Source organism: Elephas maximus, chromosome 7 (genome assembly GCF_024166365.1).
Source record: "Elephas maximus indicus isolate mEleMax1 chromosome 7, mEleMax1 primary haplotype, whole genome shotgun sequence".
Taxonomy (NCBI): domain Eukaryota; kingdom Metazoa; phylum Chordata; class Mammalia; order Proboscidea; family Elephantidae; genus Elephas; species Elephas maximus.
The window spans coordinates 56,185,550-56,257,638 of record NC_064825.1 but is presented as its reverse complement, the minus strand read 5'-3'; the positions used below and the strand labels follow the sequence as shown (position 1 = coordinate 56,257,638).

Below are 72,089 nucleotides of genomic sequence, written 5' to 3'. Positions count from 1 at the left end.
TCACACAACAACTAAGAGCCCAAGAGACAGAAAGGGCCACATGATCCAGAGACCTACATCATCCTGAGACCAGAAGAACTAGTTGGTGCCCGGCCACAATCGATGACTGCCCTGTCAGGGAGCACAGCAGAGAACCCCTGAGGGAGCAGGAGATCAGTGGGATGCAGACCCCAAATTCTCATAAAAAGACCATACTTAATGGTCTGACTGAGACTAGAGAAATCCTGGCGGCCAGGGTCCCCAAGCCTTCTGTTGGCACAGGACAGGAACCATCCCCGAAGACAAGTCATCGGACATAAAAGGAACTGGACAGTGGGTGGGAGAGAGATGCTGATGAAGAGTGAGCTAATTATATCAGGTGGACACCTGAGAGTGTGTTGGCATCTCATGTCTGGAGGGGGGATGGGAGGATAGAGAGAGAGGGAAGCTGGCAAAACTGTCACGAAAGGAGAGACTGGAAGGGCTGACTCATTAGGGCGAGAGCAAGTGGGAGTACGGAGTAAGATGTATGTAAACTTATATGTGACAGACTGACTTGATTTGTAAACGTTCACTTGAAGCTCAATAAAAGTTAATAAAAAAAAAAATAATAACAAAGTAGGAGGCCTCATACTACCTGATCTCAGAACCTACTATACAGCCACCCTAGTCAAAACAGCCTGATACTGGTATAATGACAGACATATAGACCAATGGAAGAGAATTGATAACCCAGATGTAAATCCATCCACCTGTGGTAAACTGATCTTTGACAAAGGACCAAATCCATTAAATGAAGAGACGACAGTCTCTTTTTTTAACAAATGGAGTCAGCAAAACTGGATGTCCATATGTATAGGAAAATGAAACAGGGTCCATATGTCACACAATACACAAAAACTAACACAAAATTGATCAAAGACTTAATATAAAACCTCAGATGATAAAGATCAGGGAAGAAAAAAAATATAGATACTAAGGGCCTTAAAACATGGCATAAATAAAATGTGAACCATAATTAACAATGCACAAACACCAGAAGATGAACTAGATAGCTGGGAACTCCTAAAAATTAAACAAATAAGCTTATCAAAAGACTTGACCAAAAGAGTAAATAGAGTACCTAGTACCTACAGTCTTGGAAAAAAAAATTTGGATACACTATATCTGACAAATGTCTAATCCCTAAAGTCTATAAAATTCTTCAACACCTCAACAACAAAAAGGCAAATAATTAAACTAAAAAATGGACAAAGAATATGAACAGACACTATGCCAAAGAATATATTTAGATAGCTAGTAGATACATGAAGAAATGTTCATGATCATTAGCCATTAGATAAATGCAAATCAAAACTACACTAAGATACCATCTTGGCACAACATTACTGGCATTAATCAAAAAAAAAAAAAAAACAAATATTGGAGAGGTTTCGGGGAGATTGGAACTCTTAAGTGCTGCTAGTGAGACTGGAAAATGGTATGACTATGGAAAATGTTATGGTACCGCCGTGAAAGGCTAGAAATAGAAATATCATAGGATCCAGTAATTCTACTTCAAGGAATATATTCTAGAGAAATAACAGCCATCACAGGAATAGACATGTGCACACCCATGGCCATTGCAGCATTATTCACAGTAGCAAAAAGATGGAAACAACCTAAATACCCATCAATTAATGAATGAACAAGTTATGGTACAAACACAGGATGGAATACTATCCAACCATAAAGATGAATGATGTTCAGGTGAAACATCTTACAACAGGGATGAATGTGGAGGGCATTATACTGAGTGAAATAAGTCAATCATTAAAGGTCAAATATTGTATGAAACCACTATTATAAAAACCCAAGAAAAGGTTTATACTCTGAAAAAAAAAATATATATATATACATATACATATTTTATGGTTACAAGGGAGGGAGGAATGGGAAGAGGAAATCACTAACTAGATAGCACACAAGTGTTAAGTTTGGTGAAAGGACAGACAATACACATTATAGGTAACGTCAGCACTACTTGACCAAGGCAAAGCCATAGAAGCTTCCTAGACACATCCAAACACCTTGAGGGACTGTGTTACTGGGGCTGAAGCCTGGTGGCCATGGCGTTAGGGGACATCTAGATCAACTGGCATAACATAGATATCTCATCACAGGTTTACAGGAGCTTCTTAAGGCAGGGACTGTGCTTCTTTTATTTGGTTGTCTCCTAACCCTGCTGGGCTTTTGCTCTATGACAGCCACACAGGAAATGTGAGCATATTTAAATTGAAGACGTAGAAGCCTAGTTTAGCAGGACACAAGGAGGAAAAATAAGCAGCAAAAGCACCCGTAATCATGGTTAAAATAGAAAACATTTGTGAACTGCTAATAATATGCCATATTTTTCTTCTCAAAAACAATTTTAGCACTTAAATGATTCTCCAATATAATCCTTAAAACTGTTAAAACACAGATTATATTATGCCAATAGTAGAAACTGTCTGAAGTTCATTTAATATATGATTTGCAAATTGGGGTAACATTTCAACTAGAGAGTAAAAAATGTTCCATAGATGAGAGAACCTGGAAACACTCTTAAACCAAATCTTATTGACAGCTACGGAAGAAAGGGTGGGAACAGAACTGATAAACAAATTTGTGGTCACGAAGGATTTTCATACACCATCGTTTTGAACAACAATTAAAATAATTACCAATTTACCCTAAACAGAGCTTCCATCTGACCCTTAGAATCTGTTCACCAAAACTGACAGAATTCTTCAGAAGAGCACAATCCCCAAGGCAAAACAATCTTACTAGTTATCTAGAACATTGTTTGACTCAAAAGTGCTTTTAGGGACAGTTTTTTCAAGGTTCAAGATTCAAAAGGAAACCTAGGGGCAATGGTCTGTGTGAGTTACCCCAAATACCATAAAAACCAGAAATTTAGATTCCAGGATAACTAAAATGTTTTCTCACAACCATCGTGTGTGGTAGATATTTTTATAATGTATGTTTTCCATAAAAGGAAACTCAGCTAACGAAAGATGTTCTCTACTCTCTGGGCCTAAGAACTAAAAAAAAATAATTGTTTGGTAGGGTGGACTGAATGTTAAAGGTAAAAAGAGGATTTTTCCCTTTATAACTCTGGGTGAAGACCCTCCACCCTAAGCAGAACAAAATGAGGCATCTTGACAGTCACCTTTCTTGACTTTAAACTACGCAGTATCCCTTTGTTCTGTCCAAATGACTGCCTTTTGGCCTATATACAGGTTCCTCTTAACAACAATTAATGATCTGGAATTTCCACCCTTCTCAATGTTATCCATAATTTGTTATGATCCACGTAATCGAATACCATCGCACAGTCAATAAAACGCAGGTATAAATCTTTCTAGTATTCTCTGCTTTTAGCCAAGATTCATCTGACATCAGTGATGATAACCCTTGTTCCATGTCTTCTTCTGAATCTGCCTTTAACTTCTGGCAGTTCCCTGTTGATGTACTGCTGTAATTGCGTTTGAATGATCTTCAGCAAAATCTTTCTTGTGTGCGATATTAATGATATTGTTTGTAATTCCCCCATTCTGTTGGATTGCCTTTCTTTGGAGTGGACACAGATATGGATCTCTTCCACTTGGTTAGCCAGGTAGCTATCTTCCAAATTTCTTGGTATAGACAAGTGAGCACTTCCAGTGCTGCATCCATTTGTTGAACATCTCCATTGGTATTCTGTCAGTTCCTGGAGTTTTTTCATTTTGTCATTTCTTCAATGCATCTTGGACTTCTTCTTTCAGTACCATCACTTTTTGTTGATCATATGCTACCTCATGGAATGGCTGAATGTTCACCAATTCCTTTTGGTACAGTGACTCTGTGTAGTCCTTCCATCTTCTTTTGATGCTCCTTCTGTTGTAGAATATTTGCCCCTTAGCATCCTTCACTATTGCAATGTGAGGCTGGAATTTTATATTCTGTTATTTTAGCTTGAGAAACAGTGAGCACGTTCTTCCTTTGTCGTTTTCTAACTCCAGGTCCTTGCATATTTTATTGTAATACTTGACATTTTCTTCTTGAACCACCCTTTGAAATCTTCTGTTCAATGCTTTTACTTCATCTTTTTTTCCATTTTCTTTCAGTTCTCTGCATTCAATACTAAGTTTCAGAGTCTCTATGGCATCCATTTTTGTCTTTTCTTTCTTTCTTTGTATATGATGTTCATGATGTCATTCCATAACTTGTCTCATCTTCAGTCATGAGTTTAATCTATTCTTGAGATGGTCTCTAAATTCATGTGCGATATACTCAAAGTTGTATTTTGCTTCTCATTGACTTGCTCTTACTTTCTTCATCTTCAACTTGGACTTGCATGTGAGTAATCGCTGTTTTCTTCCATAGTCGGCCCTAGCCTTGTTCTGACTGATGATATTGAGGCTTTTCGTGGCTTCTTTCCACAGTTGTAGTTAATCTGATACCTGCGTAGTCCATCTGGCAAGGTCCATGTGTATAGTTGCCATTTATGTTGTTGAAAAAAGGTCTTTGCAAAGAAGTCATTGGTCTTGAAAATTCTGTCATGCAATCTCCTGTGTAGTTTCTATCATCAATGCCATATTTTTCAACTACCAATCCTTCATTGTTTCTAACTTCCTCATTCCAATCCCAGGTAATTATCAATGCATCTTGATTGTATGTTTGATCAATTTCAGACTGCAGAACTTGGTAAAAATCTTCAATTTTCTCATCTTTGGTATTACTGTTTGGCATATAAATTTGAATAATAGTCATAAACTTTATTATTACTGTATTCTTTAATGATAGTAGTAAACTTTAGTATTTGGAACCCTGGTGGCATAGAGGTTAGAGTTACAGCTAGCTACAGCTGCTAACAAAAAGTTTGGCAGTACAAATCTACCATCGGTTCCTTGGAGACCTTATGGGGCCATTCTACTCTGTCCTATAAAATTACTATGAGTTGGAAGGAATCGACTCTATGGCAACAGGTTTGGTTTTTTTTTTTTTTTTACTATTTTTTTTAGGGTATCAAAACACTGTAGAATTTTCTCTTATAGAGCTCCAGTCTAGCAGAGAATCATTTTTACAGAATGACAGGAGTATTTTAATGCTCTTGGAATCCAGATTTCTGGATTCATAAAATTCATGGGATGACCCACCCAGGCCATTCACAAGTAGGTATTCTTTTGAACCTTGAGACTTTAAGGAACTGGTTCCTCGAAGTCACCTTCAAGTCAACAATAGCCTAGTAAGCGGTTTAGCAGAGAAGTTTTGCTTTAGGTATTAGATTTTTTTGAGAGAACTATTCATGTGCAGCCAGGAGAAACAATCCTAGGATCTGACTGAAAAATGAATGGCTTGTCCTTGGTGGCTGTGTTTCTACAACCACTTGGAACTCAATCAAGTGTTTTGATGCTATCTGTAACAGAAATACAAAAATTCATGTCCTTGCCACATGCAAAACACATTCACCCCTCACATCACTGCAAAAGTCTTGACTAGATTCCCAGTTAAAAATCACATCTAGTGAAGCATCTAAATCAAATATGGGTGAGCATTTAGGCACATTCCATCCTGGGGCAAAATTCTTTTTTCTTCTGTGAACATGTGAAATCTAGACTACAAGTTATCTGTTTCCAAATTACAGTGGTAGAACAGGCACAGAGTAGATATTTCCATTACAAATGGGATAAATTGGAGAGACAGGAGACATAAAGGGCACCCAACAAGCCCAAAACCCACCAGAGCAATTTACATTAATCTCAAGGCTTGGAAATAAATTTCTGTCCTCCGCGATCATTTGGGTAATGGCTCCACCCTCCAGATTCTAGATATCCGCCACACTCTGTGGATTCTGGGCAGAGGCTCCTTTGCCTTGGGCTTCAGGCCCAACTTCCAGGCCCATTAGACAGCAACTCTGCTATCCCTTCTGTGGGCGGCCCCATTCTATCCATCTGAGTGGTGATCCCATTCCCCTGGCCCTGGCAGGCCTCATCCTTCTCCCCCTTGGGCATGGCAACTCCACCCCCTCAGCTTTGGACAGCATCCCCATTACCCTGGCACAACTTAATGGAAGTGCTACACTCCAGAACCAATTTGACCAAGATCCCACTCTTTGAAACCTGGAAGGCTGTGGCCCAGTTCTTTGAGATCTAAGAGACTGTGGTCCCACACTTTGAAACTGAGAAGGCCCTGCTTCCTTCGCTCCATCCAACAGTTTTGCTGATTTCTTAGCTCCTCCAGGAATGATGGGTTTTTTCTTTTTCTTTTTTTTTAATTGTCTTCAGGACAACAGGTGTAGCTCCTTTGGTCTGTTTCCTACCTATAGAATTTCAAGCGGTAGTGTTATCTCCTTTAATTCTTCCTCTGTCCCCTTTAGTGTAAACTGATGTGTTTTCTATGGGGCAGTTCTACTCTGTCCTATAGGGTTCACTATGAGTCGGAATCGACTCGATGGCACTGGGTTTACTGGGTTTTGGGTAATGTGTTTTCTGCTGTGGTAGTTGGTTGGATCCATCAGTCACAGGCTTAATTTAAAAAAGAAAAAAAAAGCAGTTGGCATAGCCAAGGCCTTGGTAAGACTTCTAGGACATGTGTCCTTAGTTTATAAACAGAATTTTCCAATTATTTGTTTTGTTTTCATTTTGCTCAGTTCATTCTTAAGTCCATCTCTTTCCTCTTGCATTTTACTGAAATCAGAAAGGAAAAACCATCCTTTAAGATCTTCCTTAGAAATTTCCTCAGCCAAATATCCAGGTTCTTCACTTACAAGTCTGCCTTCCACCAAACGGTTGAACCTAATTGAGACAAGTTCTTTGCCACGGCATGCAAAATAGTGCCCTTCCTCCATTGTTCAATCACATGTTTATCATTTTCTTTTTTTTTTAATAATTTTTATTGTGCTTTAAGTGAAAGTTTACAAATCAAGTCAGTCTGTCACATATAAGCTTATATACACCTTACTCCATACTCCCACTTACTCTCCCCTAATGAGTCAGCCCACTCCCTCCTTCCAGTCTCTCCTTTCGTGATGGTTTTGCCACATTTTTTAACCCTTTCTACCCTCCCATCTCCCCTTCAGACAAGAGATGTCAACACAGTCTCAAGTGTCCACCTGATACAAGTAGCTCACTCTTCATCTGCATCTCTCGCCAACCCATTGTCCAGTCCCTTCCATGTCTGATGAGTTGTCTTCAGAAATGGTTCCTGTCCTGGGCCAACAGAAGGTTTGGGGACCATGACCACCAGGATTCCTCTAGTCTCAGTCAGACCATTAAGTCTGGTCTTTTTATGAGAATTTGGGGTCTGCATCCCACTGTTCTCCTGCTCCCTCAGGCGTTCTCTGCTGTGCTCCCTGTCAGGGCAGTAATCAGTTGTGGCCGGGCACCATCTAGTTCTTCTGGTCTCAGGATGATGTAAGTCTCTGGTTCATGTGGCCCTTTCTGTCTCTTGGGCTCATAGTTATCGTGTGACCTTGGTGATCTTCATTCTCCTTTGATCCAGGTGAGTTGAGACCAATTGATGAATCTTAGATGGCCGCTTGTTGGCATTTAAGACCCCAGACACCACATTTCAAAGTGGGATGCAGAAAGTTTTCATGATAGAATTATTTTGCCAATTGACTTAGAAGTCCCCTTAAGCCATAGTCCCCAAACCACCGCCCTTGCTCCACTAACCTTCGAAGCATTCAGTTTATCCTGGAAACATCTTTGCTTTTGGTCCAGTCCAGTTGAGCTGACCTTCCCTGTATTGAATATTGTCTTTCCCTTCACCTAAAGTAGATCTTATCTACTAACTAATCAGTAAATAACCCCCTCCCACGCTCCCTCCTTTCCTCCCCTCATAACCACAAAAGTATGTGTTCTTCTCAGTTTATACGATTTCTCAAGATCTTATAATAGTGGTCTTATACAATATTTGTCCTTTTGCCTCTGACTAATTTCACTCAGCAGAATGCCTTCCAGTTTCCTCCATGTTATGAAATGTTTCACAGATTCGTCACTGTTCTTTATCGATGAGTAGGATTCCATTGTGTGAATATACCACAATTTATTTAACCATTCATCCGTTGATGGACACCTTGGTTGCTTCCAGCTTTTTGCTATTGTAAACAGAGCTGCAATAAACATGGGTGTGCATATATCTGTTCACGTAAAGGCTCTTATTTCTCTAGGTTATATTACGAGGAGTGGGATTTCTGGGTTCTATGGTAGTTCTATTTCTAACTTTTTAAGAAAACGCCAGATAGATTTCCAAAGTGGTTGTACCATTTTACATTCCCACCAGCAGTGCGTAAGAGTTCCAATCTCTCCGCAGCCTCTCCACCTTTTATTATTTTGTGTTTTTTGGATTAATGCCAGCCTTGTTGGAGTGAGATGGAATCTCATCGTAGTTTTAATTTGCATTTCTCTAATGGCTAATGATCGAGAGCATTTTCTCATGTGTCTGTTAGCTGCCTGAATATCTTCTGTAGTGAAGTGCATGTTTGTATCCTTTGCCCACTTTTTGATTGGGTTGTTTGTCTTTTTGTGGTTGAGTTTTAACAGAATCATATAGGTTTTAGAGAGCAGACGCTGGTTGGAGATATCATAGCTGAAAATTCTTTCCCAATCTGCAGGTGGTCTTTTTACTCTTTTGGTGAAGTCTTTAGATGAGCATAGGTGTTTGATTTTCAGGAGCTCCCAGTTATCGGGTTTCTCTTCGTCATTTTTAGAAATGTTTTGTATTCTGTATATGCCTTGTATTAGGGCTCCTAAGGTCGTCCCTATTTTTTCTTCCATGATCTTTATCGTTTTAGTCTTTATGTTTAGGTCTTTGATCCACTTGGAGTTAGCTTTTGTGCATGGTGTGAGGTGTGGATCCTGTTTCATTTATTTGCAAATGGATATCCAGTTATGCCAGCACCATTTGTTAAAAAGACTATCTTTTCCCCAATTAAGTGACAGACACTGGGCCTTTGTCAAATATCAGCTGCTCATATGTGGATGGATTTATATCTGGGTTCTCAATTCTGTTCCATTGGTCTATGTGCCTGTTGTTGTACCAGTACTAGGCTGTTTTGACTACTGTCGCTGTATGATAGGTTCTAAAATCAGGTAGAGTGAGGCCTCCCACTTTCTTCTTCTTTTTCAGTAATGCTTTACCTATCTGGGGGTTCTTTCCCTTCCATGTGAAGTTGGTGATTTGTTTCTCCATCACATTAAAAAATGTCATTGGAATTTGGATTGGAAGTGCATTGTATGTATAGATGGCTTTTGGTAGAATAGACATTTTTACTATGTTAAGTCTTCCTATCCATGAGCAAGGTCTCTTTTTCCACTTATGTAGGTCCTCTTTAGTTTCTTGCACTAGTACTTTGTAGTTTTCTTTGTATAGGTCTTTTACATCTTTGGTAAGATTTATTCCTAAGTATTTTATCTTCTTGGGGGCTACTGTGAATGGTATTGATTTGGTGATTTCTTCTTCGATGTTCTTTTTGTTGATGTAGAGGAATCCAAGTGATTTTTTCTGTTTATCCTATAACCTGAGACTCTGCCAAACTCTTCTATTAGTTTCAGTAGTTTTCTGGAGGATTTCTTAGTGTTTTCCGTGTATAAGATCATGTCATCTGCAAATAGAGATAATTTTACTTCTTCCTTGCCAATCCAGATGCCCTTTATTTCTTTGTCTAGTCTAATTAATCTGGCTAGGACCGCTAGCACAATGCTGAATAAGAGCGGTGATAAAGGGCATCCTCGTTTGGTTCCCGTTGTCAAAGGAAATGCTTTCAGGCTTTCTCCATTTAGAGTGATATTGGCTGTTGGCTTTGTATAGATGCCCTTTACTATGTTGAGGAATTTTCCTTCAACTATTATTTTGCTGAGAGTTTTTATAACGAATGGGTGTTGGACTTTGTCAAATGCCTTTTCTGCATCAACTGATAAGATCTTGTGGTTTTTGTCTTTTGTTTTATTTATATGGTGGATTACATTAATTGTTTTTCTAATATTAAACCAACCTTGCATACCTGGTATAAATCCCACTTGGTCGTGGTAGATTATTTTTTTGATATGTTGTTGAATTCTTTTGGCTAGAATTTTGTTCAGGATTTTTGCATCTATGTTCATGAGGGATATAGGTCTGTAATTTTCTTTTTTTGTGGTGTCTTTACCTGCTTTTGGTATCAGGGATATGGTGCTTTCATAGAATGAGTTAGGCAGTATTCCTTCATTTTCTATGCTTTGAAATACCTTTAGTAGTAGTGGAGTTAACTCTTCTCTGAAAGTTTGGTAGAACTCTGCAGTGAAGCCATCCGGGCCAGAGCTTTTTTTTGTTGGGAGTTTTTTTGATTGCCGTTTCAATCTCTTTTTTTGTTATGGATCTATTTAGTTGTTCTACATCTGATTGTGTTAGTTTAGGTAGGAACTGTTTTTGTAGGAATTCATCCATTTCTTCTAGGTTTGCAAATTTGTTAGAGTACAATTTTTCGTAATAATCTGATACGATTCTATTAATTTCAGTTGGGTCTGTTGTGATATGGCCCATCTTGTTTCTTATTTGGGTTATTTGTTTCCTTTCCTGTATTTCTTTAGTCTGGCCAATGGTTTATCAATTTTGTTAATTTTTTTCAACGAACCAGCTTTTGCCTTTGTTAATTCTTTCAATTGTTTTTCTGTTCTCTAAATCATTTAGTTCAGCTCTAATTTTTATTATTTGTTTTCTTCTGGTGTCTGATGGATTCTTTTGTTGCTCACTTTCTATTTATTCAAGTTGGAGAGTCAGTTCTCTGATTTTGGCTCTTTCTTCCTTATGTATGTGTTTATTGATATAAACTGACCTCTGAGCACTGCTGTTGTTGTTTCCCAGAGGTTTTGATAAGAAGTGTTTTCATTCTCATTGCATTCTATGAATTTCTTTATTCCCTCCTTAATGTCTTTTATAACCCAGTCTTTTTTGAGCAGCGTATTGTTCAGTTTCCAAGTACTTGATTTCTTTTCCCTAATTTTTCTGTTATTGATTTCCACTTTTATGGCCTTGTGGTCTGAGAAGATGCTTTGTAATATTTCGATGTTTTGGATTGTGCAAAGGTTTGTTTTATGACCTAATATGTGGTCTATTCCAGAGAATATTCCATGTGTGCTAGAAAAAAAAGTATACTTTGCAGCTGTTGGGTGGAGTATTCTGTATAAGTCTATGAGGTCAAGTTGGTTGATTGTAGTAATTAGGTCTTCCGTGCCTCTGTTGATTTTCTTACTGGAAGTTCTGTCCTTCTCTGAAAGTGGTGTGTTGAAATCTCCTACTATAATTGTGGAGGTGTCTATCTCACTTTTCAGTTCTGTTAAAGTTTGTTTTATGTATCTTGCAGCCCTGTCATTGGGTGCATAAATATTTAATATGGTTATATCTTCCTGGTCAATTGTCCCTTTTATTTTTATGTAGTGTACTTCTTTATCTTTTGTGGTGGATTTAACTTTGAAGTCTATTTTGTCAGAAATTAATATTGCTACTCCTGCTCTTTTTTGATTGTTGTTTGCTTGATATATTTTTTCCATCCTTTGAGTTTTAGTTTGTTTGTGTCTCTAAGTCTAAGTTGTGTCTCTCATAGGCAGCATATAGACGGTTCGTGTTTCTTTATCGAGTCTGAGACTCTCTGTCTCTTTATTGGTGCTTTTAGTCCATTTACATTCAGTGTAATTATAGATAAGAATGTGTTTAGTGTTGTCATTTTGATGCCTTTTTGTGTGTGTTGTTGACAATTTCATTTTTCCACTTACTTTTTTGTGCTGAGATGTTTTTCTTTGCAAATAGTGTGTTCCTCATTTTCATAGTTGTTAAATTTATGTTTGTTGAGTCATTATGTTTTTCTTGGTTTTTGATTTTGAGTTATGGAATTGTTAGACCTCTTTGTGGTTACCTTAATATTTGCCCCTATTTTTCTAAGTAAAAACCTAACTTGCATCATCCTATATTGCCTTGTTTTCATCTCCATATGGCAGTTCTATGCCTCCTGTATTTAGTCCCTCTTTTTGACTATTGTGATCTTTTACGTATTGACTTCAATGATTCCCTGTATTGAGCATCTTTTTTGTTTTTAAAATTAATCTTAATATATTTTTGTGATTTCCCTATTTGAGTTGATATCAGGATGTTCTGTTCTGTGACCTTGTGTTGTGCTGGTATCTGATTTTATTGATTTTCTGACCAAAAAATTTCCTTTAGTATTTCTTGTAGCTTTGGTTTGGTTTTTGCCAATTCTCTAAGCTTGTGTTTATCTGTAAATATTTTAATTTCACCTTCATATTTGAGAGAGAGTTTTGCTGGATATATGATCCTTGGCTGACAGTTTTTCTCCTTCAGTGCTCTATATATGTCATCCCATTGCCTTCTTGACTGCATTGTTTCTGCTGAGTAGTCTGAACTTATTCTTATTGATTCTCCTTTGTAGGAGACCTTTCTTTTATCCCTGGCTGCTTTTAAAATTTTCTGTTTATCTTTGGTTTTGGCAAGTTTGATGATAATATGTCTTGGTGATTTTCTTTCTGGATGAATCTTACATGGGGTTCGATGACCATCTTGGATAGATATCCTTTCATCTTTCATCATGTCAAGAAGTTTTCTGCCAACAGATCTTCAACTATTCTCTCTGTATTCTCTGTTATCCTTCCCTGTTCTGGAACTCCAATCTCATGCAAGTTATTCTTCTTGATAGAGGCCCACATGATTCTTAGTGTTTCTTCATTTTTTTTAATTCTTTTATCTGATTTTTTTTCAGCTATATTGGTGTCAATTCCCTTTCCTCCAGCTTCCGCACCCTGCATTCCAATTGCTCGATTCTGCTCCTCTGACTTCCTATTGAGTTGTCTAATTCTGTAATTTTACTGTTAATCTTTTAGTTTTCTGAATGCTGTCTCTCTATGGATTCTTGCAGCTTATCAATTTTTCCACTATGTTCTTGAATAATCTTTTTGAGTTCTTCAACTGCTTTATCAGTGTGTTCCTTGACTTTTTCTGTAGATTGCCTTATTTCATTTCTGAGGTCATCCCTGATGTCTTGAAGCATTCTGTAAATTAGTTTTTTATATTCTGCATCTGGCAATTCCAGGATTGTATCTTCATTTGGGAAAGATTTTGATTCTTTAGTTTGGGGAGTTGTAGAAGCAATCATGGTCTGCTTCTTTATGTGGTTTGATATCGACTGCTGTCTCCGAGCCATCTCTAAGACATTGTAATGATTTATTTTATATTTGCTCACTGAGTCTTATCTTTTTTTGTTTTCTTTGAATATACATAGATGGGGTACTAGATTGTGCTGTCTTGATTATTGTAGCCCTTGAATCACTTATGTTCTATTACCAGCTGGTTTGGGCTGTTATCAGATATATAAGCCTAAGAGTCCATTCACTATTCTTGAGGAAAGAATCTGATTTTCGGTCACCAAGTGTGTGGTGCAGACTGTCACCTATCCACCTGGAGGAGTAGTGGTGATAGTTATGTGCACCAGATTCTAGTACCAGCAGGGTTTCACACTCCGGCGGCGGGGGGAGGGGGCGGTTAGGATGCTGACAGGCTTCCCGCAAGTGTCAGTGAGGTAGGTGTGTCCCTATTCCTAAAGCACCTTGGTGGGTGGGCTCTGCAGCTGTACCTTTGGCACCCAATGCATGTACCTCTACAGATTGGTAGGTGTCACCATCCTCAAACCCCTAAGGCAGGAGGCTAGGTGGCATGGGGGGAGCTTCAGCCCTTAGTTCTCCATTGTGGGTCAGTGAGGGCTCTGTTGAATACTCAGAGATATCAGACCTGGGAAACTTGTCTTTCCAGTAATCTGCTAAAACAATTACAGTCAGATCCCTATCAGAAATGCCTTTGCATTATAATAGCCACCTTGTTCCCTGTAGGGATGAAAGCCCAAGACTGTGGATCTCATATGCTTGACTGTAGCTGGTTCTGTATTCTTAGTCCAATTTCGGGAAGTCAGGGAAGGATTTTTGGTCCCTGGGTTTTTTGTAGCTGCTTCTCTCAGCCAGGAGAATGGGTTAGGAAAAGACCAAAAAAAAAAAAAAAAACCCACAAATAAACAAACAAAAAAAAAAACCTCAGAGCACTTCACTCTCTGGCTCAGTAAATTCCAATGTTAATGAAGCTGCCTGGGAAGGGAAGGGGAGGCATCAGATAGATAGGAGAGAGTAGCACCTTTGAGTATAGACAAAGTTACTTATCTTGCTTGTTGATGACTGTTTTATCTGAGATTCCCAAGGGGTGTGTAGCTTGTGCAAGTTGGCTGGGTGAAGATTGCCCCCAAAGGTCAGGCCTGTGTCCTGTGCTTGTGCTGTCTCAGAAGCGGTGGTCAGTTCCTCCACTCCCAGTCCAAAGCCCAGCACCAAGGTTCCCTGGCTGGGACGCTGCACTCTGGGCTCAAAAACCAGTCACTGCCTCCCAGTGACTTCTCCTGTCAGCCGCGTCACTACGCTGCCTGCGTGCACTGGCTGGGCTTCCCCAGAGGTCACTTCTGGGGGCTAGGGCTACACCCCGTGTTTGCACCATCTCAGGATGCCGTGCTCAGCCCCCCTGTGCCCAGTCCGAAGCCTGGCGCCAAGGTTTTCTGACTGGGACGCTGGCCCCAGGCTCTGAAAACAGTCGTTGCTTCCCTGTTGTTGCTCGTTCTCAGTCTCTGTCCCTCAGGTCAACTCTTTAGATCTGTGTCTGATGGCCATGGTTCGTAGATTGTCATGTATGTTTTCAATTCACTCAGTTTTCCAAGTCTTTGTTGCAAGAGAGATCCGAGGGAGCTTCTACCTAGTCAGCCATCTTGGCTCCGCCTCTATCATCTTCTTTTAAAGCCTCACCGAAGCAGAGTTATTGTTCACATTTCTAGCAACATTCTCTTGCTGGCACCATATAGGTTCTCTAAGATTATAGAGGCTTTCTCTATATCTCTCTATTGCTTCCATCTAAGCCCTCATCAGAATCACCTTTGATGTCCATAATTCTAACAGTCTCTTCAAGTCAATCTAGGCTTTTACTATTAGGCACATTAAAACTCTTCCAGCCTTCACCCATTACCCAGTTTCAAAACCACTTCCGCATTGTAGGTATTTGTTATGGCAATGTCCCCAACTCCAGGTACCAAGTTCTGTCTTAGTTATCTAGTGCTGCTATAACAGAAATACCACAAGGGATAGCTTTAACAGACACAAATTTTCTCACAGTTCAAGAGACCAAAAGTCTGAATTCAGGGTGCTGGCTCTAGGGAAATGCTTTCTATGTGGTCTCTGGAGGAAAATATTTGTCTCTTCTGCTTGTTTCCTGGTTTCTTGGAAATCTCCATGTGGCTTGGCATCAATCTTCCCCTGTCTCTGCTTGTTTAATCTCTTTTATATCTGAAAAGAGATTAACTCAAGACACACCTTCAACTAATCCTGTTCATTTACATAGATAGGACCATCCATTTCCAAATGGGATTGTAACAGGCACACAGATTAGGAATTACAATGCATATTTTTGGGGGGAGGTGCAATTCAAACCATAACAGACAGTAAACACGTCTATTCTGTTCAATGAGTTATTCACAGTAACAAGGAATGCCCTAGAAATACTTCACAAAAACCAAACCCAAACCCACTGCCGTCAAGTCGATTCTGACTCGTAGCAACCCTACACATCACAGCTGCATTCAAATATCAATACAAACAATTTTAATCTAGAATGAAGTCATTGTGTTTCCAAAGACTCTCTTATATAAGAAACATGCTGGTTAATTCATAAATGATTAGTTATCCTTGTATAGTGAAAAATTCAGTACCACAAGTTACAAGGACCATTTTACTTCTTTTTAATGTTGGTTGGCTGTGCTTATGTTTCTGAGAAAATCAGACCTCATTATTACATTCGTTGTAGAATATGGGATTATTTTCCTTTTTTGTCCAATATCTTATCTTCACTATTTCTAAGAAAGCTGTGATTTTATAAATTTGATGTGGTAAAACAGTAGGTGGTTATCTGTTTATTTTAATTTTAACCCTTAGCTAATAAAAAAAAAAAAAGGTAAAGACCATAGATAACCTGAGCTCTCTATTATTCAGTTTATTCATCTTGAGTTGATAAACAAGATGGCATGACATTCTAAAATTTATATTAGAGAAGAGTAGCCTCAAAGGTGATCCACGAACCTCGATCTAGGGTTTTGTACTCAACATACATTAGTAAGTTTATACTTCTTCCCTCAATACCGTTGCCACATATCTGAGGAAATATGATCAGGTTGAGAAGATCCATGGTGAGAATTTTTTTCTCTCCCTCTGAAAAAAGAGATCACCATATAATGATTTTTTTCTTCATATGAGAAATTTAGGATCTAGAATCCAGATTGACCTTTGTTTGAATCCCAGTTGTCTGTGTACTAACTGACTTTTGTCGAGTTAATTCATATCTCTGAAACTCAGTTTCCTTAAGGATAAAAGGAAGGTAATATTAATTTCCTGTGTTGATGTGATGGGTAAATGAAATATCACATATGATACAAAAGAGTATATATGTGTGTGTGTGTGTATGTTTTGGTCTATTTCCTCTTGAGGAGTTGCTAGATCCTTCCAATAACATTTAACCACTCCATAGAATGGCTCTGTAACCCAGGCCTTGTCCTTGTGTGTCTGGAAATCTCAAAGTTTCACAATTCATGACTTTTCTTATATCACATGACTCCAATGGCCCTGTGAACTATGTGTGCATGTCTAATATGAATAAAGGAAAATGATGCCGTAGAATCAGGGATCATTTTTCATTTCAGAGTTCTTAGGTAATTCCATATACACCTAATCGTATTTTGAGTCTGCACAGCAAAATATTATACATAAGGATAGGTAGTGTGGTGAGTCTCTGTTGCAAGCAAATTTTAGAATTCCAGAGATATATTCCAGAAAATATTATATGGTTGATTCCAAATTATAGGTAACTTATTTTACTACAACTTCTAATCTGAACTGAAATGCATACACAGTGTCTACTATGTGCAACACTGTAGGATAATTGATGTTATTACTAGAGCGTTCCTCTTGAGTAGTCAAGAGTTAATAGGAACCTCAAATAAAGCAAAGGAGGAAGGATTCCCAGAAGATTCCCCCCTCTGAGGTGGCAATGCATGAATAATAAAAGAGCACAGAGCATGCCTCAAAAGTTTTGAACTTTGTAGTTGGAAGAGAAAGGCTGTTCCTGCAAGGCTGTAGCAACCAAGCTGCGCAGAGATGTCAGGTGAGAAGAAAACTCAGGATTTAGCTTAGGTTAGAAACTTAAGATAGAAAAATAGTTAAACTCTAACATGTAATACAAGAAACCACGGATGACTGTTTTATAACACTGTCCTGTGGGGTTGTGTATGTTACCTTTCCAAAAGGTAAACCTGAGTAGTTTTAGAGAATGACGCTAACCTGGATAGAAGAATAGAAGGAATTTATGTAAAAATTCTAACAATAGAGAAGAAGAGATTTCAAGTTCTGTAGTAACATTGATCAGTCTCATGCCTAAACACTAACACACACCAAGACCAGACAAAGTAGATTAAAAAAATGCTAAAAACCCATGTATGGGTAGTGGCAATAATATGACATCTACTGGTACCATGCCTGGAATAGTTAAAATACACTCTTATTGAATGAACAGAGAAGTGGGTCCCTTGAACACTCAGCCATCTTTATCTACAACAACGCAAACAGTAAAAATGCAGATTTAAAAAAACATTCTGATCATGCTTCTGAAGCGGATTCCATTGTCTTAGTTTTGGCCATGCAAACACTATGATTTTAATTAGGTATATAGAATTGAAAATGATACCCCTGATTGGAATTTTTATACAGTGAGTGGAATAATAAATAAAGGCAGTGACTAGTAGACAGGATGCTTATATTTCTTGTCTTCATCACTGGAACAAGGAAAATGACATTTTGAGGAGGATGGAGTTTTTGATTCTCAAGAACACTTTCTTGGATCAAAGATTGAATTCAAGGAGCATTTGAAAATTTGGATAACCATCACAGTCAAAAGCCCATATTAAATTAAAAATGAATAAATAAATAAAATAAAAACCTCAAGTATGCCCAGAGCAAGTCTCCTTGGGATAAAGAAGTGGTAGCACTGACCATGGAAGCGCTCTCATTGCTAATACATGTTGTATTTAATTTGATTATTTGTTGTAAGACTGCCTCCCATGACCTACAGTGTAAGCAAAGGAAGTGTATCACCCATGTTGATAATTGCTGTATCACTATAATCTACTTCAGACAGAGGTTATTAGTATTCATTAAGTAAATGATTGAATAAATATAAAAATAAGCAATTCATAATTCATATGAATAACTTGTTGCCTTTTTTGCTACTGATTATAAATGAACTACTCCTGTATAGAAAATAAATATTATTTTTGAGTTTTAAAAAAAATACTTATTCTTGATACTAACAATTTTTCTTAAGCTCATAAGATTATTTGCTTTCTTAATTTCCCTCCTTTTGCAATTTAAGCAAAAACATGTGCTAACATGCTATAATGACTAATGTTTAATCTGTTTCAGGATGGAACAAAATAGTGAGCAACCCCTGGTATAATGAACAACTATAAACTCAAAGACAGACATAAATTTTGGGATTCCATTTAAACACAAATGCATTACTGAATTTTGCTTATTAAAAGCTGATTGTTTCAATTTTAATAAAGCTCTTTTCTGTGTTTCCTTTCTCTAAGCTAAGTCGTATTATCTGGGGCGATAAATAATGTAGAAGGGAAGATCCTTATAGACTTTGGTTATCAGATGTATTGGACATGCCATGTCATCTTTCATCAGCATAGTCAGGGTCTGCTTAAAAATGCATTAATTCGGCTAGTAATCATTCAAGTTGTAATGCAGATACTCTCAGATTCTAAAGTTCAACAACTATGTCTCAGAAAATGCATTTTATTCTAGAAAAGGCATGCAGCTCTGGCATCATGGTTCCTGTCAATAGCACCAACTCCAAATTCTCCACGTTCCTGCTGACAGGCATCCCTGGACTGGAGGCTCTTCACATCTGGATCTCCATACACTTCTGTGCCATGTTCTTCGTTACCTTGGTGGGCAACATGACCATCATGACAGTTATCTGGAGGGAGCAGACCCTCCATGTGCCTATGTACCTCTTCCTAGCCATGCTGGCTGCCTCGGATCTAGGTCTGTCCCTCTTCACCTTCCCCACAATGCTGAGGATCTTCTGGTTGGATTCTCGAGAGATGACTTTCTCTTCTTGTTTCACCCAAATGTTCTTTATTCATACCTTCCAAAATTTTGAGTCTGCTGTTATTTTGGTGATGGCCTTTGACCGCTATGTGGCCATTTCTCATCCGTTGCACTATTCCTTCATCCTCACTAATAGAGTGATTGCTAGGATAGGTTTGGCCATTTTTGTGTGAACTTTGGCTGTAGAGGTGCCTCTTCCCATCCTCTTGAGGAGGCTATGCTTCTGCCACTCCAATGTACTTTCCCATTCCTACTGCCTGCATCCTGACATCATAACGCTTTCTTGTTCCAGCACTAGGATCAATAGCAGCTTGGGATTGTTTGTGGTGCTCTCCACCATGGGACTTGACTTTTTACTTATTCTCCTTTCTTATGTGCTGATTCTGAAAACTGTACTGAGCATCGCTTCACATGGTGGCCGCCTGAAGGCCCTCAACACTTGCATTTCCCACCTCTCTGTTGTGGTCCTCTTCTTTACTCCCATAATCTGCTTGTCTATGTTGCACCGCTTTGGCCCACAGCTTCCCTCATACATCTATGTGCTTATGGCCAACATGCATTTCCTCATTCCTCCTGTGATGAATCCCATTGTCTATGTGGTGAAAACCAAGCAGATGCGGGAGAAAATACTTAGGTTTTTCATCAAAAGAAGACCTGGAGAATCAAAGTAACATTTTAAAAAATATTTGGTATATGAATAGTGTGGTTCACATTCAATTGGCAGGTACCTTTTGATTCTAAGAAGACAGGGGCATCTCGATCTATTTTATTTTTTCAACCACACAATTTTCTTTTTCAGCTACAGCTCTCCTGCAGCCTAATTACGGAAGATGCTTTTGTGAGAATCATTAGTCACAGTCTGAAAACCATTTAGAAATATGTTATTGTGTTGGCCTTAGTGTTCTAAAGAAGAAATTTGGCATTCCAGTTTGTTTCATTTAGTGTTTATTATTCACTTCTACTCTTTATTAAATTACATATATATAAATATACACACACACATAGTATATATATATATATATATAATATTATTTATTTATGTATTTTATTCTATGTCCCGAAGTCTCTCTGTAAGGCTGAAGTTTCATATCAGCCAACATAGATTAAACCAGTTAAGGAGAGTATGTGTTTTGAGAATTCATAATCAGCTGGAATAAAATATTGATGATGTGCTTAATTCTAGTGAGACAACTGTTAAGACATTAGTAAACTTTTTCTTTTTTTTTTTTTAATGATGTTGAGGCAAAGCCCAGGTCTTCAAGTAGAAAAAATAATAATAATGATAATAATAAAAACAATTAAAAATTTCTAAAACAACCCATGAAGCCAATTATTCATCTCGGTTTTAGCTAATCCGTAGATGAGGTAACTGTCATCTTGAACTTTTCATCACAAGACACTCTCAAAATTTTTCAATTACCATGTAAACTGCACCCATTTATAACTATATAAACTAACGGAAATTTGCCTGTTTCATGTCTACATCAGACATTCTTGCAGGATGGATTAGTGCTCTTTTCTAATTCAGATGGCACCCATGAAAAATTTAGAATGCTGGTCTGTTTGGCTAAGTTTATTAAAATGAACTCCTCCTGTGTTTGAAATCTCTTTCATAACAGTGTCTCTTAATATTTTTCTCTCATTTTTTATATATTCACCTGTGATCCTTGATAACATCTGGGGACATATCAACTCTATGTTAACGCTTTCTTGTATTCATCATTTGCTGGTAGTTATCATACCCATCCTGTTTCATTACTCATTTACTACTAGACAACCCTGTGATGGCTACTGCTTACGTTCTTTCTTCTTTGGAAATTTCCTGGTCAAGTCCAATTCCATTCCTTCAATCATGTCAACATTTATTATTCATTCTCTGTGGCTTCTTTGAGGATCCCTGATGGCACAGTCGTTAAGAGCTCGGCTGCTAACCACAAGGTCAGGAGTTCAAACCCCTCAGCTGCTCTGTGGGAGAAAGATGTGGCAGTCTGCTTCTGTAAGATTACAGCCTTGGAAACACTGTGGGGCAGTTCTATTCTGTCCTCTTGGGGTGCTATGAGCTGTAAATGACTCAATAGCAAGGGGTTTGGTTGGTTTTTGAATGTCTTCTTTATTGCTTTTTTTTTTTAACTGCTTTATTGATATATAGTATACATCCCATGAGATTTACCCATTTAAGTGTATATTTCCATGGTTTTTAGTGTATTTACAAAATTGTTCAACTATCACATGATCTAATTTTAGTACGTTTCTATCACCATCCAAAATAAATCTGACGTCCACTAACAGTTTCCATTCTCAAGCCCAGGCCTAGACGACCACTAACTACTTCTAATTGTCCTTACGGATTTGCATTTTCTGGAAATTTTGTATAAACAAAATGCATACATTATGTGGTGTTTTGCATCTGGCTTTATTTCCTTGTTGCTGTGTGCCATTGAGTCAAATCTGACTCATAATGTTTTTGAGGTGCATCCATGTTGTAATAGGTATCAATTCGCTGTGGTTGTTAGTTGCTGTCCAGTCAGCTTGGACTCACAGTGACCTTATGTATAACAGAATGAAACATTGCCTGTATCAATACTTTATTCTTTTTATTGCCAGTGTTTCTTTTTATGTATAGATGACATTGTGTTTATCCCTTCACCAGTTGATGGACATTTGGGTTACTATAGGTTTGGGGTTATTATGAATAATGCTGTTATGAACATTATCACAAAAGTCTATGTGAACATATGTTTTCATTTCTCTTGGTTAGATACATGGGGTGAAATTACTAGTTTATATGATCATACTCTTAAATATTTTGAAAAAGTGCCAAAGGTCTTTCAAAGTGGCTGCACTCTTTTATGGTCAAAGCAGCAATAAATGAGTGTTTCAATTTCTCCAAATCCTTACAAATGGTTGAGATTGTCTTTTAGATTGTACCCAGTCTAATGGGTAGAAGTGGTATATCATTGTGGTTTTGATCTGCATTACCCTAATAACTAAAGACATTAAACATCTTTTCATGTGCTTATTGCACATTCATACATTTCTTGGAGAAATAGCTATTCTAGTTATTTATTGTTTTGTTTCTTAATTGTCTCATTTCTCTATTTATTATTGAGTTTAAGAGTTACTTATATATTCTGGATTCTAGTTGCTTATTGGACATATGATTTGTAAACATTTTCACCCAGTCTGTGGATTGTCTTTTTTTACTTTCTTGATGCTGCTTTGAAAGTGAAAAGTTCTTAATTTTGACTAAGTCAATTTTTTTTTAACATTTATCTCTTGTGATTTTGGTCTCTGCCACTTGGGCTATATGACCCAGCTGATCCAATGTTACCTGAAGTATCAGTGGCAGATAGAGAGGCTGTTTGGAGTCTTTGGCATGCCCCTATTTTTGAATCTCAGTGCAGACCCTTACGATTTTGGAGCAAATCCCTGCCATTCTTTGTAGATAAATACTCTCCTTTTGAGAAACAGATTTTCACTAGTTACTGGACCTTAGTAGAGACTTAATATTTAGCCATGGGCTACCATTAGCCTGAACAGCCCATCATGACCTGAATTTTGTTTAACCCACAGAGATAAAGTCAGACGTGCACAGCATCACTCCATTATTAAGTTGAATTGGTATGTACGAGATCAGGCTCAAGCAGAACATGAAGACACTAGTAAGATGCATGAGGAAGTGGCCGAAATAACCATAGTCTCCACTCCCGTCAGATTTTGTTTCTGTATCCCCATTTGTACCTATGGTCTCAAGTGGCATTCTATATCATCAGTTGACTGAGGAAGAGAAAACATGTGCCTGGTTTACTGATGGTTCTGCGTAATATGCAGGTATGACTCAAGTGGACAGCACCAGCAGTACAACCCCTTTATGGGACCTCCCTGAAGGACAGTGGGGAAAGGGAATCCTCCCAATGGGCAGAATTTTGAGCAGTGCCCCTGGTTGTTCACTTTGCTTGGAAGGAGAAATGGCCAGATATGTGATTGTATACTGATTCATTGGCTTTGGCCAATGGTTTGGCTGAATGGTCAGGGAATTGGAAAGAACATGATTAGAAAATGGGAGACACAGAGGTATGTGGAAGAGATATGTGGATAGACCTCTCTGAATTGCCAAAGAGGTGAAGATAGTTGTGTCACATGTGAACACTCACCAAGGGTATCCTCCACAGAGGAGGAGACCTGTGGAAGCCAGTAATCCTTTTTTCCCAGCCACTTCCATCATTGTCCAATAGGCTCATGAACAGAGTGATCAGCACTGGGGCAATGTTCTTCAGGAATATGTACGTGCTCTAAAGCAGCCCATGGTGCTGTTTCTACCATAATCAATCAAGGGTCAAGGGGTGGGAAGGGGAATGGCACTGCTCACTATTACCCCTAGTGTCCCACTTGGAAAATTTTTACTTTCTATCCCCATGACCCTCTGCTTTGAGAGTTTAGAGGTCTTCATTCCGAAGGTTGGAATGCTCCTCCCTGGACACAACACACTAACTCTGTTGAACGGGAATTTAAGAATGTCACCCTGGCAAAGAAAGGAGTTACTGTGTTGATTGTTGTGACTGATCGTGATAATCAAGGGGAAATTGGGTTGATGCTACACAGTAGAGGTAAATAAGAGTATGTCTGGAATGCAGGAGATCCCTTAGGACATCTCTTATTATCACCACACATTGTCGTTAAAGCCAATGGAAAACTGCAGCAACACAATTCCAACATGATTACTAATGGCACAGACCCTTCAAAAATGAAGCTTTGAGTCACCCTGCTAGGCCAAGAAGCACAATCTGCTGAGATGCTTCTTGAGGGCAAAGGGAATACGGAATAGGTGGTGGAAGAAGGTAGTTCTAAATACCGGTTATGAGCTTGTGACCAGTTGCAGAAATGAGGGCTGTAATTATCATGAGTAATCCTTCCTTGCATCAAATATTTTTGTTTTCTTAACTTACAAAATATAGTAGCAAATGGGGCTAGTGCATTTTCGGTTGCATGTATGTTAGCTGTATCAGCTTTGGGGCAAATCCAAACCAAAGCAAACTCAGTGCCATCAAGTTGATTCCGACTCATAGGGGCCCTACAGGACAGAGTAGAACTGCCCCATAGAGTTTCCAAGGAGTGCCTGGCGGATTTGAACTGTAGACCCTTTGGTTAGTAGCTGTAGCACTTAACCACTACGCCACCAGGGTTTCCTAGGGGCAAATATGACTTTATAATTGTCTTCAGGGATTTTGTCTGGTTTAAAGAGGTGTTTTAGGTGTCACATTAACAAGCAGTGGATTGTAAGGGTTAAGGTTGTGTGTCAAATTCGGTGGGCCATGATTCTCAGTGGTTTGGCATTATGATGTAGTTTGTCAGTTAGGTAATGATATAATCACCTACATGCTGAGATCTGGTATGAGCAGCCAATCTGTTGAAATGGAGTTGCCTGCATCCAGTAAGTACAGATTTTCTGGCAAAGCTCACTGGCTTTTGTTGCTCTGGATCCTGCATCCAGCTCGTCATCTTCTGACATATGGTTCTTGGGACATGAGCCAGTAGCTTGATGTATGGCCTGCCAATCTTGGGATTCATTGGCTTCTACAACCTGGAAGCCAGCATGCTACTGTCTTACCTGCCTATCTTTTATTTGTCAGGCTCTGCAGCCTGTAACCCTGCAGCCTGACAGCTGACCTGTTGATCTTGGGTTTCTCAGCGTCTGCACTACACGAGTCAGGAGAAACCTCCAGCCTGATGATTGACCCATGGACTTGGGACTTTCAAGCCTCTACAACCATATGAGCCTTTTCACTGAGATAAATCTCAGTGACCAATGGACTAGAAGTGATAACCCAGATGTAAACCCAACCACCAAGGTTCATGTGATCTTTGACAAAGGCCCAAAATCCATGAAACGGGAAAAAGACAGTCTTTTTAACAAATAGTATTGGTAAAACTGGAAGTCCATTTGTAAGAAAATGAAACAAGACCCATACTTCACACCTTACACAAAAATTAATTCAGTGGATCAGAGAACTAAATGCCAAAACCAAATACTGTAAAGACAATGGAAGAAAAAAAAGGGTCAGTTCTAGAGGCCCTAATACACAGCATTAACAGGATACAAAACATAACTAACAATACACAAACACCAGAAGACAAGCTAGATAACTGGGATCTTCTAAGAATTAAACACTTATATTCATCAAAATGCTTCACCAAAAGTTAAAAAGGAAAGCTACAGACGGGGGGAAAAAAAATGGCTATGACATATCCATCAAAGGTCTAATCACTAAAAGCTATGAGAAAATCCAACACCTCTACAACAAAAAGACAAATAACTCAATTAAAAAATGAGCAAAGAATGTGAACAGTTTATCAAAGAAGATGTTCAGATGACTAACAGACACCTGTGGGAATGATCATGATCACTAGCCATTAGAGAAATGCAAACCAAAACTACAATCAGATACTATCTCACCCCAACATTACTGGAACTAATCAAGAAAACAGAAAGTAACAAATGTCGGAGAGGCTGCAGGGACGTTGGAACTCTTATGAACATCTAGTGGGAATGCAAAATGGTACAACCATTTTGGAAAATGATATTGTACTTCCTAGAAATAGAAATACCATATAATCAGAAATCCCACTTCTAGAAATACATCCTAGAGAAATAAGAGCAGTTCCATGAACAGGCATATACACACCTATGTTCATTGCAGCATTGTTTATAATAGCAAAAAGGTGGGAACAACCTAAGTGCCCATCAACAGATGAATGGATAAACAAACTATGCTACATATCCACAATGGAATACTATGCAAAGATAAAGAACAATGACAAATCTCTGAAACATCTCACAGCATGGATGAATCTGGAGGGCGTTAAGCTGGAGATTAAGTCAATCATAAAAGGACAAATAATGTATGAGACCACTATTATAAAAACTCATGAAAAGTTTTACACACAGAATGAAACAATCTTTGGTGCTACTGGGGGGGGGTGGATGGGATGGTGAAGGAAACTAGACAATAAATAAGTAGTAACTTTCGTGAAGGGTAAGACAGTACATAATACTGGGGAAATCAGCACAACTTGACCAAGGCAAAGGCATAGAAGTTTCATAGACATATCCAAACTTCTTGAGGAACCAAGTTACTGGGTTGGCAGCTGAGGCTCATAGTCTAAGGGGACATCTAGTTCCATTGGCATAACATTGTTTATAAAGAAAATGCTCTACATTCAACTTTGATGAGTAGTGTCTGAGGTCTCAAAGGCTTATGAGCAGCCATCTGATATACATCTACTTATCCCATCCCATCTAGAGAAACAGAGAATGAAGAAAATCAGTAGGGGACAGGAAAGCTAGACAAATGGAAATGGAAATGGGGAACCTGAGGTGGACAAGGGGAGAGTGTTGATATTTTCTGGGATTGGCAACCAATATCACAAAACAATATGCATATTAGTTCTTTAATGAGTAACTAATACGCTGTGTAAAATTTCACCTAAAGCACAAAAAAGGAAAAGAACAAATAAAAATAAAATAAAAGGTGACAGCCTTGGAAACCATATGAGGCAGTTCTTCTTTGTGCTATAGGGTCACGATGAATTGGAATTGATGGCAATGGATTTATATTTATATGTATATATATATATATTTATACATATATAAATACATACATTTGCAGAACCATAAGTAGTGATACTTAGCTTCACATTCACCCTGTGGCATGAGCTGAAGAGGTGCAGGTTCTGTTTTAATTATACATAATTAGTCTTTCTCCTTAAAACAGAAATAGTGTTGTGTTTCACAGGGCTTCTGCCATGATTGCAGGGTTATTTCTTTGATGGAGAAAATGAACACCATTATAAGAGGAATTCTGGGATGTAAAGAGTTTGGTATGCATTATGAGAATCATGAAGTTGAAGTTCCTAAGTGGAAAATATGTGCAAGGTTAGCTATTAAAATTAAATATTCCTTGAGGGAAGAGTAAGCTAAGTCTTGTGTAGTAACTCATATAGTACTGTTAGCTGGAGTTAGGTGTAACAAAGATACCATCTTCTGTTCTGTTCCCTTATAGGAATTTGCTCATTTCTTTACTCATTCCAGTAATCACATATTGCAATCATAATCACAAATTCCTACTAAATTCTCTTGGTTCAAAGTGAAGTCCAGATTGGGCATGATGCATTTATAAGCCTTCTCTTCTACCTTACAGATATCCTGTGTCCCATGGGTATACCAGGAGCTGCTCATCATTTATGTTGAGGAGTGCTGCATGTGTTTTACAATGCCATCTAATTTGTCAGTTCAAAAACTGTGAGCGCCTACACTATGCCATGAACTCTGAACATGACAGAAGAAAGAGATGGTATGTTCTGTTTGAATATTGCTTTCCAAATGTAGGTCTTAAAGTCAGAAGCTAAGACAGAAATGTGGCGTGTCATGAACTGTAAGAGCCCATGGCAGAGAATAGGTAGGATAATTAGAATTTTCCTTACAAAAATAAAGAAGTATGTTGTTAGAAAAAAGAAAAGAAAAAAGAAATTACTGTTAGGACCAAGAAAACTAGATTCTGTTGTCCTGAGAATTGACTCTTGTTGGCCTGGAATATTTATCCTGTGATAGGGGCTTAACCACCTAAATCATATTACTAAAGGTTGTAATCATCGCCATCGACGACACCATTACCATCACCTTCATTGGCTGTGATCCCAGGATCAATAAAGAACATTAAAATTATTTAGTAAGTTTTGCTAAGCATTTACTTCAGGAAAATTGTTTCTTTTCTGGAAACCAAAGGTTTATATTTTGGTAGCCAAAAGAGTTGAGTTTCCCATTGCATACGACAAATTGGCATTTTGATCTGCAAGTGTAATACGAGAGTGGGTACGGAGCATGACTTCTTTTGAGTCATATTAATTTAGGGCTATAAATTAGTAGTTTCAAAATTCTGCTCATCTACCGAAGGAGACAGCAAATAATAGGCTGTATGCAGGGCCTGAAGTCTTTGAGATCATGATCTTAGATAGTTTGACCACTCCAAAAAATAAAAAAGACATATTTGAAAAACGGGAGTTCTTCAGTCTCTAATCACATTTTTGCCTCAGAAAGAAAATCTCAAAATATCACACTAAAGCATATCAAGCAATTTATTGCAATATATTTAAATAGCCTTAGTATTTTGGTTTTGTCCTAAAACGGTTTCATGTTCCAGAGGAGCTATGCAATAGAAAACTTTGTTATTTTTTATAGTATCCTTTAATGATTAAACACTGAGCTTCCAAAAAAAAAAAAAGACAGATGTTGCTCAGAAACTTGCTCTGGTTGGGAAAATTGTTGGGTGTAGTTCAAAACTGGAAAATACAATTTCACAAGTGTAATTACATGATTTAGTCAGCTAATCCAATTACTGTCTGTGAAGTCTCAGATGTTAAAGAGGCCACTCAGCAGTTACAGTACCCAAGAGACCCTCAGATATTCCCTGTGTTGTTCTTTATAGATATTGAGGTACATACAGACATACGCTTATGTGTACACATGTGCATGTATTCACGAGTGTGTGTGTGTGTGTGTGTATATACTTCTTCTCAGTTCTTATAAGCCAGTCATGATTTTTTAGCTAAGACCTAGGAATACACCCTTGACATAAAAAGTGGGAATTCAAGATCTACCTTCTTATGTTTTCAATGTATTTGAAAAATCATGTATCTAAAAGATAAATTAAAATAGTTTAGTGGCTAAACTATATTTCTGGAATTAGAATGCCTTGGTTTAAAAACAGGTTTTAAACACTCATTAATGATACAATCAAGAGACAGTTAATCCTTCAGCCTGACCGTAAAATAGCAATAATAAGAATTGCTTCCTTATGTAATAGTTGTGACCATTGAACTGGATAATCTATACAAAGTGCTTACAGCAGTTTTCAGGAAAATGTTTGGCACATTGTAAGCATTGAGAAATGTTTGTTATTATTATTTACTATTACTTCTATATTGCCACTTTTCGAGGCACATGTTATGTGCTCTATTTAAATATGTTGATATTTTCTGTGTGACTGTTATAACAGCCAAAGCCAGGCATTGCTGAGAGATAAGAGAAACAAAATACTATTCTTAAGAGGCTCCTATAAAAGTGTAATCAAACCTTTTTTCAATATCGCTTCAAGAAATCTCTCTTGGAGCTTTTGTTAAAGGCTGATTCACATATTTTATGTATTCATTTTTGCTTCTTCACCAATATTTTATGAAAGAGTGAGAGACAGAGAGGAAGAGAAGACTGTCAGATACTTGTTGCCATTGAGTTGATTCCGACACATAGTGATCCTATCAGTAATATAGACTAGGATAAATACGTGCTGGCAATGTGATAATGTGTACTACTTCCTTGTTAAGAGTTGGGATAATCTAGAAAAGAAAATTTCAAGTAACACAAAGACTGATTAATGTTGTTATTAAGCGCCATGGAGTCGATTCTGTCTCACAGCTAATCTATAGGGCAGAGTAGAACTGTCCCATAGAATTTCCAAGGAGCAGTTGGTGGATTTGAACCGCTGACCTTTTTGGTTAGCAGCCAAGCTTTTAACCACTGCCACTATCTTGAAATGCAAGACAGTTTTCTGTTTATTAGATGGTGTGACAGGCCTACTTGAAAACTGGAGACTACAGATTAAAGATTTTGGTGGCTTTTTTTAGATACACAATAATTTATTATACATAACTATTTTAAACTTCCTAAGAGTTTCGGTCCAAAAGCTTTGATGAACATGCCAGATAGCTTTTCCAAAGCTACTGCTTTGGATTGCAAACTTGGCCAAGCAAATTGATGTTGTTTTACTGTTCACAGAAAAATAGAATATTAATTCTCCCCAGGCTTGTATTGAGGGTTATAGAAAGAAAAGAGAGAAATCACTTTTGTTGTTGTTTAGAGTTAAGAATTTATTATTAAGCTGGAAAGACAACAATTATATACATTGTTACTTGTTGTTGTTGTTGTTGTGTTCTGTCAAGTCGATTTTGACTCATAGGTATCTCACAAGAGAGAAGAACTGCTCCTTAGGGTTTCATGGAGTGTAATCTTTACAGGAGCAGGTTGCCAGTTCTTCCTCCTGTGGAGCCATTGGCTGGGTTCAAATTGTAAACTTTTCAGCCAGCACTTAACTGTTGAGTGACCAGTACTCCATATTACATACACAAAACAGTTAAAAGTTCAAAAGATATTGTGTGGTGAGAACAATTGATGATTACAAAGGAGAAAGGACTAAGATCTTGATCATCCTGATTCACACTTTTTTTTTTTTAAAGAGAAAACAAGCATCTGGTGAAAGGAAGTGATTTGCCCACAGTCATTCAGTTATTAATAATTGATCTCGTATCATTTTATTAGTGATCTTCACTCCTTCTACTTCATCATGCCAAAAAAGAAAATAGCATTTGAATAGAATGAAGGAAAAAAAAAAACATTTTCTGCTATTGTTCACTCTACTTCTTTTCTCTCACACAACCGACTTTGGCCACCTCTCCCTAACATCCAACTCTACATCCACCCAACTTACTGCTTTTCTGTTGACTGGCATCCCAGGATTGAAAGGCTTCCACATCTGGAGCTCCATCCTTTTCAGATTCATGTACTTTCTGGCTCTGATAGGCAAGGTCCTGGTTATGATAGTGGTGGCCTGGGACAGAAGCCTCCACAAGCCCATGTACCTCTTCCTAGCAATGCTGGCACTCAATGATGTCCTCCTTTGTACGGTCACAGTGCCCAAAATGCTTCTCATCTTCTGGAAGGACCCTTCTCCATCAACGTTTTCTGCCTGCCTCACACAGATGTTCTTTGTCCATGCTCTTTCCTCTCTGAATCTGCTGTTCTTCTGGCCATGGCTTTTGATTGCTGTGTGGCCATCTCTGAACCACTCCACTATGTGACCCTACTTACAGGATCTCTCACTGGCAAGGTCGGCGTGGCTGTGATGGTCCAGAGTGTGGCTGTAGTCCCTCCTGGTGTCCTCTTCATTCTCCGGCTATCCTTTTGCAGAACCAATATCATCCACCACACCTACTGTGAGAACACAGGCATTGCCAAGTTGGCCTGCAATAACATTTCCCTTAATAGCATTTATGGACTCACTGCTGCTCTCCTTACCATGGGGCTGGACTTTGTCCTCATCTCTCTCTCCTACTGGCTAATCCTGAGGACAGTATTCCAACTGCCTTCAAGGGAAGCTTGGACAAAGGCCTTTGGAACCTGTGGAGCTCATATATGTGTCATCTTGATATTCTACACTCTGGCCTTCTTTTTCTTCTTTACTCATCTCTTTGGGCACCATGTGCGCAGGCATACTCTTATCCTCCTGGCAAATCTCTATTTACTGGTGCCACCTACCATGAACCCCATTGTATATGCGGTAAAAACCAAAGAGATAAGGATGTGAGTACTAGGACTCTGTAGCCATTCAAAATTACCCAAGGGAAATGAATCAATAAGGAACAGGGAATTTCAGGATTAAAAAAAAAAAAAAAAAAAGGCTTGTATATCATATCTGAATCAATCCAGGCAGACATATCCACAGAAGACCCAACTTCTGAATAGAGCTTAAAATATTCATATTTCCAAATCCTATCTTCCCAGTGTAGGGTAAACATGATGTTGAAAGGGAACTGTTCAGATATCATCTAGGGATGCCTCAACATATTAAGGTAATAATCATTGAATTGTAACTGTGACAGAGTGGGAAATTCAAATACCCTTTTTGTAATCTGCTGTCTCTTCTTTTTCAATTTGTTAGGACAGGCGAAAATATAAATCTTAGAAGATTAGGGATAATATCTCATTCCAGTCTCACTATTGCATGCATAAGACATAGAACATACAAATAATATAATAAAAAAGTAATATACTATAATAAATATTATAATAAAAAGCCTGTTGTCATCAAGTTAATTCTGTAATTGTAACAACCTTATAGCACAGAGTAGAATTGCCCCATAGAGTTTCCAGAGAGCAGCTGTTGAATTGGAACTGCTGACCTTTTGGTTAGCAGCCAAACTCTTAACCACTGCACCACCCAGAGCTTGGGGAGTTTGTATTACATATAATATTATAATATATATAGTATATTATAATATTATATATAACATTATGTTTTTTTATATATAATATTATAATAGATTCCTTAATTAATTACTCAATTAACGCAGATTTTTTCATGTAACAAACTCCCTGATTTGTCCTTATGTATATTACCTGTTAGTAAAATGCTGGTTTTCCTTTCCCCTCAAAAACTTTTCCTTTAGTTTCCAGAAAACATCTATTTCTTATCTCATTTAATGCCTAGTGTAACATGCGTTTGGTTATACACAATTAAAAGAGACTTTTTTTTTCATTATATTACCTTGATAAATAAGAAAAATATTTCAAGAAGACATTCTGAATTATATCATGACATCCAAGGGTGAGCTGAATATTCAAGATCAGTAAGGACAAAATTCAGGCTTCTATGGGACCTCAACAATAGGCAAATGTGAACTTCTTTACAGGAGTTGATGGCACTAACCTGTCTTAGCTACAGTAACTCTGGGAAGATAAACAGAAGTGCTCCAGATTGGGTCAGATTGCTAAAACTGGATCAATCCATTTTATCCAGGATGGTGTTGTTGTTGTTAGGTTCCATCCAGTTGATTTTCAATTCACACCAACCCCATGGGACAGATTAGAACTACCGATAGAATTTTCTAAGCTGTAACCTTTACAGGAGCACATTGCCAGGTCTTTCTCCTGTGAAGCGGCTTGTAGCATCCCTTATTATTTTGATTTAACGGGAATGAAAGTGTGTCAGGGTAATTCTTGAGAAGTGAAAATCACAGGAATAGGTCAGAACTAAGTTCACGAAATTCATGGACTCATTTATATAAAGACATGTAATTTTCCTAATTTAGTTCCTCTGAAACCAACTCTTCTTTCCTGTATCTCTATAGTAACTGGGTCATACTTTCTCACCTATAAATTTATCTGCTATAATCCTGTAGTGTATAAATCCTTTTAATCTACTAGAAGACATTTACCTCTTGATTAATAAAAAAGAGAAAATATTTCGGGTCATCCAGACAATAAAATGTGTGTTATTAAAATCATGTAACAGATATATGGTCTCCGGGTTGAGTTGATTGGCATTGAGTATCTTGAAAAAACTGCCTTGCTATAATAATCTTTATAAATCTATGTGGTTGTTTCTAGAGTCTGTGTATAATCAGATGATCATCTATGACATTGTTTTTAAGACAATTATTTTTCCATTTTTTAAATTATTAGACTGAGTGGCTAAGTGAGACAATGAAGTGTTTTGTAGCAATACTTGGGATAGAAGAAAATACCAAAAACTGAGGTGACAAAGGAGACAGTGGTCTTCCCTAGTGTTTTTTTCTTGCCATCAGGTTTTATTATAGAGGGTCTTCTGTAGCATTAAGATTATTAGCGCTTTACCCAAAGGATAGCATTTGACGTAAAAATAATTAAATTGTCTTTGTCTAATGACAAGGTCTTGACCAGCCAAAAAAAGAAAAATGCAGATTACTTATTTAGGCTTCTGCGTCTCTTACAGATTTGACAGGAAGGGCTTTCACAAGACAGACAGATACTCATGATTTTCTCAAACAAGGTAATATATGTAAGAGGGTCTCCTAATCTGTAAACCAACATGCAAATTAGATAGTGCTTCAATATATTACTGTCAGTGTAGGCAGAAACAAGAGATCTTTTTGTTTTAGGAGCACTAGATGCTTCCCAATGACTGAGCTCCAGCCTTTATTATTATTGTTTCAGCTGCTGTCAAGCTGGCCCCCTACCCATGGTGATCTCAATGTGCAATGGAACAAAATCCTGCTCAGTCCTATTCCATCCCAGTTATGGATTGGAAATTGGACTATTGTGCTCCACAGGGTTTTCATTGGCTGATTTTTAGAAACAGATCTCCGGGCCTTTCTTCCTAACGAGTCTTACTCTAGAAGCTCCACTGAAATCTAATCAGCATCTAAACAACACACAAACCTCCACTGACAGGTGGGTGGTGGTTCCACATGGAGGGCATTGGCTAGGAATTGAATCTGGATCTCCCTCAGGGAAGGCAAGAATTCTACCACTTAGCCACTGATGCCTTATCCAGACTTTATTAGGGTTCCAAACAGAAATTAATGCTTCTGCTTTCAGCTCAACACAACCTTGTCATCCATGTATTTATTTAGCTATATATCCAATCAGTCATCTCTTCACTAGCTGTATTTTACTTGGAACAATTGTCTTAATTATAAGGATGTGTGTTTTATGCATATTTTTATTCAAATATCTTGTATGAATATAAAGTAACTCTAACAATAAAATTTAAGAGCTGGTATAGTATTTTAATACTTTTTAAAGTCAATAGTGTAGCAGCCTATATAGGTGTCCACTTAAACATGAAGAAGGCTTGATGGTGCAGTTCTTAAGCACTCAAGCTGCCAACCAAAAGGTCAGTGGCTTGAACCTACCAGCTACTCTACAGGAGAAAAATGTGGCAGTCTGTTTCCATAAATTTTACAGCCTTGGAAACCCAATGAGGGTAATTCTACTCTGTCGTAAAGGGTCATTATAAGTCACAATTTGTACAATGGCAATGATTTTAGATTTTAGGTTACCCACTTAAACATATGTATACATTTTTGTGTGTGTGGCATGTTTAATTCAAAATGTAGAATCCCATAAACCAGTTGCCAACAAGTCGATTCTGACTTACAGTGAGCCCATGATTCAAGAGTTTATATTTCTGTTAATGGACAGGTGATTGAAAGTTTCATTTTATGGAGTACAGACACTGAGAAAAATGTATTCAACTTCCGCAGGTTAAAATTATACCACGCATTTGAAGGTCTTATGTTAGAAGTGATTAAACTAGTTAAACGTTACTTATACAATACACATCTAACAGTAACGTTATTTTGTCCTCAATGTTGTATTTGTTCTATCAATTTCATTTTATTTATTTATCGTAGGAAGCGGATTGTCTCATTTTGATGTGTATATGTTCTCCATTTTTTTAAATTATTCTTTCCTTTATCAAGGTGAATGTGCTGAAGGGAAGAGGTAATGAGAAGTAGAATCAATAAATGGGATAAAGAGGAGTGGAGTCAGACACGATTAAATTAAAAACAGGGAACAGTTTTTTCTAAGTAAACCTCATATGCCTGAAATTTGAATTGTTAACTATGAGTTAGTAGGCTTTCTCTTATTGTACAATACGTGGGCCCATGGTAGGTCAAAACTTTTCTTCTAAGATTTTTTTCTTTTTCATATCCAAAAAAATCATTCTTTATTCATTAATTGATTTATTTATTTTTTATGCCTTCCACAATTATTCTAAAGTATCTCTTTTAAACAAAGTATAGCAGTAGTTCTTACTAGTAGCAAACTGAGTCACAGTTTCTGTTTGACAATAAAAAACATAAAAACTGTTCTGTATATGAATTAAGAGGCCTTATTTTTTTGGATCCTGCTGTCATAAACTTGTAAGTAGTTACACCTCTGTGAATCACATTTTGTTCCTATTTAAATAAATAATATATCCTAAATTATTTTTAAGATACTTTTAAACCAAAGGTTTGCCATCCCTTGTTACACATGACAATTTCTGGGAATTTTCAAAAAACTACTCTGCACTGGCTTTCTATAAGATTAACATTATTAAAAAAAAAATTAAGTAAAAGAAAAACAAAATACTGATATTGCCTTTTTCTACTCCTGGAGAAACTAAACCTGCACCAATAAGGTAGACATGTATATAAACTTTTATAAGGTGATACTGAGGCATCATGAGTGCTGAGAACCAACCTGTGCTTTGAGACTTACTATACTATCATACCAAGATGAAATATTTTTTCTAACTTTGAGAAAGATAGAATAAGCATATTTACGAAAACAAAATTTAGGTAACAAAAAAGACAGTATGAAATTCAGTGACAAATATCATAAAACATCAGAAATTAAAGAAATACGGATTTGGTATATTCAATAAAAAAACTTCATGTATGAAGTGACATTAAATAAGGGTTAGGGTTACAAATGGAAGAGAATGAATGGAAATGATTCAACATACTTCAAAATATTCATGAAGAAAGTGGTTTTATAAAGCACAATGTGAAGTCTACTGTATAGTCCCTGTGAACTTAAATTTTCTTCTTCAAATCTCTTCATACTGCTTCAATTTCTACTCTTTCAGTAGCCTCATGCTGGAAACTCTCAGGTGAACATACTAGATATATCACTAGGGCAGACAAACCACTCAGTGTTTACATTACTAAAACTGATTGTCTTGAGGACATGTCTGCCTCACAGTACAACTAATGTTTTTTGGGGAAAAGAAAATGGAGGACTCCCTGGCAGATCTGCTTGGTCTTCACACTGTAGATGATTGGGTTGAGCACAGGTGGAATCAATAAATAGATGTGAGCCATGAAGATGTGGATGAGAGGAGAAGAGTGTTTGGTGAAACGATGGACAAGAGACAGTCCAATCATGGGTACATATAGAATGAGTACAGCAGAGATGTGAGATGCACACGTGTTGAGAGCCTTAAGTCTGCCTTCACGGGATGCAATTCTCAACACTGAATGAAGGATGAAAACATAAGACACAAAAATACCCAGAGAGTCCATGCCCCACAGCACAGTGATCAGAACCAAGCCATATACAACATTAAACTTGGTGTCAGCACAGGCAAGGCGGATCATGTCCTGGTGCAGACAATAGGAATGAGAAAGGACGTGGGAGCGGCAGAAAGGAAAGTAGGCCAACCGGGCCAGAAGTGGAATCATGGCAAAGGCACTCCTGAGCGGGGCTACAATTCCAATCTTGGTGATGAGTCTTGGTGTAAGAATGGTGGCATATCGCAGAGGGTGGCAGATGGCCACATACCGATCAAGGGCCATGGCCAAGAGCACAGATGATTCAGTGAAGGAGAAAGTGTGAATGAAAAACATTTGGACCACACAGATATTAAACTGTATCTCTCTGGAAATGGACCACAACACCCTGAAGACTGATACCATTGTGGGCATGGACATGCCCATGTCGGTAAGGGAAAGCATGGCAAGGAAGTAGTACATAGGCTCATGGAGCCTGGGGTCTGTCCGGATAATGTGCAAAATGGTACAGTTGCCCATTATTCCAGCAAGGTAGAGTAGACAGAATGGGATGGAAATCAAGTGGTGAAATTCCTCATAGCCAGGGATGCCTGTGAGATAGAATGTGGACTGCAGGGCATTGCTGGAGTTGGAGACTGCCATTGGATTGACTTGTTGAACCACAGTCCCATCACAAGATCATACTCCTATGGGGAGGATGTTGGAAAGATCTGTGTCAGAATAAAACAAACACTTCAGTGATCATCAGTAATCACCTCAAAACCTATTCCTACATTATCAGTAAGAGTTGCCAGTTAAGTAAAACATCAATTTTAGGCCCACAAGGAACCTGCCTTTTGTCTCTCATATGCAGACACATCAACACCTTTGCTAAACATGTGGCAATCATATCTCAAAGACACTACTCAGGGAGAATAGCACACAAGCTCTTCATTTTTATTTGTATAATATAATCTTTAGGAACTTGACCAGAGTTACTGGTCTTTAGTCAGTCTTTTTTTTTTTTAACTTTTCTGGCACTGATTTACGGAAAATTCCTTTCTTTGCCTGATCTTCGTAGTTTCTTCAGTAATGCTAGAACGCCGTGCAATGCACCTTAAGAGAATTAAGGAAGTATTGGCCAGTATGGCTCTTGTTCTTACTAACCTATCCCCATCTATGTAGTGGATGCCCCAGACCTGGTCTCTACAAAGAGTTAAATCTGGCATCAATTTGGTCTTGGCCAAGCACCCCCACTTAAATGTTATTTTTATTATTACTATTATTATTTTGTGGGAGTCCAGATCGTCTAGTGAGCTTTTATTATTGAATTAAAAAAATTAAAATCAAGAGCTAAATACAGATTATGATACAATTAACTAAAATAACCTGTGTCAAAATTTTTAAAGAATATCTTAAAATAATAAAATATGTAATTTGAGGGAAGCTTATTTTACTCTGGCTTTGATTTTAAAGATTCAGAATCTTATTCTTGTTAATTTGCATAATGAATTTCTATAGAAATGCAAAATGATGGCTAGATTGGTGTACTAGTAAGCTATGGCAGAAGCTGGTAACTCAAAACAAGACAAAACAACATAAACTATTAAAAAAAGAAAAAAACCTGTGCACTAGAATAAGTCTATAGACTTCACCTGATCTTGACACTAAGTGCCTTGTACTTGGACAAAATGAGAAAATAATTTTGTCCCCACTGGATTCCAATATTTCTTCTGTACTAAAGAAAAACGTCTCTGAAATAAGATGTGCTGCTTCTCAAAAGTCCACTCATTCTCCACTTTCAAAGCACCCAGCTTCACCAAAATGCTGATCACCCACCGCCGTTTGGAGAATTCTGATTCATAGCGACCCTATATAGGAGAATTTATAATACACGAGCAGGTTAATTCTCGCCATAAATTAATTAATTGGTATCTTCCTGCCTTGTAAAGTCTACTTTGGCTTTTGAGACACTCTGATTTCCTTCAGAATCCTCAAGTGCCATGTGGATAAATCCTAAATGTAGCAAATATTTGTTTGGAACTTTTAATAAAGGTGGTTTTATAGGAAATCAAAAATCCGTCAACAAGCAAGTAAATTCTAGAGACAACTCAATCTTTCTCACTGTTCTTATTATAACTTAGTTCAACCTACATATTACATAAACTGATATTTATGACCCTGCTGTTTCCCTCTCTCTGCCTGCCTTATCACCACCCCAAATCCTTACTTCTCTGACCTTGGGCTGTTCCTCCATACCTTCCTTTCTATGTTCCTTTCGTTATGCCCAAAGGCAGATATGTGAGGGAGAGTGTGGTTCATGTAGTATTTCCAGAATTATGCCAGAATTGTTTTTCTCTTGGGTCACTGTAGCAGGGCCAATTTGAAAGGAAAAAAAAAAAAAACAGACTCCTGTGTAAAACGTGAAATGTCAAGAAAAAAGATTATTGGGACTTCAGAGATCTAGAAATGTGAGCAATCATGTTTGTATGCTGAAGTTATCACAGTAGTATTTTAGGTGTTCACTTAATATCTAGTCTGCCTATTATTCCACAATGCTTCTTTTTGGGGGGGGGCACTACTTCGTTTTGATGCTGTGACTCCTAATGCTCTTTGTACTCTTATTTCCAACTCATTCACATGATCATGTAACATTTTTCACCACTTCCCAGGGGAGGAGAATGGACTTCTTTGGTGTTAGTTTGTGAACTTGAAAGTCTTAAGGTCTTATAAAGTAGAGTTTAGAACACTGAGCTTTAATTAAGGTCAAATTAAAATCACTGATACTTGGGATTGGAAGGAACCTTGAAGGTTACCTGGTGCAATCATAATCTTACTCTGGAATTCATCCTCTGTTACACCTGAAAATGGCCCTCCACCTTCTCTATGGACATAGACGACATCAACTGCCATGGAAGCCCAGGGAATCTTAGGTGATCCTGTCTATCTGAAAAGTCTTCCTTGTATGAGTCCAACTTGGATGCTACTAGAGTAGACATAAAAAATAAAGGTTGTATAGGGAGCATTATATCTTGTGCTGAATTGAGAACCTCTTCCTTTCTGCACCAGCCTTTCTGTCTTGCACATACCCTGTGTATCTGTCTTTCTTCTCCTCTGCCTCAGAAGGATCCCTTCTGTTTCTTCCTACTCTGTCCCACTTTTATTTTTCCCAGGTCTTACGCACTTGGTAGAATAGTTCCTCTTACCTTGAGTAGTCATTTCAGTTCTCAAAGCACGAAGGATGAGTTAATAAGTCTTCTTCCAATCCTTAGAGATATGAGGCCCCAGGATAATCAGAGGACAGTGGCAGTAACCCTATCACTGCTAACTTTTCAGTGAAGCTCCTCTCTCCATCACAGCCATACTGCAGTAGAATGTGACAGTTTGGGAACACAGGGGCAAAGACCTTACAGAGATTACAAAATATTTATTGTCATATGTCTAGGAAAAATGCTGTAACATGACATACATTGAGATACTAGTTTGGAGACAGAATATGATAGGACAATAAGTATATATATGTATATATTTATGTTTTATATATATCCGTATATTTATGGTGTCAATGAAAGGGACTTATTCAGGACTTAAATTGGAGAGGGGTATAGATTCGATAACATAAGAGCTGAAAGGAACTTGAGTTCAGATCTATTACTGTACACAGGATAGAAATGAGACTTAGTTAAGTGACTGATCAAAAAATCATATAATAAGCAATAAAGCCAATATTATAGCTCAAATCTCCTGATTTTTCTAGTGCAGTGTTTATTTTACTATGTCTTAGAAATTAGGTAAATTTGGTCTGACTATAAATAGAAGCTTTTGCTCTATTTATCTTATATGTTTATCAAAAATATTGATCTCTTTATCCTTATTAGTTGACTGATACATGAAACAAGGTTTGCATGTGACTCCTGAGTGACAAAAAATCCCTGATCGAGGGTGAAAGTTCCAATCTTAATGTCAGTCCTGTTTAATGGGAACTATTAAAAAAAAAAAAAAGTAGTCAACTGTTAACCTTCCTGTTTTTCACCTTGAAAAAACTGGATTAATTATAACACTTAACAAACGTCTCATTCATTCACTCACAAATTATACTTTGATTTTATATTGCATATAAGTGATACAGGTCCCTGGGTGGTGCAAACATTTTACATTTATCTAGTAACCATTATCTGCTACCAAAAAAAAAAAAACAACTCTTTAAAATATTAAAAAGCAAAGATGTCACTTGGAGGGCTGAGGTGCACCTGACCCAGGCCATGGTATTTTCAATCGCCAAAGGCTAGACAATGAGTAATGAATAAGGAAGAACTGATGCATTTGAATTATGGTGTTGGCAATGAATATTGAATATATCATGGAGAGCCAGAAGAATAAACAAATCTATCTTAGAGAAAGTACAGACAGAGTGATCCTTGCAAGTGAGGATGGTGAGACTTCATCTTACATACTTTGGAGATGCTATCAGGAGAGACCAGTCCCTGGAGAAGGACATCATGCCTGATAAGATAGAGGGTCAGCAAAAAAGAGGAAGACCCTCAAAGAGATGGACTGACTGACACAGCAGCTGCAACAATGGGCTCAAACATAGCAACGGCGGCAAAGGACCAGGCAGTGCTTTGTTCTGTTGTGCATATGGTCACTAAGAGTCAGAACCCACTCAATGGCACCTAACAACAATAGCAACCAAAGAGGAGCACTGGTGGTGCAGTGGTGAAAATGCTAGACTGCTAACCAAAGGGTTCTAACCCACCAGCCCTTCCATGGGAGACAGAGGTGGCGATCTGCTTCCTTCAAGAATACAGTATTGGAAACCCTATGGGGCAGGTCTACTCTATCCTATAGGGTTGCTATCAGTTGGAATTGACTCAATGGCAACGGGTTTGGTTTTTGGTTTGGTATTAACTGAAAGGTTGGTGGTTTGAACCTGTCTAGCGGTGCCATGGGAGAAAGGCCTGGCAATCAGTTTCCATAAAGATTACAGTCAAGTAAGTCCCATGGAACAGTTCCACTCTGGAACACATGGGGTCACCACGAGTTGGAATCAGCTCTATGGCAGCAGGCTGGTTTTTGGGTTTGGTTTTACCTGCCGTATTTGTGTTTAAAGTTTTGAACATGAGGTATTTTGCCAAGGAAATAGTGTATACTGACCAAAGTGTTCCTAATATATTTTATTATACCTCTTCATGATGAAGATGCAGCCACTTCGATGTGAAGTATTGATTGGCCTTGTGAGTTTTCACCATTGGAGACCATTAACTCTACACGTTTATTGTCCAAGCTTTTCTAATATTTATTTCCATAGGAGTAAAGGAAACAAGGCAATGCTGTGTGTGTGTGTGTGTGTGTATATATACACACACATTTTATTACACATTTTATGTACTATTACTTTATTTAAAACATTTGCTCCCTTAAAAAAGTCATGTCTACATTATTTATTTATTTTTTTTACTTTTATTGTGCTTTAAGTGAAAGTTTACGAATCAAGTCAGCCTCTCATATAAAAACGTACGTACACCATGGTATATACTCCTGGTTGCTCTCCCCCTAATGAGACAACACACTCCTTCTCTCCACCCTGTATGTCCATTTCCATTTAGCCAGCTTCTGTCACCGTCGGCATTCACATCTCCCCTCCAGACAGGAGCTGTCCACATAGTCTTATGTGTCTACTTGATCCAAGAGGCTCACTCCTCACCGGTATCATTTTCTATTTTATAATCCAGCCCAATCCCTGTCTGAAGAGTTGGCTTTGGAAATGGTTCCTGTCTTGGTCTCACAGAAGGTCTGGGGACCATGACTTCTGGGTTCCATTGAGTCTCAGTCAGGCCATTAAGTCTGGCCTTTTTAGGAGACTTTGAGGTCTGCATCCCACTCTTCTTCAGCTCCTTCAGGGATTCTCTGTTGTGTTCCCTGCCATGGCAGTCATTGGTTGTAGCCAGGTACCATCTAGTTCCTCTGGTCTCAGGCTGATGTAGTCTCTGGTTTGTGTGGTCCTTTCTGTCTCCTGGGCTCATAATTACCTTGTGTCTTTGGTGTTCTTCATTCTCCTTTGCTGATTGTGGGTTGAGACCAATTCATGCATCTTAGATGGCTGCTTGCTAGCATTTAAGACCCCAGGGACCCCTCTCCAAAATGGGATGCGGAATGTTTTCTTAATAGATTTTATTATGCCAGTTGACCTAGTTGTCCCCTGAAACCATGGTCCACAAACCCCTCCTCTGCTTCTGTTTCTTAAGGAAATTTCTTTGCTTTTAGTTCAGCCCAGTTGTGCTGACTTCTTCTGTATTGTGTGTTGTCTTTCCCTTCACCTAAGTTAGTTCTTGTCTAATGTCTAATGAATCCCCCCTCCCCGGCCCTCCCTCCATCCCCTCTCTCTTAACCAGCAAAGAATATTTCTTCTCTGCTTAAACTATTTCTTGAGTTCTAATAATAGTGCTCTCATATAATTTTTTTCATATATTTGTCATTTTGCAACTAACACTCAGCATAATGCCTTCCAGATTCCTCAATTTTATGAAATGTTTCACAAATCGATCATTGTTCTTTATCAATGTATAGTATTCCATTGTGTGAATATACCATAATTTATTCATTCATCTGTCGATAGGCACCTCTGTTGCTTCCATCTTTTTGCTATTGAAAACAGTGCTGCAATGAACATGGGTGTACATATATCTGTTCCTGTGAAGGCTCTTATTTCCTTAGGGTATATTCCAAGGAGTGGAATGCCTGGGTCCTAGAGTAGCTCTTTTTCTAGCTTTTTAAGGTAGCACCAAATTGATTTCCAAAGTGGTTGTACCGTTTTACATTCCCACCAACGGTGTATAAGTGTTCCAGTCTCTCCACAACCTCCCTAACATTTGTTATTTGTGTTTTTTGGATTAATGCCAGCCTTGTTGGAGTGAGATAGAATCTCATTGCAGTTTTGATTTGCATTTCTCTAATGGCTAATGACCCTGATCATTTCCTCATGTATCTGTTAGCTACCTGAATGTTTTCTTTAGTGAAGTTCCTGTTCATGTACTTTGCCCATTTTTTAATTGGCTTATTTTTCTTTTTGTCGTTGATTTTTTGCAGTAATGTGTAGATTTTAGAGATCAGCAGCTCATAGGAAATGTCATAGCTAAAAACTTTTTCCCAATCTGTAGGTAATCTTTTTACTCTTTTAGTGGTCTTTGGATGAGCATAGGTGTTAGACTTTTAGGAGCTCCCAGTTATCTAATTTCTCTTCTGGTGTTTGTACATTTCTAGTAATGTTTTGCATACTGTTTAGGCCATGTATTAGGGCTCCTACTGTTGTCCCTATTTTTATTTCCATGATCTTTTTATTGTTTTAGATTCTATATTTAGGTTTTTGATCCATTTTGAGTTGCTTTTTGTGCATGGTGTGAGGTATGGGTCTTCTCTCATTTTTTTTTCAGGTGGACATCCAGTTATGCCAGCACCATTTGTTAAAGACACTGTCTTTTTCCCATTTAACAGATTTTAGGCCTTTGTCAAATATCATATGTGGATGGATTTATGTCTGGATTCTCAATTCTCTTCCATTGGCCTATGCATCTGTTGTAGTACCAGTATTAGGCTGTTTTGGGTACCGTGGCAGTATAATTTGTTCTAAAATCAGGTAGTGTGAGGCCTCCCACTTTGTTCTTTTTCAGTAATGCTTTAAATATCCAGGGCCTCTATCCCTTCCATATGAAGTTGGTAATTTGTTTCTCCATCTCATTAAAAAATGTTACTCGTATTTGAATTGTTATTGCATTGTATCTATAGATCACTTTGGGCAGAATAGTCATTTTTACAATGTTGAGTCTTCCTATCCATGAGCAAGGTATGTTCTTCCACTTAGGTAAGTCTCTCTTGATTTCTTGCAGTAGTATCTTTTAGTTTTCTTTGTATAGGACTTTCATTTCTCTGGTTAGATTTATTCCTAAGTATTTTATCTTCTTAGGGGCTATTGTAAATGGTGTTGATTTGGTGATTTTCTCTTCGATGCTCTCTTTGTTGGTGTAGAGGAATCCAACTGATTTATGTATGTTTATCTTCTCTCCTGATACTCTGCTAAACTCTTCTATTAGTTTTAGTAGTTTTCTTGAGAATTCTTTAGGTTTTTCTGTGTATAAGATCATGTTATCTGCAAACAGAGGTACTTTTACTTCTTCTTTGACAATTGGATGCCTTTTATTTCTTTGTCTAGCCTAATTGCTCTGGTTAGGACCTCCAGCGCAATGCTGAATAAGAGTGGTGATAAAGGTGATAAAGGTGATAAAGTGCCTCGTTCCTCTTTTCAGGGTGCATGCTTTCAGTCTCTGTCCATTTAGGGTGATGTTGGTTGGTGGTTTTGTATAAATGCCCTTTATTATGTTGAGGAATTTTCCCTCTATTCCTATTTTGCTGAAAAATTTTATCACGAATGGGTGTTGGACTTTGTCAAATGCCTTTTCTGTATCAATTGATAAGATCATGTGTTTCTGGACTTTTATTTTATTTATGTGATGGATTATATTGTTTTTCTAATGTTGAACCATCCCTGCATACTTGGTATAAACCTCACTTGTTCCTGGTGAAATATATATATATATTTTTTTATGTTGTTAAATTCTATTGGCTAAAATTTTGTTGAAGATTTTTGCATCTAAGTTCATGAGGGATATTGGTCTGTAATTTTTTTTGGGTGGCGTCTTTACCTGGTTTTGGTATCAGGGTTATGCTAGCTTCACAGAATGAGTTTGGGAGTATTCCATCTTTTTCTATGCTCTGAAATACCTTCATTAGTAGTGGTGTTTACTCTTCTCTGAAAGTTTGGTAGAATTCTCCAGTGAAGTCGTCAGGGCCAGGGCTTTCCTTTTTGGGAAGTTTTTAAATTACTTTTTCAATCTCTTCTTTTGTGATGGGTTTATTTTGCTGTCCTGCCTCTGTTTGTGTTCATTTAGGTAGATAGTGTGTTTCTAGAAGTATGTCCAATTCCTCTAGGTTTTCAAAGTTGTTCGAGTACAAGTTTTCATAGTACTCTGTTATGAATCTTTTAATTTCAGTTGGGTCTGTTGTGATATCACCCATTTCATTTCTTATTCAGGATATTTGCTACATCTCCTGTTTTTCTTTTTTTTAGTCTGGCCAATGGTTTATCGGTTTTGTTAATCTTTTCTAAGAACCAGTTTTTGGTCTTCTGAACTCTTTCAATTGTTTTTTTTGCTTTCTATTTCATTTAATTCTGCTCTAAATTTTATCATTTGCTTTCTTCCGGTGCCTGGCAGTTTCTATTGTTGCTCTCTATCTACTTGTTCAAGTTACAGGGATAATTCTTTGATTTTGGCTCTTTCTTCTTTTTGTATATGTGCACTTATTGGTATAAACTGACCTCTGAACACTGCTTTTGCTGTGTCCCAAATGTTCTGATAGAAAGCGTTTTCATTCTCATAGTATTCTAAGAATTTCTTTATTCCATCCTTAATTTGTTCTATAATACAACTGTTTTTCAGTAAAGTGTTGCTCAGTTTCCATGTGTTTGATTTCTTGTCCCTGATTTTCCTGTTGACTTTTTTTCTAGTTTGTGACTTTACGGTGAGAGAAGATGCTGTGCAATATTTTGATGTTTTGAGCTCTGCTAAGGCTTCCTTTATGGCCTAATACGTGGTCCATTCTAGAGAATCTTCCATGCGTGTTGGAAAAGAAAGTATACTTGACCACTGTTGGGTAGAATGTTCTGTATATGTGCATGAGGTCAAGTAGGTTAATCATGACATTTAACTCTCCTGTGTCTTTATTGAGCTTCTTTCTGGATATTCTGTCCTTCACTTAAAGTGGTGTGTTGAAGTCTCCTACTATTATTGTGGAGCTATTTATCTCACTTTTCAATGCTGTTGGAGTTTGTTTTATGAATCTTGAAGCCCTGTCATTTGGTGCATAAATGTTTAGTATGGTTAAATCTTCCTGGTATATTGTTCCTTTAATCATTATATAGTGTCCTTCCTTATCCTTTATGGTAGATTTAAGTTTGAAGTCTGTTTTGTCAGAAATTAGTATAGCCACTCCTGCTTTTTTTAATTGTTGTTTGCTTATTTTTTTTCCAAACTTTGAGTTTCAGTTTTTTTGTCTTTAAGTCTAAGGAGAGTCTCTTGTAGGCAGCATATAGACAGATCATGTTTTTTTTATCCATTCTGCAACTGTCCGTCTCTTTATTGGTGCATTTAGTCCATTTACATTCAGTGTGATTATAGAAAGACATGAGTTTAGTGCTGTCATTTTGATGCCTTTTTTTGTGTGTTGTTGACAGTTTCATTTTTCCACTTATTTTTATGTGCTTTTAGTAGTTTATCTTTGTAAATCTTGTCTTCCTCTTTAATTGTAGTTGGTTTTGTTTTTGCTGAGTCTTTTTTTTTTTTTGATGTGTAGGATTGTCAGTCTTCTTTGTGGTTACCTTAATATTTACCCCCATTTTTCCTAAGTTTAAACCTAACCTATCTCCCTATATTGCCTTAACTTCTTCTCCATATGGAAGATCTATGTCTACTTTATTTAGTCCCTTCTTATTGATTTAATGTTGTCATCCTTTACATAAGGACATCACTGATTCCCTGTTTTCAGCACTTTTTTTTATCTTGGTTTATTTTTTGATTTCCCTATCTGGTTTGATATCTGGTTGCTCTGTCCTGTGTTCTACTGTTGTCTCGATATCTGATTTTGTTGATTTTCTAACCGAAGAAGTCCCTTTAATATTTCTTATAGTTATGGTCTGGTTTTGCAAATTCCCTAAGCTTCTATTTATCTGGAAAAGTCTTAATTTTGCCTTCATATTTAAGAGACAGTTTTGCTGGATATGTCGTTCTTGGCTTGGAATTTTTCTCCTTCAAACCTTTATATATATCATCCTATTGCCTTCTTACCTGCATGGTTCCTGCCGAGTAGTCCGAGCTTATTCTTATTGATTCTCCTTTGTAGGTGACTTTTCACTTATCCCTAGCTGCTTCTAAAATTTCCTCTTTATCTTTGGTTTGGCAAGTTTGATTATAATATGTCTTGGTGACTTTTTTGGGGGATCTACCTAACATGGGGTTAGATGATCACTTTGGATAGATATCCTTTCATCTTTCACAATGTCAGGAAAGTTTTCTGCCAACAAATTTTCAACAATTTTGTCTGTAATATCTGTTATCCTTCCCTGTTCTGATATTCCAATCACTCGTAAGTAATTATTCTTGATACGGTCCTACATGATTCTTAGGGTTTCTTCATTTTGTAAAATTATTGGTTTAATTTAATTAATTTAATGATTTAATTTTTCTTCAAATATATTGTTGCCAAGTATTTTATCTTCAGTCTCTCTAATTCTTCCTTCCACTTCCTTAATTCTGTTCCTCTGACTTTCTAAGGAGTTGTCTAATTCTGTAATTTTATTGTCAATCTTCTGAATCTCTGATTGCTGCCTCTCTACGGATTCTTGTAGCTTATTAAATTTTTCATTATGCTCTTGAATAATCTTTTAATTTTTTCAACTCCTTTATCTGTGTGTTCCTTGGCTTGTTCTGTGTATTGCCTAATCTCGTTCCTGATGTGCTGAAGAGTTCTGTAAACTAATCTTTTGTATTCTACATCTGGTAATTCCAGGATTCAACTTCATCCAGGAGAGTCCTTGATTCTTTCTTTTGGGAGTTTGTTGAAGCAAACATGGTCTGCTTCTTTATGTGATTTTATATTGGCTGTTGTCTCCGAGCCATTTATAAGTTATTGTATTAATTTTTTTTTTTTATATTTGCTCACTGTGTCCTCATTTCTTTTGTTTTATTTTTGATATACCCAGATAAGCTGCTAGAAAGAGCTAACTTGATTATTGGAGCCTTTGAAGCACTAATGTCCTATTACCAGATGGCTAGAGTTGTTATCAGGTGTATGAGCCTAAGAGTCCATTCACTATTCTTGTATAGATTCAGCTTAGGTGTCCTGATAGTCACCTAGTGTGTGGTGTATGCTCTTACCTCCTATCTTAGAGGAGCCATGGTGCTTGGTGTATGCACAGGTTTCTGGTAGCCTCAGGGGGACACACTCTGAGGAAGGCAGAGGGTTAACAACCTTCCCCTGACTGTCTGTGAGGAAGGCATGTCCCTGCTCTCTGGAGTACGCTGGTGGGTGGGCTCTGCAGCCATACCAGAAGCACCCAATGGTTTTAGCTGTAAGGACTGGTGGGCACAACTTATCCTTGGAGCTCTTTCTTGGGTGGCTAGGTGGTGTGGTTGGAGCCTCCAGTCCTCAGGTCCCTGCTCTGGGTAGGTGAAGGCCTTGTTTAATAGGCCGAGCACTAGCAAACATCTAAAACTTTCCTCTCCACCACACAGCCGAAAAAGTTACAGTCAGGCCTTAAACAGATTCACCCTTGCAATATAATAGCCAGATCCTACCTAGTGTAGTTGAGGCACCTGGTTCCATGCAGGGGTGAAAGACGAAGTCTGTGGATTGCTTGTGCCTGGACTAGAGCCACTTCTGCTCTGAGTTTCAAGTTTAGGGGAGCCAGCAGTGCATTTTTCCCCGTTTGTTAATTTGTTCCTTCTCCAAGACCAGGAGAATAGCTCAGGGAACGCAGCAGGACCTATCTCAGGTCCAGGGAAATCAACTGTTAATGAAGCCAGTTAGGGCAGAGGAAGGAGGGATCAGATAGATAGGAGAAAGTTCATTCAGAAGGAGGAGCTCTTTGATCTGTGTGTTAAATTAAACAAAAGCACTTACCTTGTGCTGAGGGTGCTGTTTTATCTCAGGTTCCAGAGGTGTGTGTAGACTGTGCATGGTGGCTGGGTGCCCGCTGAGATTGCTCCAGGGGTTAGGACTGCATCTCTCACTTGCCTTCTTTCTCTGAAGCTGCCCCATCCTAAACTCCTTGGCCAAGCCCACCACCAACAAACAAGGGGGTCAGTGATGCTGGCACTTCAGCTGCCTTATATTGCTGAAGCTGCTGCTTCCTAAATCCCACGGCCTGCCCCAGTGCAGAGACACCATGGGGTCAGGGATGCTCTACTTTGCTTGCCTTCTTTCACTGAAGTGGCTGTGTCCCTGAAAACTACCATCAGCCCCACCGCAGTCATGCCCAGAAATTGGGCTTAGGCGCTGCCACAGGCTCAGCAACTCATTGCTGCTTCTGCACTATCTCTCCCTCCCCCATCAGTCAGGTTTCTTAACTTTGCCTTTGATGCTAAGGGTTCCTAGCTTGTCATTTATAAAATTGATTCACTTGTTTTTTCAGGTCTTTGTTATAAGAGGGATCAGTGGAAGCATCTGACTTCTCCACCAACTTGGCCCCACCTTGCTGTATTTTTATCTATTCAGTTTCTAAGTTCAAACAGACATCTGACTAAAAATGAAAAGTTACCTAGTTATGAATGCCAACTCTACTACCTAATTATGTCTGTTACCTTTTAAGAGTTAACTTCTCCAAGTCTCAGTTTTGGCATGCAAAATTGGAGTACTCTTCCATCCTGAATGAAAAAGTAGCTCCATAAATTATGTGAATGAAATAAATTCCTTTTTATACCTCCCAACACAAGGGCTCTAAGGTATTTAAAATTGAAGAAGTAATAATAGAAGCAATCGTAGTATTTTCCTTGAAGAAATATGTGGAGCTAATGAACTTTCATGAAATGATTATGTACCACGTATGTCCAAATTCTGAACAGGAAACCTTCAGGAAGAAGGAATTTAAAAAAAAAAAAAAAAACTGCAAAAGCCCAAATAGGAAGCAATCATTTGCCTTCGAAATGTGAGCAAGCCCAACCCTTTTGGCTGATAATAACTTTAGGAAGTCTTGGCAAATCTGCTTTGTCTTGATGCTATAAATAATTGGATTGTTGGATTGAGTGCTGGAGGGATGAACAGGTAAATATTGACCCTGTTTATGGGGGAAGTCTGTTTTGCAAATTGATGAACCAAAGACAGACCAATGATTCTCATATAGAGAATGAGCACAGCACAGATGTGAAAGGAACATATATTGAGGGATTTCTATGTCCCCTCCTGGGAGGCAATGCCTAGCACAGAGCAGAGGGTGAAGGCATGAGACAAAAGGACTCCTAGAGAATCTAAACTCCAACATAATACAACAAACAAACAGTACACAACGTTGAAAGAGATGTCAGCACAGGCCAGCCTAATGACATCTTGATGCAAGCAGTAGGAAGGAGAGAGAAAATGGAAGAACAACAGGAAGGGCATTGGGACAAAGCTAACTCCATCAGAGAAAAAGTGTGAATAAAATACACCTGGACTACACAAGCATTGATGTCTATCTCTCAGGCATAAACCCAGAACACCTTCAGTACCGTGGGTAGAGTAGAGACAGGCAGGCTTGTGTCAGTGAGGGACAGCATGGCCAGAAAGTAGTACCTCATTTTGGTCTCTTCTTTTTTTCCTGTCTTTTTAATCACTTCTTGCTTTCTTCATGTATGATACCCTTGATGTCATTCCACAACTTGTCTGGTCTTTGGGCATTAGCGTTCAATGCCTCAAATCTATTCTTGAGATGGTCTCTAAATTCAAGGGAGGTACACTCAAGGTTGTACGTTGGCTCTCATAGACTTATTCTAATTTTCTTCAGTTTCAGCTTGAATTTGCATAGAAGCAATTGATGGTCTGTTCCACAGTTGGCCCTGACCTTGTTCTGATTGATGATATTGAGCTTTTTCATCATCTTTTCCCACAAGTATAGTCGATTTGATTCCTGTCCATTCTACCTGGTGAGGTCCATGTGTATAGTCATCATTTATGTTGGTGAAAAAATTTATTTGTCATGAAGAAGTCGTTGGTCTTGTAAAATTCTATCATGTGATCTCAGACATCATTTCTATCACTAAGGCCATATTTTCCAACCACTGATCCTTCTTCTTTGTTTCCAGCTTTCACATTCCAATCTTCAGTAATTATCAATTCATCCTCATTGCATGTTCAATCAATTTCAGACTGCAGACATTGGTAAAAATCTTCAGTTTCTTCATCTTTGGCCTTAGTGGCTAGTGTGTAAATTTAAGTAATAGTCATATTAGCTGGTCTTCCTTGTAGATATATGGATATTAACCTATCACTGACAGTGTTGCACTTCAGGATAGACCTGGGAATGTTCTTTTTCATGATGAATGCAATGCCATTCCTCTTCAAGTTGCATAGTAGAACATATGATTATTGGATTCAAAATGACCAATATCAGTCCATTTCAGCTCACTTATGCCTAGGATATCAATGTTTATGTGTCCCATTTCATTTTTGATGACTTCCAATTTTCCTAGGTTTAAACTGCTTGCATTGCAAGTCTGATTATTAATGGATGTTTGCAGCTGTTTCTTCACACTCTGAGTCTTGCCACATAGTAAATGCAGCTCCAGAAAGTTCAGCTCCAACTATGTCATTAAGATTGACTCTATTGTGAGGATGCAGCCCTTCCCCAGTTGTCTTATGACTGCCTTCCAACCTGAGGGGCCCATCTTCCAGCACTGTATCAAACGATGTTCCACTACTATTCTTAAGGTTTTCACTGGCTAAATCTTTTCAGAAGTAGTCTTTTGGGTCCTTCTTCCTAATCTGTCTTAGTCTAGAGGCTCAGCTGAAACCCGTTTGGCATGAGTGACCCTGCAGATATTTGAATACTGGTGGCATAGCTTCCAGCATCACAGAGAAAGGCAAGCCCCCAGAGTATGACAAAGTGATGTACTGGGGTGTGTGTATATATTTATTTATTTATTTATATACAGACCAAACCAAACCAAAACCATTTCCATTTAGTCAATTTTGACTCATACTGACCCTATGGGACAGAACTGCACCCACAGGGTTTCCAAGGAACAGATGGTGGATTTCAACAGCTGACATATTGGTTAAAAGCCAATGTCTTAACCACTGTCCCACCAGGGCTCCATATACATACATACATACATATATGTATGTAAATATATACATATAGGTACATATGTAGTTGAGTTTATTTAAATATGACTTCTAAACTGAATCAGCATCCAGGACTGGCCTGTTTGAGAGCCATTACATGATGATCTCCTTTGGGGCTTATCCTGTTGGATCCTGACCCTCTGAAAGGTGAGCTTGTGAAAGCCTAAGGTTCCCCAATTTTATCCACATTTTTGAAACTCTGATCCTCTGAAACTTGCATTTCCTGTAACTGCACCACCCAGTCTTCAGCTTTAGGCTCTTTACATTTGCTCTTTCCTTTGGCTGGAATGCCCTTCCCTCAGATTCCAAATATTCCTTCCTTTGTTCAGACCTTTACTTAAATGTCACATTCTTAGATACAGCTTCCCTGACAATGCAAGTTAGAATTAAGGAATCTCACCATTACCCCCTCCATATTGTCCTTTAATATACTGTGTATTTACCTTATTTATTCTGCTTCTTGTCCTTCTTCTCTTACATACAACAGACAAAACAGGCATTTGGTCTGCTGAATGTTACTACTGTATGAACAGCACCTAAAGCAATGCATTCTACACAGTAAATGCTCAGTATGTATTCATAGTTAATGAACCATGACACAGATTTATGCTTCTGAGTGTCTAAAACCAGTCTCCACTGCTCACGGAAAAGCCTTCTAAAAGGGGAACCTGGCTTTACAGTGTTCTGTGGCCATCTTTTCCCTTCTCTATTTCTGTCTCATTAACTGTAAAATGTGATAACAACCCGGTATGATGTTAGGAATAAAAACAGCTAAAACTCATTTGACAAAACTAACTTTACAGGTTTCAAAGTTGGGACAATTAAGACAATTTGTACATGGCTTCATATAGGTAGTCAGTGGAAAAGTGATGACAAAACTACTAGTCTCTGACCTCTAGCTTTTCATCTTTGCTTTCCATTACCAACAGGAAACTTCCAATCTAACGAAATGACAGATTTCGGTGTGCTAAAAAATTGGAATGCCTTTCTTCACTTTGCTTTTGTTGCTTTGTGTGCCTTCAAGTTGACTCCAACACATGGTGACCCTATAGGATGAGTAGAACTTGCCCCATAGGGTTTCCCAGACTGTAATGTTTAGGGTAGTGCAATTATGTTAAATATTAAGCCATTATGATAAAATCAGAAACCCTGGTGGACTTGTGGTTAAGTGCTACAGCTGCTAACCAAAGGGTTGGCGGTTCAAATCCGCCAGGTGCTCCTTGGAAACTCTATGGGGCAGTTCTACTCTGTTCTATAGGGTCGCTGAGTCGGAATCGACTCGATGGCACTGGGTTTGTTTTATTTTTGTTTATGATAAAATCATAATTCATTTATTTAAGTTTGAAGACTGCAATTATGCTAAATATTGAGCTAATATTATAGTTATACAACACTAAGAGAACAACTTTAATACAGATATTCACTATGGGAGCCTATATATGTCCCCACCCTCCCCACCGCACACGTTCATGATAAGGCGCTTCAACCTAATCTCAGGAAGCTTGGTGGAAAATTGTTTAAAGCTCCTGAAAGATAAAATTGTTTTCCCCTTGGAAATTTGCCAATCCAAGGAGTATTCTTCTAAATTTTGGAGTATGAGTCCAGAGTAAAGACATAGATTATCTATATCTCATGATATTCTATTTCACTAGAAAAGGAGTTAATTCAGAAATCAGAGTTTTGTCGCCTCCAACTATCTCCAGGGAGTTCCAAGACATGCAGTTTTCACTCTGGAGGCTGTGGATACACTACAAAAAAACCTCCTGCCTGAGCAAATGGAGTTCAGAAGAATGCTGGGGAAGACATGCTAATCTCTAAGTGTGCCTACTGGTAAGGTTTTAGGAGCATGGATTCTATCTGTAGCCAGCTGAGCACAAAGAAGACAGTAGTAAGTAATAGGAGAGGAGGAGGGGAGGGGAGACTGCTGACTGAAGAATGGGGAGAAGAGAATTGACTGTAAAATTCTGCCATAGTCTCTTGTATACACTTGAGCAGCTACTACTGCCTGTCTTCCTTCTTACACAGTTAAAAGAGAAGAGAAAATCTCTATGTGCTGCTAATATTATCTTTTGATGTCTTTGCCATTTTCTCTGGGTTCTAGAGCTTTTCACTGACGTGGATAATGTCTGTTCCCGCATTTGCTAAGGCTCTGTTGCTTCACATTTTCTGTCCTTCTAACACTATCTCTCTTTCAATCCAGCTATGTTTTTAATATAATTTGAAGAGTGGGTAAATCATCCCCAGCCTGGGCCTGTGTCTGACATGGAGGCAGAACATACCTCAAAGGCAGAATTTACCTTAAACCATTCTGGAAGTATCCCTGAATCCTTATAGCCTAATAAAACATGGCTAAAACTTTTGCAATGTTCCCTTAATGAAAAGGTACCCCTAATCCTTTTGGAATGGTGTGGTACCCAAAGGTGCATGCCAAGGTGTGTGAAAATGCCTAAGGATGAGCCTTTCATAAGTACCCTGTTATAAAACCCCAAAATGTTATAAACTCCTTATAATACACCCTATCAAAAGCTTTCTATGCAGATAAAGGGAGGCTCAGTATTTGGAGTGTGTAACCCTCTGTTTTAAGGGTTATACAGCAAGGTATGGCAGAACCAATTTCACTACATCTCTTTATTTTATCGTGTTCTCTAAGCAAGAGGTCAAGCAGTTGCTCTAACTACACTGTGTAATAATCCATCTTGGGCCAGGCATACCTTGCAACAACCTTGCAATGTAGACATTTTAGTCTCATTTTGTAGGAGACGAACTTTAGAATTACGGAAGGGAAACAGTTTAGCCAAGATCACCCGGCCAATGAGCAACATGGTCTTAATTCCTAGTGTCTGTTTCTAAATACTGTGTCATCTCCCACACACTAAGGAGTCCCTGGATGGTGCAAATGGTTACCACATTCATCTGTTAACTGAAAGGTTCAAGTCACCCAGAGGTTACTTGGAAGGAAAGACTGGCAATTTACTTATGAAAAGTCAGTCACTGAACACCCTATGGAGCACAGTTCTATTCTGACACAATGGGGTTTTCACATGTCAGAGTTGACTCAACTGCAATTAGTTTTTTTTCTTTGTTTTTAACATCTGTAAGTTAGCTGACAGAAAGTCAAAGAGAAGAAATCCAGTTATAGGATTCTACCTCATCCCTCCACCTAAATACCCTCAATTTAAGTACCACTCCTTGTATATAGGCATCTCTACTTACATCAAGGATATTTTCTTCATAGTTCTTATGGCTTCTTGAAGAGTTACTCTTCTATTCTCTCAACCTAGTTCTTTGTTTGTCTTTCACTAATAACAGTAACAACTGTTATTAGTGTTACTCAGCACCTTCTTGTAAATCCTTTCACTTCTCTTATGTTACTTAGAAGGCAGGCATTTAATTGTGTGAACTCGATTTCCTTCCCAGTTGGTAATTCTCCTAAAATTGATAATTCATATTTCTACTGAGCACATCTAAGTGCTGGAATCTCTGTTTGGTGTCTTAATAATATCTGTCGTCTATCTGCCCATCTGCCTATCTGCCTACCAGGATGTCTGTCTACCTACCTACCTACCTATCTTTCTAACTTTCTATCTATAGAATGCCCTTGATGGAAGTATGTTTATAATTATTAAAGTGATAGATCATGGAGACAACTAAGTGTAGTAAGAGATTGGATAGATTGAGCGTTAGGAGTGGTCTGTATAAATTAACTACTTTATCTGACAATTATGTGATGTTTTATAAACTTGGATGTTAACATTTATGTGTGCTAATGTGTAACTTTCTGTTTCTTTCCTTACAGTCATCAGCAGAAGGACACTTTAAAATGAAAGTCTCTATTCCCCTATCATCAAGGCAGAAATAGAAAAGGAAGGGAACATTCCATTATAAGCAGAGCTGGAGTGAGAGAGTAATCCTGGGATGAAGCTCACTGTGGCTTCCTTAATAAAAGAGTAAGGCAGAGTAAATTTCTTGTATAGGGGGCTTAAACACTGGGGGGCCTGCACTAAACCAAAATTGTTTCAGCAAGTTCTGGCTTGCTGCATTTCTAGTTTCATTCAGCTTAGATAGGGGTACATGGAGAATTCATACTGACTGCCATCTTGTTTACACTGTTTTCCAAGTTCTTTGCCCATGAAGAATGTAATCATAAATAATTTTCTGCACAAGAAAAATCAAACATTTTCAGGAGTATATTTTTTGTACCTAAAGTAGCCAAGGAATGACTTTATCTTAGAAAATGGCTTGAGTTTAAATCACTGATTTGTATAACTATTTCAATCACTGAACTTTAAGTTCTATTAAGTAAGGAATTTACTCTAAGTCATTTCTTACAATCAATTTTAGCCCAGAAAGTGTCACATATGTGCTAGATGATCAATCTTTGTTAAGATGTTATATTTCATTTAATGAATCTGATGAGGTATGTTGAAATCATGTGACTACATTTTACCATTGGTGTACTTTCAGTTCTCTAAAACACAATTATATGGGTAGAATATGAAAGAAGTTTCAGTGATTTCTTTCTCTCTTTTTCTTTTTATGCACTAAATGAGTCTGAGACCTCTTAATGAATGAGAGACACTTGGTCTGTGGTACCTTTAGCTATGAAAAAGATCCCAGAATGATGGCCTCACTCAATACCACTCTATGTCATCCCTATTCTTTCCTCCTTCTGGGGATCCCTGGGCTAGAAAATGTACATATCTGGATTGGTTTCCCTTTCTGTGCTGTGTACCTGATGGCTGTCCTTGGGAATATCTGCATCCTTTTTGTGATTCAGACTGAGAGTAGCCTCCATCAGCCCATGTTCTACTTCTTGGCCATTCTGGCATCTATTGATCTGGGGTTATCCACATCCACTATTCCCAAGATGCTTGGCATCTTCTGGCACAAGCTGAGAGATATCTCCTTTGAGGGCTGTCTCATCCAGATGTTCTTCATCCACCTATGCACTGGCATGGAGTCAGCTGTGCTTGTGGCCATGGCGTATGATCGCTATGTGGCCATCTGTAACCCTCTTCGCTACACACTGGTGCTGACCAACAAGGTGGTATTCTTCATTGCATTAGTAATCCTACTAAGAACTTTGTCTTTTGCAATACCTTTTGTTCTACTCATCTTACGGTTACCATTTTGTGGACACCAAATTATCCCTCATACTTATTGTGAGCACATGGGCATAGCCCGTCTGTCCTGTGCCAACATCAAGGCCAACATCATCTATGGCTTATGTGCCATTTCTATCCTGGTGTTTGACATCATAGCCATTGTCATCTCCTATGTCCAGATCCTTCGTGCTGTCTTTCGACTCCCTTCCCAAGATGACCGGCTTAAAGCACTCAGCACCTGTGGCTCTCATGTGTGTGTCATGTTGGCTTTCTACACACCTGCATTTTTTTCATTCATGACCCATAGGTTTGGACAGAATATACCACATTATATTCACATCCTTCTTGCTAATTTCTATGTGGTCATTCCACCTGCTCTCAACCCAGTCATTTACGGTGTCAGAACTAAACAGATTAGAGAACGGGTGCTGAAAATGTTTTCTACAAAATAAAATATAACTCTTGTACTCATAAAAATAAAATTTAGTAAAACAGTGGCACTGATTCTTTTTGTTCAAAATGAGAGGAAAACATCTCAGTCTATCTTGGCGGAGGTCTGTCAATGGCAAACCTTTGGACTGTGAAGCCTCTTTCCCAAACCCAGAACTGTGAAGTCAAGCCCATACCAAATACATAAATAACAGTGTTTTATATTTTTTCATTGTCTGGAAATAATAAAAATCCATTGCCTGGATGGAAATCAACACATTTTTCTGCTTTCATTATGATTAAACACATCAAATTCCACAGTCACAGCAGTATAAACTTGAACAAAGCATCTTAGTTATCTAGTGGTGTTATAACAGAAATATCACAAGTAGATGGCTTCAACAAACAGAATTTTATTCTCTCAGAATCTAGTAGGCTAGAAATCCAAATTCAGGGCATCAGCTCCAGGGGATGCTTTCTCTGTCTGTTGGCTCTGGAGCAAGGTTCTTCTTATCTATCTTCCCTTGGACTACGAGGTTCTCTGTGCAGGAACCCCATGCCCAAAGGATGTACTCTGCTGCTGGGGTTGCTTTCTTGGTGGTATGAGTTCCCACCGTCTCTCTGTTTGCTTCTTTATTTTATATCTCAAAAGAGATTGGCTTAAAACACTATCTAATCTTGTAGATCCCATCTATATAACTCCCACTAATCTATCTCCTTAACATCGTAGTGATAGGGCTTACAACACATAAGGAAATCACATCAGGTGACAGAATAATAGACTATTATACAATACTGGGAATCATGACCTATCCAAGTTGACGGGTTTGTTGGCGGGGACACAGTTCAACCCATGACACTAAGTGAAACAACCAAGGAAAAAAAAAAGGCAACTATAAAACACTCCATATGCTGAGTTTAAACAAAAAGAGTGAGTTACCCTGACTAGTCTGGTCCCTAAGATACTAAACACTAACCATTTCCTACATGCCTGTACTCCCTATCAATAAGAACTTATTCTTGACTTTGCGATGTTAATGTCCAAATATATGGGATGCCACTGCGAATATTATAACAATCTGAGAAAGGTGGTTTTCTTCCCCCATGAACGGAATCATATAAACTCTGTAATCTTAGTGAATGTGTAGTATTTGTTACTTTAAAATCATGCTTAATTGTTTATTTGATGGGCTTGTTCTTATGGAGTTAAACTTATTGGAACCTTTTTGCAAACAAGCTATTCTTTTTCTAAATGGTTCTGTGTTTATGTGTGTGTTTGTGTATGGTGTGTGTGTGTGTGTGTTTGTTCACAGCATGGAAGAGCTTCCCAGTTATGGAATGTTGGAATTACCAGTGATTCTCCAAGTTCAGCAATACCTAAGTGTTTTTGTTTGTTTGCTTTTTGGGAGGTGGGGAGATCAATGAACCTCCAGTTCCATGTCATATCACTCAGTGGGGTGTTTTCTAGTTCTATGTGATATTATTGACTTTAGGTGCAGAAAACACTTAAAGGAAAAGTATGTTTGTGAAATCCTACAGGGAAAAACACTGAATTTTTAGCTATGTATTTATTATAAGCCTTCTAGGAACTTTTAACAGCTACAACAATGGACTTGAACATACCGATGTTTGTGAAGATGGCACAGGACCAGGCAGCATTTCATTGTGTTATACATAATTTTACCATTAGTTGAAGTTAACTCCATGGTAACTAGCAACAACAGGAGATCTTAATTAACAAATATTTATGTGAACTTTAAGAGAGGCTTGGCTTCAGAATACACTTTTTTAGACCTTTCCATGACAATCTTATACCTTATAATAAACTTAAAAAATATTTATTGTATTTGAAATAGAAAATACGGTGTCATAAATTAGTAGAGGAAGTTTACACTAATTAACATCACAATTGGAACTTCAAATTGCTCCAAAAAACCATTCAATAATTATAAGCACAAGTGACTTCTCCTGGATCCCTACCATGAGATTGTACTCATCCCTCGTCTATCCATTCATACTATTTATGAAATGTCACTTATATATTGCCCCAATTGTGTCTTTGATGAGTTGGGAAGTATTTGCTTGGCTTCTATATTTTGGATAATTTGTGTAAGTATTATTTCTTCTTTAAATGTTTAGTAGAGTTCACCAGTATAGCTGTCTGAACCTGATGTTTTACTTTTTTGTATTCATTTACCCAAAGAAATTTACTATGAATTTATGAAGATGAAATTAGAACACAAGCCTAATCCCAATATCTATAACCATTACATTAACCACTAAGAGATGTGTACCTCACAAAGTTTTGTAAATAGGAAATGAGAGATGGCATTTAAGACTGCTTTGACCAGCATGAAACTTTGCTCAAATATCAGAGATTTCTAAGATTCACCTATAATATAGGGCTGATGTAATTACCTTCTCATCATTTCCTTCATCAGCTTTCCTCTGCTGTGCTGAGCAGAGGAGCCCATGCACTAATTTTTCCTCAAGAAATTGCAGCTCAGACTCCAAACCATAACTCAGTAGATATGCCTGCTGTCATAACAGAGAGGTAGTCCTTTCAGGGGCTAAATACCAAGATCTCACTGTCTTCAGAAACTTTCAACAAACCTGTTTGTTCTGAGCCCTCTACTCTGAGGAGAGCCCTGAAACTTTCCTGCAAGACCACTGTCCATCTAGCCCTTGACACAAATGAGAGAGATGATGCATTGCCTGACCTCACCAGGGCTTCTTTGGGATCAAGATGAGTACCCACCTTCCCTGAGGGCAGCCACAGCTCTCTCATAACTTACAGCTTTTCCAAATGAACTTTATTCTGGTCATGCTTCCAGATGCCTAGGTCTTCCATGGGCATGGAGTGAAGATGGCTTCACTATGGTTTCAGGGAAAGAATCCATAGGGAGTTGAAGATTTGAGTTTAGAACAAAGCTTCTGTATTCTTAGAACTGACTCCTGCATAAGAGGAAAATTCAGGAAGAGTGATGGGGAGGAGAAGGAGGGTTGAGTTCTCCTCAGCTGTCTTAGGGGCCTGCCCTCAGCAGGACTGCCTGAGTCTCAAGCCATTACCCAAACCCATTCGTTCTTAAAAATATATGTTTTTATGAAAAAAGAAAAATAAATATTTTCTCTTCACTTGGTATTAAATGAAACAAAGATTGAAATTTCATGATTTTCTTAATCATATGGTTTTGAATATTTAAATCCTATTAGACTGTAATTTTTATTCATAATCCCTACTTAAGCCTGTAATATATACTGTACTCCTCCTATAACTCATCAGAATAAACCTCATAGAAAATTTATTTAATTATATAAGGAGTATTAAGTGAATAAAAATGGGATTTCAAAGAGAATTGCCTTACATCTAAATATTAATGTGGGAAATTTGACACCTTTAAACATGTAATCTCAGTTATCTAGTTGCATTGACTGCTTTCCATTTAGGCTCCTTTCAGACATCGGAAACAATCTTTTGAAGTTCTTTTGTATAAATCCCACCATTTTTGGTAATAATAGAACTTGGAGCTTTATAATTTTATTTTTTACTTAAGTACATTCTTTAGATATTTCCTAAATATGTATCTTGTATAAATTGTATCTGCATGTCTATTTTGATATACACATACGTATTTATTAATTTTGCACTTACCCACTCTGATACATGCTAGATAATCCTTTCCATTTATATCTTTCTACTGAATTTGTATCAAACACATAGCAAATCTTATTTATCAAAGATTAATTTTTCTGACAACCCTGGAATATAAATTTGAAGCTCCCTTAATTCTCCTGCGTTTCCACATACTCTTTTATCCATTCTACATGTATTACTGAGTGATTACTTTTCTAAGAAGTAAGATGTACGCTATCCACATCCCTGATTTCTTGGAGAAATGTTATTATGGAGAGAGACAGCCAATAAGCAAGTAAAATTTATTAAATGGCAACTGGTGGTATGGCAATAAAATTGGGATTACTTTGATGAATTTGAACAAATTAAGTCCAATTCTGAAACGTATAGTTGGTGAGATTCACATTTGTTTCATTGTTGCTATACAATTTCATAGAGGTAGAGTGGATATAAGAAACCCTGGAGATAAAAGTTAGTTTTTGGTCCAGAGTGGATGTATTGGAGACTGTCATATTATTTGTTTCAGAGGGGATATGAATACTTTCAGTTAAATGATCAAGCAAACAAACAAAAAGATAGCAATTTTCTACAGTGTAAGAGACCTAGATTTAAAGAGTAAAGGAAAATACAGTCAGAATTGTTGACGGCTAAGGGTCTATATAATAACATATATATATAATACATACATATATACACACACACACACAAATGTATATATATATATATAGTGGAGGCCTCTTTCAACTATGGTTGTATATACCATCAGGTAGACTCCAACTCATGGGGACCTCACATGTGTTAGAATAGAACCGTGCTCCATAGGGTTTCAATGGCTAATTTTTTTGAAATTCGATTGCCACATTTTGTTTCAAGGCACCTCTTGGTGGACCCAAACTTACAACATTTTGGTTCTCTCTGTTATATGTCATACTAACCAATCCGTTGTCTGTACCTGAATGTCTTCAGGTCCCCTGGGATGCAGAAGATAAAATGATGGTGTTACAGATGCAAGGTATTTATGAGCCCTGGCAGCACAGTGGTTAAGAACTTGGCTGCTAACCAAAATGGTTGTCTGCGGCACTTCTCCTGTGTCCTATAGGGTCCCTGTGAGTCAGAATCAACTTGACAGCAAACTGTTTGGTTTTGGTTTGAAAGTTAAAGTGGAGAGAAATATCAGCAGCAGGCTGGAAGAGCTTTCACACCATAATACAGGTCTAAGACCTACGAAAAGAGAGCAGAAAGATAAAAGGGTTGGGTGAGAAAAGTCTCAGACTTCTGTGCAGCTTTGATAACTTATTGGCTAGTTAAAATGGAAATCATAGAACTGAGAATGCTCATCGTGGACTTCCACGCTGAGCAGAAAGGGTAAGCTAATATAAGTCCCTACACATTCCCCATACTCAGGCAAAGCTTAGGAAAGCAGGTTTCCTTGGCTTGAAAACTGAAACCGAACCTATTAAAGATAGCCTGAGCTAAAGACTATTGGCTCTACTTCCAGCCAACATGGCACCATAGACAGACGCACTACACCATCCCTCCACAGCAGAGACCTGAAAAACTAAGTAAAAAACTTACAGATGTCATTCCTGGAACCTGAAGTGCCAAATGAGGAGAGAGAGAACTCAGCCAAGTGCCAAATGGAATAAGAGACTGACAGAAGATGGAGAGTAAGGAGAGATACAAGTGGAGAGCCCCATCAGCTAATGCAGCACAGATCAGCCATCTTGGACTCCTATCGGGAATTAACAAACAGAGAGAATGGGAAAGCAGCTTAGTGGAACTCCCAGCAGGAGACAGAGCACCCGGTAACCAGCGATACACACTTTCCCACACCCCATTTTCTCCCCACTGCTCTGCCTCAGAGCTTCCTGGGTAGCTGTGTTGGCTTGGCCAGCCGGGAATTGCAGCATCTGTACAACTTGGATTCACTCCACCCACACCAGAGATCAGCAGACAGGGAGTACAGGAAACTGGCTTCACAAAGTTCCCATCAGTAGACAGAGCACCTGGTAATGAGCAATGTGTGCTTACCTAGCTGCTACCCTTCTTCCCCCACCTTGTCGTCATTTGCTTCCTGCCAGCAGCAGTGCCTTGGCCTGGAGGCAACTGCTTTGGCCTCAAGCTGCTTGGATTCACCCTGCCCACACTGGCCGGGCCCTGAGCTGATACTGCTTCTTTCTGTCTCTTTTGTTAGCTTCTGTGCCTCCTACAACCTCCCCCTCCTTTATCTGGAACACATGGAACCCTGCCATCTTTGTTTCTTTCTGAAAGGCTGTGAAACCACGCTCTACTGGCGAACCTCTTCCCCGGCCACCACACCACACTGGTGGAATCCTGGGGCTTTTTTTTTCTTTGTTTTGCCTTGTTCTCTTTTGATTTTTTTTTTTGTTTGTTCTATTTTTCTTTTCCCAGCTTGGAGGCTCCCTCTAACCAGGCTGCACTACACAGTTTAAGAGCCACTCCCCCAATCTGTGCAGCCACATAAGTGGGATCCCTGGAGGCATTTCTGTTTTTCATCTTTCATTCTTTCTTTTCTCTCTCTTTTTTCCTTTCTGTCTGTCTTCACTTCTCAGTTCTTGTCTCTCTACACTTATCTTCTTTTCCTGTCTTCTGAATACCTAGTGCTGTGTGACATCTATACCCCCTGTAGCTAAGCTATACTACACTGCCTGGGAGCCACTTCCCCAGTCTTAGCAGCCCCACCGGTGGGACTCTGGGACTCCTGGGGGCTTTAATTTTCTCTTTTTCTTTTCCAAATTTTTATCTAGTTTTTTTCTTTCTTTTTCCCTGCCTTTTTTTTTTTTTTTTGCTTTTCTCCATTTTTCGGTTTCTCATCTTTCCACTCCAATGGCAAACTCCTTTAGCACTCTTTTTTTTTTCTTTGTTTCCTTGTTTTTGGCTCCCATTTTTCTCTCCTCTCTCTCCTCTTTCCCATACCCCTATTAGCCCCACACATCACAACCTCCCCCTTCTTTTCTGCCTACTTGTACTGTACAAAATATCACACCTCTGAGCAGCACAGGCAAGGCCTACTAGACCCTGCCCAGCACTGATTCCTGGCCCGCCCTGTCAGCCCTAGTATGTGCCATAAACAACACATCTTGGCTCTTCCGCTTCAGCTGGACCTGCTCTGCTGCACCATAGCTGAATAATTGACATTTTCATTGGACAAGAAGTAAAAAGTGTTGTGACTATAGAGGAGCAAAAAACAAAGAACACAGCCCACCTACACAGACATAACCAAATAAAACAAAAAAGCAGGACAAAATAAAAAATCTACAATCAAGAAATGAAGAATGTAACTACTGAATGTCCTGAAGACAGCAAACTATATCAAACCGTATAAAATAAAGGACAGGATGTTTTCAGTAGGCATCCAAAATAAAATACCAGATGACTTTCCAGTAGAAGAAAAGGCACAAGAACTGACAGGGAATTCAAATCTCTAATATTAGAGTTGAAGGAAAAAGCAGACAAGAATGAGGAAAAAATGGACAAATTTTTGGAAAAGACAGACAGAAAAAAGGAAAAATTCAGGAAAGTAATACAAGAACAAAATGCCAAAATAATTTCACAACTAGAAATCATACAAAAACAACAGTTAGGAACCCAAAAGATAAACAAGATTTCCAAAATAGACAGTGTCATAGAAGGGCTGAGGAGCAGGTTTGAAATGAAGGAAGACAGAATCAGCAAAATTGAAGACAAACACTTGCATGCAACACTGTTTGAAGAAAAATCAGAAAAAAAGAATGAAGAAAAATGAAGAAACCCTGAGAATTATTTGGAATAAAATCAAAAGCAAAAATTTATGAGTGATCAGATTTCCACAACAGGGAGAGAAAACAGAAAACACACAGAGGATCATTGAAGAATTGCTGACAGAAAACTTCCCTAATTTCATGAATGATGAAAAGCTGACCAGTCAAGAAGCTCAATGAACCCCACATAGGATAGTTCCCAAAAGAAAAACACCAAGGTATATCATAATCACACTCGCTAAAACCAAAACAAAGAAAAAATCCTGTGAGCAGCTCAAGAAAAACAAAAAGTTACATTCAGAGGAGAAAAAATAAGACTAAGCTCTGATAATTCAGCAGAAACCATGCAGGCAAGAAGGCAATGGGATGATGTATATAAAACGTTGAAAGAAAAAAATTGCCAACCAAGAATAATATATCGTGCAAAACTTTCATTCAAATATGATGCTGAAATTAGGTCATTTTCAGATAAACAGAAATTAAGGGAATATGTAAAAACCAAACCAAACTTACAAGAGTTATTAAAGGCTGTCCTTCAGTCTGAGAGCAAACAACATAAGACCATAGCCTGAATCTAGGATGCAAGATTGTACCAGCCAGATACCAACTTAGAAAAGGAACTCTCAAGGACTATCCAAAACCAAAAAAATTGCAACAGGGAACCAGAGAGGTTAATCTGTAAATGAAAGCAACGTCAGAACAATAAAAGAGGGAATAAATGGTATAGGCATAGAACTTTTTAATGGAGAGGAAGGCAAGGTGATATCAAGTAATAACAGGAATGTAGTACCTAGGAAGAAAAGGGTAAATTTCAAGGTAACCACAAAGAAAGTTAACAAACCTACTCATCAAACTAAAGAACAGAAACATAAAGTCTCAATAAAAACAAAATCTACAAAAGAGGAACAAAGAAAATGTTAGCACCACAAAAAAAAAAAAAAAAAAGCCCTACAAAATGACAGCAATAAAGTCAGCCATAAAGAATAACAATGGATCTGTGAAGCATCTCATAACACAGAGGCATCTGGAGGATATTATGCTGAGTGAAATAAGCCAATCACAAAAGGACAAATATTGCATGAGACCACTACTGTAAAAACTCATGAAAAGTTTACATACAAAAAGAAACAATATTTGATGGTTAAGAGGGAGGGGAGGGGTGGGGATGTAAAAACACTTAATAGACAAAAGATAAGCAGTAACTTTGGTGAAAGGTAAGACAGTACACAATACTGGGGAAGACAGCACAACTTGTACAAGGCAGGGCCACGGTAGCTTCATAGACTCATCCAAACTCCCTGAAGGACTGAATTGCTGGGCTGGGGGCTGTGGGGACTGTGGTCTCAGGGACCATGGTCTCTGTGGGGACCAAGAAAATGTTCTACATTCTACTTTGGTGAATAGAGTCTGGGTTCTTAAAAGCCTGTGAGTGGCCATCTAGGATACTTCACTTGCCTCACCCCTTCCGGAGCGAGGAAGAATGAAGGAAACTAAAGACACAAGGGAAAGAGTAGTCCAAAGAACTAACGGACCACATCTACCCCAGCCTCCACCAAACTGAGTCCAATACAACTAGATGGTGCCCGGGTAACACCACTGACTGCTCTGACAGGGATCAAAATAGAGGGTCTAAACAGAGCTGGAGAAAAATGTAGAACAAAATTCTAACTCAGAAAGTCCAGACTTGCTGGCCGGACAGAGACTGGAAAAACCCCAAGAGAATGGCCCCAGACACCCTTTCAGCTCAGTAATGAGGTCACTCCTGAGGTTCACCCTTCAGCCAAAGATTGAACAGACCCATGGAACAAAACAAGACTAAAAGGGTGCACCAGCCCTGGAGCAGAGACTGGAAGGCAGGAGGGAAATGGAAAGCTGGTAATAGGGAACCCAGGGTTGAGAAGGGAGAGTGTTGACACGTCACAGGGTTGTTAACCAATGTCATGCAACGAAGCGTGTACTCTTTGATGAGAAATTAGTTTGTTCTGCAAACCTTCATCTAAAGTTCAATAAAAGATAAATATACATAAAAAAAATACTGTCGGCTCAGTGCACCTCTTGCTGCTTATGCTGTCTTGAAGACAGAGCTGAGTACTGCACCTCTACACCTGGTTGTCATCACTGTAAAACAGGTGTTGGTAAGGTTACATACAAACACACTACTGCAAATAAAGTAATAATGTTTTTATCTTCCTTGAACTGTATCTCCAAGATAATTTCTATAAAGATGGTATCATTGTTTTCGAGAAATGTTACATGTGGCACAACTATTAAAAAAAAAAAAACTACTGGATTACCTTCAGACATGGCTGAAATTTATATTCTTGTCTCGTGCATCTAGACATATTTTCATGCAGCTTATTGAGAAGAGGAAGCCTAGAGGAAGAACAGGACTGTGGAGACTAGAGTTTAAGAACTGCACCCAGTCCAAATGCAAGTTCTGTTGAATCTATCTGTAAACTAGCTCTGAAATCTCTCAGTTCATTTTATATCCACAACCATCAACTGAATCCAAACCAGTATGACTTTTTCCTCTGGCATATTCTAATAGTTGATGGCTCATTTTCTCTTGCCTCAATACTAGCAGTCATTCTTTGTTCTTAAAATCAATTCATCACATTTAACTCCAAATTACATGCACTCTCCATTCATATTTCTTTATTTACACTTTCTTAAAAGCCATTGCCGTCGAATCGACTCCAGCTCAGAGGAACCTTTAAAATCTCAGCACCATCTTTATCCTGGTCTTTGAACAATTGACTTTGTTTCCAATTTAGATTTTCTACATGAATTCTCTACAAAGGAAATCAACTTACAAACTACTGAAATCTGTTCAATGGTTTCCTGCTGCAATTAGATAGAAATTCAGCTTCTTCTCATTGGGCTATAAAAGCTCTCAATGACCTGGCTTGTGCCTTTCCATAATCTTCTCAGATGTGACTCTTCCCCTTTGCTTACCATGTTCCGACTACCACAGCCTCTTACTCTTCCTCAAAACTTAGCAAGAATTTTCTGTTTTCTCCTAGAACTTTTGTAATTCATGTTTCTGATATTTACTTCTTGCAGTACTCTTCCTCAATTCTTTGACTGGTTCATTCTGCTATTTCAGGTCTCAATTTAAATATTACCTTCAAGAGGTTTTCACTAACTAACATTTCTAAGTTCTTCTCACCTCTGGCCAGTCTCCTTCACATCAACTTCTTGGTTTTCATCAGAGCTGCTTTTCATTTCCTGAAACTTAGCGTTTCTATTTTATTTTCTCAATGTTGATTTCTTCCACTACAATGAACATTCCTAACATCAGGGACCTCGTCTGCTTCCTTGTTACATTCCCAATCCCTAGGATGTTACCTAGTAAATGAATAAATGCATGCATATAAAACAAAAATTTCAAGTACTTTGTGATACAATAAGAAATCAACAAGCTTTTATCAGGGAAACGTTCACAGTAGTAGATTTCCTTAGTGTTTTTTTTTTCCTCCATGGCTATTATTTTCCTACAGCATTACATAATGAATCAATTTTCTTTTTTTTTAATCAGTGGAACAAAGAAAATAACATGTATATCCAGGATCTGGAGAATGGTTCTATAAATTATTTAGCATAAAATGTTTGAGGGATTGTGTGACCATTAAATATTACGATTACGAAAACTAACATAGAAGAAAGGTCCTTATTACCTTAAATTTTCTCATGGGGAAATATAAATTATGTATACTGAACCAAACCAAAAAATATTATGCACTGCCAATGTTATTATAAATTTGAAATAATTTAGTGTAAGAAATGTGTTTGTGAACTAAATACTTAGTTTGTAAACTAAATACACTAGCTGGTGTATCCTTGGTGAAAACAATTTTATAGTAAAACAGATTCCATTAAAGACATTATAATTATATTTCTGTCCTCTCTTCTGGATCTTCCACAAAATAGCTCTGGGGGTTTGGTGGTTATCATCTGTTTAGAAGCCTCTACTCTGGCTTATGTTAGGTCTACAGGGAGACCATGGAACAACTGCACCACTTTATTAATCCCTGAGAGGCTGCAATTCTAAAACTATTAATAAATTGAGGTTGACGATGAAAAACAGTAGGTTATCATAGCAACTTTACTTTGTCTTGTCAAGATGCCCCTTGAAATTTGTTTAGCTCTTTTACTTTATCTTTCTTCCTTTTGCTTTAGCTGCTCGACGTTCAAGAGCAAGCTTCAGAGTCTCTTCTGACAGCCATTTTTGTCTCCGCTCCCCCCTTTCTATCTTTTTAATGATCTTTAGCTTTCTTCACGTATGCTGTTCTTGATGTTATCCCACAACTCTTCTGGTCTTCAGTCATTAGCGTTCAATGTATCACATCTGTTCTTGAGGTGGTCTCTAAATTCAGGTGGGATATAATCAAGGTTGTATATGGGCTGTTGAGGACTTGTTATAATTTTCTTCAACTTCAACTTTGAACTGGCATATGAGCAATTAACTGCGTGTTCTCCAGTCGGCCCCTGGCCTTGTTCTGACTGATGATATTGAGCTTCCCCATCATCCCTTTGCACAGATGTAGTCTATTTAATTCTGGTATATTCCATCCTTGCGTCAGGGTTTATGTGATGAAAAAAGGTATTTACAATGAAGAAGTTGTTGGTCTTGCTAAATTCTATCATGCAATCTCCTGCATCATTTTTATCCCCAAGACTATTTCATTTCTAAATTTGCTTAAATTTTTCCTACAGCTTTTTCTGAAATTTGGTAAGATTTTGTCTGGTTATATCATATTTTAAATAGCATATTGTTATTTTCCATTGTCTGTGATTCCACTTTTTTGTTGTTGTTGTTTATCCTTATTTTTGCCCTTCTTTTTTTTTGGCAGAGGAATTGTCATTTGCATTTTCTTTTTTTAACTTTTAAGTTCAAAGATTATTTACTTATTAATAATTGTTTTTTAGAAATCACATACTAAGATAAGGCAGCCTATGGAGTTACTCACATCAAAGGTCAGGGCTGTGATTATGCCACGCCCATGTCATAGTGTCCACATGTTTCATAACTCATAAAGGGTGTATTGCTTTGATTTGGTTAATTCTTTAATTCAAGAGTTGTTCTGAAGAATACTATTTGCACACTCATAGGTGTGTTGTACTTACTTTTTATATATTAATATATAGTTTCTAATTTTATATTTTTATTTTGCTGTATTAAAGCTATTTTTTGAATGAAATCTTGAACCCTACATATTAAGAGCCAATTTCCTATTTTATTACCCAATAATTTTAGATTTTATTTTTTGTCTTTTCTCTTAATCATTTTCAAGTGAAAAATGTCTTCTTAGCTCAGTGGTTACCACCTTTAAAATTGAGTGGTATGTTTATTTCTTCCTCAACAGCCTCTAGCCGTTAGAACCAATAACCCTTTTAAACTTTCCAACTTACACCTGAAGAACACAACTCTTAGAAGTTGTATTTCTATTACATACATCCTAACTGAGGTGGACTATTTTTTTCTCAGCCACCTTCTCTGGCTGTACTAGAATTATAGGGATAGAAACTGATTTTTATTTTTCCAAACCTCTGTATCCTGTATCTGCAGTTGTTTTTTTCCTGTTTTGATTTTGTGTCTCTGTAAGGATACACTGTCCCATCACTGTTACTGAATATTTGGTATATAAACTATCCTGAGAGTTCAGGGCAGAACTTCTGAGAATGTCAGGTCTTAACTATATATTGATAAATTTGGAAGTGTCTATTACAGCACCCAGAACACTGTAGCCTGAATTTGTTGGATGAAAAGGATGGAGAACAGAGGAGCTATTTGGAGGGAGAATGAGCTTTTAACTGAGAGAGAATGACTATTGCCTGGGTAGAAAATATTAAAACCATACCTGTTGCTGTTGAGTCCATTCTGACTCATAGTGATCCTATAGCACAGAATAGAACTGCCCCATAGGGTTTCCAAGAGTGGCTGGTGGATTCAAACTGCCAACATTTTGGTTAGCAGCCAAGCTCTTAACCACTGTTCTCAAAAGGGTAACTCCTTTCTGTGTAATTTGTAGAGATAGATGTTGATAATACCTTGGTTTAGAATCTTTTGCTATCACTCTTACAACTCTCATTCCTTTGAAAAAGGAGTCTACAAGATGTGCAATTAAAATATACAAACACTAATTAGACATGACATGGTGAATATTCAAGTAAAATCCAGGTAATGATCTTCAGTCTCCTTCATCCTACAATGCCGATGCCATTTTAGTACATCCCATAAAGAGCTCTGGGCAAATTAATGCTAAACCATGGTGATACAGTTAACATAGAGTGCTGCTATAATACGTCAAATGCAATGACACTTCCCTTTGAAAGTCCCCCAAATATTTAAAAACTAATTCACTTCTAAGTAGCCCATAAATCAAAAGAG

General features: G+C 38.0%; 2 protein-coding genes and 2 pseudogenes across 2 annotated transcripts; 3 read left to right on the top strand and 1 right to left on the bottom strand.

Annotated features, from left to right (window-relative positions):
* The first annotated feature begins 18,928 nt into the window (after window positions 1-18,928).
* LOC126079964 (olfactory receptor 51G2-like) lies at window positions 18,929-19,885 on the top strand (annotated as a pseudogene).
* Window positions 19,886-30,821: 10,936 nt separating this feature from the next.
* Window positions 30,822-31,627, top strand: LOC126079963 (olfactory receptor 52D1-like; annotated as a pseudogene).
* A 4,933-nt stretch (window positions 31,628-36,560) lies between these two features.
* Window positions 36,561-37,505, bottom strand: LOC126079962 (olfactory receptor 51L1-like). The gene has a single exon (XM_049891308.1). It carries the CDS (start codon window positions 37,503-37,505, stop codon window positions 36,561-36,563), a length of 945 nt encoding a protein of 314 aa, XP_049747265.1.
* A 19,885-nt stretch (window positions 37,506-57,390) lies between these two features.
* LOC126079220 (olfactory receptor 52E1-like) lies at window positions 57,391-58,326 on the top strand. Its single transcript, XM_049890152.1, has one exon. The coding sequence runs from the start codon at window positions 57,391-57,393 to the stop codon at window positions 58,324-58,326; it is 936 nt and encodes a 311-aa protein (XP_049746109.1).
* The last annotated feature ends 13,763 nt before the right edge of the window (window positions 58,327-72,089 follow it).

Coding starts and splice junctions, on each gene's coding strand:
- LOC126079962 (XM_049891308.1), bottom strand. CDS start 37,505: ATGGCAGTCTCCAACTCCAGCAATGCCCTGCAGTCCACATTCTATCTC.
- LOC126079220 (XM_049890152.1), top strand. CDS start 57,391: ATGGCCTCACTCAATACCACTCTATGTCATCCCTATTCTTTCCTCCTT.